The sequence below is a fragment of the Mustela lutreola genome, chromosome 2, assembly GCF_030435805.1.
Source record: "Mustela lutreola isolate mMusLut2 chromosome 2, mMusLut2.pri, whole genome shotgun sequence".
Taxonomy (NCBI): domain Eukaryota; kingdom Metazoa; phylum Chordata; class Mammalia; order Carnivora; family Mustelidae; genus Mustela; species Mustela lutreola.
Window position 1 is genome coordinate 124771115 of NC_081291.1, and position 72089 is coordinate 124843203.

The following is a 72089-nucleotide window of genomic DNA, read 5'->3' on the forward strand; positions in this document are numbered from 1 at the left end:
GTCAAACAGATCTAATCATATTAGATGTACTACAATATGGGAGAATATTACCTTGATAGTCTTAGTAGTTTCTTAAAAAGGAGACATCAAAAAATAATGCTTATATAGCTTTAGGGTCTATGCTCAAGAAATTGATAATGGGATTTTTAAAGGACAAGAACTGATTGGGATTGTGACATAATTTAGGATCGTGTATGAAGATCCTGAGTCAAGTTTTGTTAAATAAACTCTTGGGCAAGCTACTTGCCCACATGAACAATTAGTTGTCCTGAGAGGAGAGATTTTTGTCTAGATGAGAAAACTAGCTTAGAGAAATTGGCTCAAGAATTTCTTGAAGTAAAAAGTTAAAGCTACTTATTTTTTTCTAATAACAGAATTTTCTTCACTTATCTGTCCAGTCAGGGATTGAAACATGGAACTGAGTCATACACTCAGTATCTGTGAAATTGAGCAGTCATTTCAAGAGAAGCAGAGAGTATTAACAAAGAGTGGCGCATTTAGTGAGTAACCATTGGCCATAAATAACATGAATCGTAAGTGTGTGTCCTCTTTAGTTTCTTTGCATCAGTCAAGGGGCGTTGCAAATATATTTTAAAGAGTATTAATTCTATAATGCTATAAATGTTAATTTTGTGATTGATCAGAAATAAACGGAATAAAAACAAGACAAAGAAAAGGCTGAATAAAGGAGTTGTAAAGCTTAAAAAACATTGATTTGGATTCAAACTGGAACAATGAGAAAGAAATCGGACTGCAACATATTTCCTCAGGCCCCTAGCCTCAGGGACACTAATCAATAACACTGTTCTAGGTGTCAGTCTTACTTGCTCTTGTGGACGCTCCAGGACTCCTAACACCTAATGCAGCAAGCTTTTTGTTTGTCTCTAAGCCAGATCCTCTTGGTTATTAGGCAGTGTAATTGTCTGCTTTTATAGCTCCTGTTGGTGATGCCTACTAATGAGGCTCTACTGCCATTACTGTTGACACCCAACGTGAGTGCTGGCACCAGTGGGACACTCCACACCCTCCCTGCAAACCATCAGCACTGTAGCTTCTTCTTGTCGGGCCACTTGTGGGTTGTGTAACTGATAAGCAAAGGTCCTTGATCACCCTGCCTGTTTGTTCCTCTTAGCCTCAGGGCACTTAGCATTCTAGTCCTTGGTTAAAAACAGTTATTTTAGCTTTTATTCTCTCTAGGTTTAAAATGTGTCTGCAGTGATCATGACTGGTCATGATTTCCTTTGCCGCATGTGGGCTTCTTAGGCCATATTTGCTGCTTCATTTTCTTTTTTAAGATGTGAGTAATCCTGTTTTCCAGAATTACCTTCACCCCCCTCAATCAGATAGACACCTGGCAGGTTACCCTAGGTATGCCTAACCATGTTGAAATTTATCTGAGTCCCAATGATGGACCAAGAGCGGAAACAGAGATTTGAGTGTCCAATGAAGAGTGGAGGATGCTTCCCTGGAAGGGGGGGCGGTGCCTCAGTAGAAGCTCATTTGTGAGATTTCCGCAGACAGACCTGAGGAGGAAGGCATGACCCAGGATTTCTGGAAAGAACAGTTTGGATGGGGCATGGTGCCAGGAAATAGAGATCTTCTTTCTGAAGATCAGTGTGTGGGCAACAAAGAAAAACTGAGGCAGAGGGGAGAGCATGGGGAAGGGAGAATGAATTCTCAGATATTAAAGCCTCTGAAAATATGGCATTGAAGAGAAGCTAGGTAACTGTATGCCTTTAGGCAGATGGCTATGTTTCCTTATATTTATTTATCTATTGATTTGTATTTAAAATGAAGGAGTTTGAATTAGGTACTCTCCTAATTTCCTTTCAATTACAAATTTTAATTCTAGAAGAGAAACCAAATTAATGTGCTAAACCAGGTCAGACTCTAACTCTACCATGCATCTTATCTTCATGTCATTTATAATATAAAAATTCCCTGCTTCAATAATCTAGCTTTATTACTTAATACTCTATTTGGTAAACTCAGTATATAATTGTTTGGATGATTCATAAGGAAGGGGTATTCTAGAATTAAGGGTTTTGATTTTATTTTCAATGACTTAAGTCTTAAAGACTATAATTTCCTTAATATCTTAGGTGGTATAGCTAGAAGAACAGTGAATAAGTCAGCTGCTTTTTAGGGATATCTAAAGCATTCCATCAATGTACCAGCAAGGTCAGAGATATCTAAGGTCAAAATATTTCTTATTCTTACTAGAGGGATTTTGTATAAATGAAGTATATGCATTTTTTGAAGTGAAAACTGCAGCCTGCTTAGTTTTGTATCTCTGTGCTAAAAAATTATGGGACCAAATATACTCTCAGCTGCCTTTGCAAAATAATACTGGGCCTAGGTGGGGTGCCTGGGTGGCTCAGTGGGTAAAAGCCTCTGTTTTTGGCTCAGGTCATGATCCTAGGGTCCTGGGATCAAGCCCGTCTGCGGGGAGTCTGCTTCTCCCGCTCTCTCTGCCTGCCTCTCTGCCCGCTTGGGCTCTCTCTCTCTCTTTGTCTGTGTCAAAGAAATAAATCTTAAAAAAAAAAAATATTGGGCCTGGGAAAAAATAACTTAGTTACTTGTTCCAGGAAATACTTTCTCCTGGAAGATACAACTGTGAACCAGCTTAAAAAGCCTGCATTTGACCATCAAGCATTGTTTTAAGACCCCAGCTTTGCTGTATCTTCTAATCGAAAGCTTTTTTTTTTTTTTTTTTTTTTTGTTATAAATTTTACCCCATTTGAACTGCCTTAAAATCCTCTGGCCCAGACCCAGTGAGGTCCTTGCTACTCACCACGTTTTGAGACGCTAGCAACAGCATAAAGGTGATGCTCTCCCTTTCTTCAACAAGTCTAACTTAACTTTGATCAATAGATACTTCTGGCGCTGTTTTGGGATATCACAGTTCACATCACAAACTTTATTAATTCCTAAACTAAATGGTGAGTCTGCATTTTAACTTTATTATAGTTAGTGTTTCCATATCTAGAATGATACTCTTCTAAAAATCTGTATCTATAATATAAAATGTTTAAACTCTTGGCCATGAAAATATCATTTTCATATATGAAGCTTTTTTTTTTAATGCTTCCAGCTTGGTTTATTTCTTAACACAAAGATTCTCTAGTTTATTTGCCCTTAAGTTAAATGGGAAAGAGGAAACAAAACAAAACAAAACAAAAAAACAGGAAAAAAGGCTTACTCTGTCAAATCCTCCTCACACGTTTTGTCATTTCCCGTCTATTAACTTTGTCCTAGGGTTGAGGAGACGTTGGCTTCCTGAACTTTCATTTCCATACTGCACTGAAGCTTGGCCTTGGATGCAGCTTGTTAAATTTATTGACTAAAAGTCCCTGGAGCGGTTGAAGACTCTGGCTTACTGTGTTTGAAAGATGCCACTTCTGTAGCCAGTTGAAGCTTTTGCTTTCAACCATTTTCTTCATGAACAACTTATCTTTGCCTTCCTTCCTTTCCTTCCTTTCCTTCCTCCTTCCTTCCTCCCTGCCCTACCCCCCCCACCTTCTCTCTCTCTCTCTCTTTCTTTCCCTCTTTCTTCATAAAAAACCCCACTTACTCCAATCTACTGGTTGTTCATTTGCTTAAAATACACAAACATAAAGGAAAAATGACCCAGGAAAATCTCCAGGGATGCATCTATTACAAAGCCTTCTGAGGAAATTAATCAAACGCTATATAAATCTGGACAGATTTTTCTTTGGCTGCGGCAAGCTCTGTACAGGGGCTAGTGAGTCAGCGGGAGATTTGTTTTCTAAAAACCTTAATACATCTTTTCTAAAAGAAAGCCCTGAAGTTTAGAGGGTCAATCTATTTCTGAACCTGGGTATAAAATAAACAAGAAAGCAAAAGAATAGCAGCAACAACAAGGGAGCTTCCGCAGAATCCTGATTTATTTTTCTGCAATGCTTAGGAATATGGGTTTGTTGTTGACTCGACTAATGTTAGAGTGTGCACTCCTAGGCTCCCGAGAAGCAGGCGGGGGACTCAGGGCTCTGGGTACTCCCCTCATAATAGAGCTACCTCTGCACTGGTACTCTCAAGGACAAAGGAATGGTTGGATTAGCTTCTGCACAATGACAAAGCCCCGAGGGTAAGTAGAGGAGGGTCAATGGCATCAGAGGAGGGTCAGAGGAGGTCAGGTAGGTATATATAACTTAGCTTGTTCTCTAGGCATTTTAAAAAAAATTAATACCTGTAGAAGGAACCACATGAAATGAATTAGGACCAGGTTCATACATTAAAAAACAAATTTGCCACCTTACTTTTTGTGCTCCATCTGTGTTCATCTGTGTTCCTCAGAAAAATTGTTTTTTTTTCTTTATACTAGTTGTAATTTTTTCCCTTTTTAATATTCTAGTTATCATTTATGGCTTTAACATGTGGGTACAAAAGAAAAAGTACATCCAGTCATGACTTCCCTGGCCAATTTAATTGGTAATTGTGCACTAGGTTCTTTTATTTATTTATTTGGGAGAGAAAGTAAGCAACCAGAGAGAGAGCACAAGCTGGAGGAGCAGAGGGGCAGGGAGGAGAAGACTCCCTGCTGAGCAGGGAGCCCTGATGTGGGACTCTGTCCCAGGACCCTGGGATCATGACTTGATCTGAGGCAGATACTTAACCAAATGAGCCACCCAGATGTCCTCTGCACCAAATTGTAAAGTTATTTTAACCAGTACCCATAATTTTAACATTTAAAATATTTTTGTAAAAATGTGAACTTCTGGCCTCTGTTAAGGAAAAATCAGATGACCTAAAAACACTGAGCTTATGTTCTCATGTGGCAACAAACACCTGGAATGAGTAAGCTGACTTCTTCAAATAGGGCCTATATTAGCTACTATGTCCATATTCCCACTACTTCCTGTTTTCCTCTACATCCCATCAGATTCTTTTTTTGCACTATCTACCTGGCTACTGTAAGTATTAAAGTTTATGCTGCTTGATATAAGACAGGAAAGGAGCATTAAATGAGTCTGGTGAGTTTAATAGTACCCAGATCACATATGGCTTGGATTTGGAATTTTGGATTAAAGTTTTTAAGGAATGGAAAGCGACCTCATGTAATCAATATGATAGTGCCACTTTGAAGTAGATAGTTTATTTTATAAATGAGAATATTGACATTCAGAGGGTTGCAGAATCTTCTCCAATTTCACTGAGTTACAAAGACTAGACTAGAGATATGGGTTTCTGATTCCAAAACACATAACCTTAACTTTGCTGTCTTGACCAACACAGTTCTTGTCAGTGAGACTAAAATTGTTTATCAGATTAAAATCTAACTAATGAATAAACTCAATAGTGGATAGAAGTTTATCCTTATATGTGATGCTAGAGCTCATTATATTTCCTTTGGGTTGGGTTAGGAATAGAATAGGAAACCAGAGACAGGCAGAAACTCCCTTGGGAGATCAAGTGTACTTGGCACTATGATGAGGGGAAATGAAAGTGACCAGGAATCAGGCTAGACCTTATAATGAAATGATAAAAATCCGTGACATTTAATAATAAAAACTACATTCACAAGCCAGTGTGCCAATATCTTCATTTCAAACGATCAATAGATCTATAAGAATGAATGAGTGATATTTTATGGTTAAGGTCAGATGCATTGGTCCAAAGAGAGTAAATGCTTTCAGGAAATTGCACTATAGGATAAAAGTTTGCATAGACAATATAGGCTTAGAATAATGGGGTTGCTTTAGATAGACTTCCTTCCTTCCTTCCTTCCTCCTTTCCTTTTTCCCTCTTCCCTCCCTCCCTTTCTGCCTTTTGAAAATACATATTGAGGCTCTACTATGTACATGATTTTCTGCTAGCATTGAGGATAAAGTGGTATGCCAAACACACCTTCACATATTTATGTCCACATAAATAAATATATGAACTATGATAAGAACAAGAAGAAAAGCATATATATTCTTCTCGTACCCACTTAGGGAGACAAACCATAAGTGACTCTTAATCTCACAAAACAAACTGAGGGTTGCTGGGGGGAGGGGGTTTGGGAGAAGGGGGTGGGATTATGGACATTGGGGAGGGTATGTGCTTTGGTGAGTGCTGTGAAGTGTGTAAACCTAGTGATTCACAGACCTGTACCCCTGGGGATAAAAATATATGTTTATAAAAAATAAAAAATTATTAAAAGAAAAAAAAAAGAAAAGCATATATAAGGTGTTATGAGAAATTAATGGAGTGATCTCACTTGGATAAACATATCAGATGACTCTCTTACAAAGTTGCATTTAAGGTAAGTCTGGAAAGAAGAGTTGTAGTTTGTCAGGTAAAGATCTGACAGAAGAGCATTCCTGTTAGAAATAGTAGGTGTTACAGCAAGAAAGGGTGTGGCTCAGAGAGAAATTTCTAAAAGCTGTTGTGGCTGGCATGCTGGAGCGAATCAGATAGTGGCATGGCTAACGTCAGATAAAAGGTAGGGCAGCCAGTAAATTTGGATTTCAGATAAACAATGGACTTCTCCTTACTGTGAGTGTGAGACCCAATGCTTATCTAAACACCTAGGCAAAACTGAGACTGGAGAAGAGAGAAGCCAGATGAAGCAGGAGCCTGCAGACTGCTCTAAGGACATTTATGTGTTTCATTCTCAGTTCAGTTAAAATAAGTTTGAACAGGTGAGAGATCTTATATAATTTATGCTTTAAAAATTTCACTCTGCTGCTCTGAGGGGAGTGGACTAGAGGGGCAAGAATAGAAACAGAGAGATAGTAATGTGGTTATTGACAGAGTTCAGTTTAGAAAAGGAGGTGTCTTGGCCTAAGATGATGACAGGAGGGGTGCGGGAAAGTGGTTTAAATCTAGGTATTTCCTGGACATACAATCAGGAAGACTTGGATGAGTATCATGTAGTAGATGACGTTATCAAAGATAATTTAAGTGGGACGATAGAAGGACCATATCCTAAAATGTCGGTATGCCAAACTTTGGAGAATGTTCGAAGAAGAATTTCAAAAGTTAATATTTGTCCATGTTAAATTTGGGATGAATTTTAAGATATTCAAGTATAGATGTCAAGTTGGCAGATGGATATGTAGGTCTGAAACTGAGAAAAGAGCTATGGGCTAAAAATATAAATATGTCTTCAGCCAGATTATAATAGAACAGAAGAAGTAGCAGGATTGATTGCTTCTTTGTTTGGCTTGCTTCAGAACACTCTCTTCCAGATATTTCATTCTGAGAATATACCTTGTGCTTTTGATGGATAATTGGGAAACAATCTGGTTTAATCCATAAAATATTTAAAGAATAATTTCTTAGGGTGAGTTACTATAAAAATGACCATCTGTTATCTTTTCATTTTAATTTCTTTGTATTTCCAAAGGTGATCACCTAAACTTAGCCTGTCTGGGAGAGAGTAATGCTATGTGCTACTGCATTCCTCACAACTGTGCACAGACCAGGGCATCAGGCTATTAGTCCCTGGGATATTGTGCAAGGCTGCTTCAAGGAGAGAGAGAATAGAGACAGAAATTTTCAGATTTTAGAAGATTTTTTGCAAATCCAGGTCAGAGGTGATAGTAAAGTAAATGAAAGAATTTGAGAGCAATTTTTGGTGTGGGACTGATAGGACCTCAGAGATAATTGAAGATGAGCTATACGGCAAAGGATGACTGTACAGTTTTTCTTACTGTGTTTTTCTCTTCCATACATCCTAGAGCTAAAATACAGAAGCATTGCTTAACTACTTCTGCCATTAACTCAAGCAAAGAGGGTAACTTACATTAATGGGATTTAGCAGAGGTGAAATTTAGGAATTTCTGAAAGTTCTAGATACACTACTGGATAAGAGTTAGAATGGGATGCAGAGATTCTGAGCTTTTTTTTTTTTTTTTTTTATCTGACATATGGAGAGAAACAGATGTCTTTGTGCATTGTTTTTTAGAAGTGTAGGAGGTGTTCTATTCATGAAGATCCCTTAGTCTAGGGATTATCATGGACATGAAAACATAAAATTAAAGATTAACACTTGGGGTAAAAAACTGGTATTTTTCTTCTTTTTCTCTTTTCTGTCTGAGATTAAGCACTGAAATCCTACAAAGTTTACTTATGTAATTAATGATTGGAAATGTTAAAAAAGACATTGATGTTTCTATATTTACATTTACATTTTACATTTAAAACAATTTCTTCCTAGGTACTATTATCTTTATTAAGTAGAAATTTTTGGATTGTGTGCACTGTGGGTTGTATATAATACCACTTCAATTTGAAGTAAATCCAGCATTCTTTTTTCACTTTCATTGAGTGCGTGTGGCACACTATGTCAAAAGTTCTTTAAATTAATTTATTAGTTACTCTTCAAAATACCCTTTAGAGATAGGAAGATGGTAAGTTTTATATTACAGAAATTTCATGCTTATATTGTAGAATGAATTAGTTGCTTGATGTGACTTTTGTCCTTTCAACAGAAATAGTGTATCTCTTTGCAATAACTTTAATTGGGCTCCAAGTTAAGTTGAAGAAAGGAAACTATTAAAAATGTATGTATTCAATTAATACTTGTGCATTTCAAAAATGAGTGATAAATGAAATCTTTATATAGCAATGTTAATAATATTTTATGTGAATTGTCTGTATGTTTTGGAGGATGTGGAACTATGACAACATGAACAAATTATATTGGCTTTGTAGAAGGGCGCACTTAACAGGAAAGAGGAAAACAATTTGACCTTCAACGTCTTAAATCAAGATTAATAAATTCCATATGGCGGTTGTCTATTTTTAAAGTATCAAGCAGTACTTCAAATACTCCATTGAAGTTCATACTATAAAAAAATAGAGAAAATGAGCTGGCATTTAATTAATATAAGCAACAATTTCCATTTTTTCCTCCTGCAGTTAGTCAAGATTTTACTTCAGTGAGTGAAGATTGTTCAAAGTTTCTTGAATGTTCTGTGTATTTCATGTTAGACATGTACATTTACATATAACTTATTATTAAGCCAAATAAAATAATTATGCATTTTTAAATCACTTCCAAGGCTGAAGACTCCATTTGAAGTTGTTAGTTACCATACCATCAACTTTTTTACTCACTTTACGTATCTGACATACATCTTTCCTTAAAAGGCTCAACAATAACATACCAAATTAACCTTCCAAGTATGATTTTTTTAGATAAAACAAGTGTCCCACCTTCTCTTCCTTTGAGATTTGATAACTTAGATAAAGGTTTGAAGAATTCTCACAAAAAGAGTTTGGATTCCAACTCTTGGTTGGTGTGGCAGGATAGTAGGGTAAAGTTAAGAAGTGACACATTGAAGCAGCAAATGGAAAGAAAAGATTCATTGTTTATACTTGGAGAGGAACTCATGGGAGCACAGTATTATCTAATAACAATGATCATAGCAATAAAATAACAATGGTAGTAATAATGACAATAATGTAGAGGTTTTAACAGATTTTTATTCTAATCCTACTCTTAGTAAGCCTCTATAATGTCCAAAATAGTGGTATATACTTTCTTATTTGATTCTCATTGTAAAATAGGGTTCTTACTTTGTCATTAAATTCAGACTAATTAAACCTTTAAAGAAAGCTTATTTAGTTATTATTAGACTCAGAAATGGCAGGAACTTTCTGACTTCCTATCAGCTCATAATTGTAGATGATAATGGTTCAATATATTTGTTATGGGGGATGGAAATCAGCATTTTGTGAAATTCTATAGGTGTTTCGGATGTGTAGACAGACAGGTTAGGTAAATTTATGTAAACTAAAAGTAGTACAAAATCAGAACTGATTTCTTTTTATTAACTGTTGACCAGTTTCCAAGCATAAATTGAATTGGCCCTATTCATGTATTTCAATATCAAGGAGAAACAAATATAGCTTAAAGATCATTATCAACACATTTCTGGTGTTCCTTTAGATTGTATTAGTAGTAGTTTTATGCATTATATCTTTTCATAAAATATCTACTATATACTTATAGTAGTAAGTATGGTAATAACTTGTGTTGGAATGATAATGATGTTTTTCATTTATTTATGGTTTTCTTGGTTCTGTGAGCTGTTTTTTTTTTTTTTTTTTTGGTTAGGTATTTTGCTAAGGTATGAATTATTACATTTTTACAGATGATTTTGTATTGTAAGAAGACCCAGCTAGTAAGGGGCAGAAACCACAGTTAGAACATGTGTCATTTGTCTCTGTAGCCTGAGTTTTGTTTTTCTCTGCATTAGACTCCTGCTTCTAATATAGTGTGTACTTCTTTCATAGTTGGAAAATGAATTCATAATATATACATATTACCTGATTTATCACAATAACACCAAATTTATTTAAATGCCTTTCTCAAGTTCAAATATTCAGATTTTAGCTTAAATTCTGGGCCTCAAACATCTTTATATTCTTCCTGTAGACTAAGTGTCTCTTTTTCCAAGGGACTAGAGAAATATAGATGTAGAAGTTGTTGTACAGGCCTAATTAAGTATCCCTGAAACAAATAACACAGAATAAAATAATAATGATAATGATAAAATTTTTAAAAAAGAGGCCTCAGCATGTTATAGGTTAGAGCTACACACTTATTTAGTATAATTAGTGCAAGAAAATACTCAGTATGCAACCACACACTAAAGGCAATAGAAATTTAAAGGAGAGACTTAATGTGTGTGTGTATGTGTGTGTGTGTGAGATCAGAGAAGTGGGCCTTGATTGAATCTGGAGGGAAAGGTAACATTTGAAAGAGAAAAAAGAATGGAGATTGGAAATTAAGTCTAAGAAAAGAAATATGCTATCCATACTTTCTGGATCTGTTGTCTGCCATAGTGGCCTTTATCTTTGATAATTCTCATTGGCAATTAAATTAAATTAAAAAACCTCACTTCTAATAGAATCCTTCAGTGAGTCATTCTTCTCAGGTTTAAATGCTTCTCAGAAATTTTGAGATAAGTTGTTTATTTGTTTTCTTTTTCTGGATAATTTTTCTCTTATAATTACATAGCTAGTGATTTTAAAGCATCTGCAAAGAGATTAAAAATAATTGTTTAACTTTGTTTTTTATTTTCTGCTATGTAAATGTAATAGACTGCTTTCTATAACATCCCAGGTCAAATCACTCAGCATTTTAAAACTATGAACATTTCATCAGAATTGCAAATTTATGTTAGACTTGTGTTCTTTTTCCAGTGATTAAATTTTGCATTTTCAAAGTCTGAGCACCTTTTGTTCCTGACCCACCAGGAATTGTTAGATGATGTTTTTCATCTTCTGGCAAGCTGAGATTTTTTTTTTTTTCTAAAAAATGTATACAGAACTAGATTATACCTGTCACAAATTACATTTTAACATATATGGGAATTTTTTAAAGCTTTATTCTTTTCCCTCTTTCTCAGGCTTTTGAACTATAAGCACAGAAAAATAATTTTTCTATAATTATTTGAGCTATCAAGAAAACTCCTTGTATAGAAGGACTGCCTCCAAAGAAAATTTAAGAACTATTTCTGAAGGAGCACATGTTAATTTTAGTTAGCATAAGTTATAGTGACAATAAACAACATTTTGAGATTGAATAAATTTACCTACAGTTATAATACCTTTGTTTTATTTTTGGATTATTCCATTTTGGTTCTTGTCATGTTCTCTCTCCCTCTCCTACATGACTTCCAACTACCCACACATACACACACACATACACACATAGTGAAAACATTCGTGCCCATACTATTTTACTGCTGTTTTGTGATGCTCTTGACCATTTCTGTACAATCAGAAAAAAACATTTTTTAAAAATTTCTACACTTTCTTCATAATTGTCATTTTATTGTTTTGCTCTGCCAAATCGTTTGTTTCTTATTGAGTAAGATACAAGCAAGGTATAGGATTTCTTTTATTCCCTATTTTTCTTTCCCCTTCGGTTGTGACCTCTTTCTTGGTCTTTTTTTCTGGTAGGTTTAGGTAGGATGAAGAAAGAATAAAGCTTATCTAAAAAGGAGTAATTAAGCAAGACACCTCTATTATGTCCAGGATCAAAACTGGGCAAGTACAGGTATAATATCTGATAACACTACCTGTGAAAATTTGTCCCCATTTGTTTAATTTGAGGATACATGGTAGCAGAAAGCACATTGCTCTTGTGCCTAAGTTCTGACCCTGCTGTGTCCAAGTTGTAGCTGGTTTGCATATCTTACATCACCTCTCTGGGTCTCAGTTGCATCATTTGTAAATCGAAGGGGTTAGATTTCTAAAATGTTGTGAATTTAAGATATAGACAAAGGAGTGATCAGAGAGTCCCAAATACCACATTTTTCTCAAAGAAACAAAAAAAAAGTGTGATTGGTTTTATGGTCTTTTTATTATGTGACTCTGGCTCTAAGTTATGGAGAAAACAAAAACTAGGCTTGTGAGGATTTAGGGATGTTAGCAGATGATTGCTGCAGATTAAGAATCTGTAGAGAAGTTACATATAACTGTACACCCCATTAACGTTTTAAATGGCGCGAGGAAGTCTCAGCTGAACAGATACCAAGTAAGAGAGGATGGATGGAGTAGAACAGGTTTATGGGTCTGCATAATCGTCTTTCTTATATCGCCTCTTGTCAACTCTCTGAAGGGAATAGCTTTCATTTTTTTTCAATACTCCCGCCTCTTGATTATGCTGTTGTGAATTGAGAATCCTATCCTTCAAACACATGTCTGTAATTCCATTTTGGCAGTCTTAAAAAAAAAAATTACTGAAAACGTGGTACTGAGGTTGACACAGGGATGGACAGATACATTTAATTGCATGAAACTCTATTGTCCTAGGCTGGCAAAATATGTGTTCCTCCTATTTATTTCTCTCCCTCTCCTTACGAAATTCTGTTTGAGGTGAATTCTGTTAAAATAAAGGAGTAGATGGAGTTGTGGAAGTTTTTAAAAAAGACTGGCTGGTGATTTTGCTGTGTTTATTTGTTGTTTTATAACTTGTGTCAAATTTCAGATCTAGCACCCTCAAAAATGAGGAAGGGGAGGAACGTGGGCAGCTGATTTAGTGGGAAGAACGAGTAAGGCTTCTTAAATCTCCATCTTCGTGGGCTTGCAAATTTGAGCCCATTACTTTACCTCTTTTAAATTCAGTTTGTTCATTTTCAGTATGGAAACAATTAGGATGATGATCATAAATAAGAAACTGAATCACAGATGTTTTGAGAGCATCAAATAAGAAAATGGAGACAAATGTGCTTCATAAAGGACTGTGTGTGTGTATATATACACATATGTAGGGAGGACTTTTCACCATTATTGATCAGCTTTTACTGTGCCTGTTTGCATGAGGTGGTATACCTGTCAATAACAATAATGATCCAGCAATCTCTCTTCTTTTAAGTAGATATAAATAGCTATCTTTGTTACAAACATTAAATGTGAAAAGGTATTTCTTTTTCTTTTCTTTTTTTATGTGTATGGACTTTTGAAAAGGGAGTTTATTTATTTATTTACTTATTTTATTTGACAGAGAGAGAGATCACAAGCAGGTAGAGTAGGAGGCATAGGGGGAAGGAGAAGCAGGCTCCCCATTGAGCAGGGAGCCTTATAAGGGGAAGATCCCAGGGTGCTGGGATCATGACCTGAGCCAAAGGCAGACTCAACTGACTGAGCCACCCAGGTGCCCAGGATTTATTTTTTGAAAAAAGAATTGATCATCATGTAATTTGAAAGACTATTCTGTACTATGCTTGTGCTTGTTTTTTTTGTTTTGTTTTGTTTTGTTTTGTTTTGTTTTGTTTTAATATCATCTCATTAAATAATGATGCTTGGAGAGGCTAATTCTTTGAAGATCTCACAACTATGAGATGGAAGGTGTAAGATTTAAACACCTGGTTCCTGTGTTAGTTGCTTTCATGTCCTGTAGCATGCTGCTTCCTCATTTGACCTCATCTTTATACAATAGTTGCTGTCTTGATACTGCAAACTACTTACCTTCCCTTTCCAAAATACTAACCATGGTTTAGTGAACTGCCTGTCTAAAACAGGAAGCAGTTGTAGTAAAGACTGAAACAAACTCAAACACTTGGTACATACAGGATGGCCCAATTTTAGGTGGTAGACAAAGATACATTTATATAATTTGTATTTGTAGTGTAGGTGAGGCCTTAGCATATATATAATACAAGGGATACCAATAAAAGAGGATGTTTCTGGCAAAAGTTTAGTTATGGGCACAAGGGGCATTAGTCGAAGAAACTATGAGTTGGGATCCCAGCAAAAGCTGTGTGGCTTTGTGAAAGTCATTTAACCTGTCTGAGCTTCTCATTTTGTTCATCTCTGAAATACAGATTTAGATAATATTTCCTATTTTATAATGATGTTATAAGATCTAAATGACCTCATCTGAGCACAAAGGGTCACAATACCAATGAGTTAGAAAGATTTTAACATAAGAGGGAAATTGAATTTTCATGTTAAAATATTCTTGTAAACATTCTTTGATTCATTTTCAGATCTTGATTTAGATATTTTGCTTTTGTTGTGTAGTGATGGCCCCGATTAAATGCCAGCACTGGCATTTTTTTTTTTTAAATGTGTGCAGAGCATCTCTTTTGGAAAGAAAATTAAAATAATGGTTCATCTCCACCCAGAAATGTCATGTTGCAGCCATTAACAAGCGATAGTAAAATGTTTGGAAGATATCAATAATGGATTACAATATAAATATTTATGGAGTGCTGTGAGGTAGTTAGTTTCCATCAAGCTAGGGACATGCAAAATTGAATAGATACTGACACTAAACAAGACTTTGAATAAGTGGTTGTGGCATAATCCTTTTCGAGTATTAAATACCATCCTTAACATTGTTTGAGGTAAAGTGGGTTTTGGAATTTCGGTAGCTGCAAAAGTCTCCCTAAGAAAATATGCTATTTTAATGGATTATGAATATAATATGACTTTGTAAATCTCTTTATTTTTTCTAAATTTATACAGTGGGTAGAAAAAAAATAGGAAAATATGCCTCTGTGACAGTGCCCAGGTATTTTGGAAATAAAAAAGTAAAATCCTCTACATTTGTTTCCAACTATAAATGATTCATATTAAGGCATTCAAATTGATTTGAACCTTTCTCTCTATTTTGCCACTTGACTTTTCCCTCTGAGAAACTTCATTAAGGAAGGCCAATACTTCTGGAAAAGTGTAGAAATTCTGTTTTAGTAGGATTTTGAGAATTAAGCTCTGTGTATACAACAGTTGTAATAAGAGCTTCAGCACAAGCATACCCCTAAGCTGCTGTATAAATTTCTTGTAACGTAAGAGATTTCAACTCTGAATCAAAAGTCTTCTTATGGAGGGGATCCACAACCAAATCATCCCTGTGGTATCACTAAAGAATATTGCAGGCAAATGATGTAAGGCCTTTTAGAATATCACAGAGATTCCATAGACCCTATATTTTTGCTATGACACAGGTACTGGGTATTTTATTGAGCACTGGGCCAGACACTTTTCTAAGTACTTTGCAAATACAAACTTACATAAAAGTCACAGCAAAGCTGCTAAAAATTATTTATTCCATACTTGAAGTTAGGGAAAAATGATTATTTCTTGATTTTAAAAATCTCATGTTAGATCATTTTCCAGTAAGCACATATGAGCATCATTTGTCAATTGCAGAGGATGGAACTTTGGCTAATATCAATGATTAACAGATGTACATATGTTTTTTGTCCTATTTGAGGTTAGAGGTTGACCTGCAGATATTAGTAAGTTCCTGTAGTTTGATAGTCCCAGAGATAGATCAGCTCCAAAGATGACATGGTTTTATAGTTCTGTTGAAAGTGAAGCTAGCAAAAATTACAACCACTCTGCAATTTTATTTCAACATTCCCTTGTAGCTATTTTATCTTTCTGCTGATTTCTTCACAAACATTTTAGACAACACTTTAACAAGTGCTAACTAGAACTTTGTTGGAAAATTTTCTTTTTTCATTATAACATATATACTAGTATTATCCACATTTTATAGATGATGAAATTGTAGCACAGCAAACTTGAATTGCCCAAACTCAAACAGTTAGAAAAAGGGTACAGCTGATATTCAAATCCATGTATTATGGCTTTAAAGTCTGTTCTTAAACATAAGCATTTTGGTCTTTCTTGTTTACCAAGATATTTATTAATTATACTCTCTCCCCACAATAAAACAATACCTAGACTACTCATGCAATGTGCTGGGCATTAATTGTAGCCCTCTGTGTACAAATACACACCCTGACTTTGAGCCTTTGGCTCCTACAATAGAGCTTTGGAGAGCAAGTTCATGTCAAAATATTGAACTACCTTGTACTACAAATTGAGTCTCAAGCACATAGGCCCTATGTCAGGAGAACAATTGTCTTATTAGTCATCGAAAAGATGTCCAACAGTGCTTGACATCAGGTGTTCTGCTTGATAGAATGAGTTAATGATAACATACCTATAGTTCTAAGTGGCTAAGGAATTGTTTCTAACCTAAATCTTACTTGAAAGGATAATTATAAAATATAAGGACAAGGCTGTTTGTCCTGATAGGTGTCAGGAATTTGTATGAGAGTGTGTCCTGAGTTTTGATTTGGTAACTCAGAGGTGATCAGGACTCCTGAACAATGATCCTTTGGTAATCATGACTTTGGTAGTGAAACAAAATGTCCTGGGGTTGTTTGGATATAAACCTCAGGAGATTAGGACCAGTTCTTAGGAGGCTTTGGGAATCTTGGAGGATTGGGTCTCTGCCGATGTGGGATTAAATGTCCCTCAGAGTAGGGGAGAATTGTCTTCGTCATAGATACTGTCAGGAACACCAGAAATCTGGAGATAGTTTAGGAATTTTGTTGCCTCTATCAAACTGCTAAAGAATGAAGAGAATTAAAGTAAGAGGTATGGATAAGGTCGTAAGATGTTGAGTCTGGTTCTTCCGACTGACCACCTCTAAGAATATTCCCTCTAGATGGTGATGACACAAGAGGCTTTCTAACTGGAAATGTGGTCAGACTTACCTTTAGTGGTTTAAGAATTTTATCACTTTGACCTAAGTTTTTCCCTGGTTCTTCAGCAGATGGTGGGGAAAAGACAATTTCTAAAAAGGGGTTTTTACAGCTCTTTAAAGGGCAAGGATTAATCATCTGTCTTACTGAGGTTATAGGAAACTTGTATCAATGAAAGGAATTCAGGGGTGGGTTTTGCCAAGGTCAGGGACCGGAGAACAGTGTGTGTCTGGACTGCACTTACACCCAGGATCATTGTTACAATTAAGGTGACTTAAGTGAATTAAACAGAGCACTGGGTAGACCTATTAGAAAAGTGCAACTGCCCTGATTCTGATTTTCTTGCTATCACAACAGTTTGCAAATTACATGAGGTAAACTCTGTTTTGGCTGCTTCCTTGTGAATATAATATATGCCAAATACCAAATGCTTCTCATTTGAGTTTAAAAAATTAAGCCTGTGTATCCTAAATGTCAGATTCAAAAGTTAAGTCACTTTCTTTTTCTTTTTCTTTTTTATTTTTTTAAAAAGATTTTATTTATTTATTTGACAGAGAGAAATTACAAGTACACTGAGAGGCAGGCAGAGAGAGAGAGGAAGGGAAGCAGGCTCCCTGCTGAGCAGAGAGCCCGATGCGGGACTCGATCCCAGGACCCTGAGATCACGACCTGAGCCGAAGGCAGCGGCTTAACCCACTGAGCCACCCAGGCGCCCCAAGTCATATTCTTTTTAGATAAGCATGATTTCTATTAAAGGAATAGTCCAAAAACCCATTGAAATTTTTGAGATTCATGACCATACAAGAGAATTGGATCAACACCACTTAGCTGCTATTATTTATTTATATGCTACTTTTCATTTTGTAGCAAATTGCTGGGAAGTAATGCATCCTTTCTTCCTTGTTGTGGAGGTATAACCATTCCATCACATCTGAGGCCCAGGGAATGTCCTGTTGAAGGACTCGTAATAAACAGTGAGGCTTTCTCAGTATATTTCTGTAAAGGAAAAGGTATTCATGTTTCATTAACACTAAGACTGTCATGTTTTTATGCATTTCAGAGAGATAGTGCTGCTGTGTTTTATTCCTTGTGACTGAGGCGTCAAAATGCTATCATGTAATGTACCATTATCTTTTATGAGAGCTGAGGCCTGTGAGACATCTGTCTCTACTCTGTTCGTTCTGTTATAACAGATGTGTATAGAGGTGAAAGAGAAAGTGGTCTATGTAAAAAGTGTATGCGGAAGAATTCTTAGTTTTTCAGTTTAAAAAATGGGAGGCAACCCCAAACAGAAGACCACACATCCAAGCTGATATCAAAATATTTTCATTCTGAAAGCTGCCAGATATCACTTAGCATGAATCAGAGTTCTGTTGGAAACCTCTTTACTTCGGCTGAGTCATCTTTTCTTTTCCATTTTTAACCAACTGTACAGATATGGGAAGGAAGAAATTTGGTGTAACAGCTATACACTGAAGAAGATTTTAGCCAGTTCATTTATACCCTATGTGAGCAAATAGTGTGATGTAGTTATTCTTAATGTTTTACCAAGAATTTGTCCACAAAAAGGGCAGAAGAACTGCTTTTCTTGGCACTTCTCAAACTCTATTTCTTGTACTCAGATCTGCATGTTAAGAGGGATATAAACACATTTAGAGGATGACGATAAGGGGATATGAAGCTCTCATATTAGGAGTGGAGAAAACCAAAGATGGGTTAGAGAAGATGTGATTGTTATCTTCAAAGTTTTTAAGAGTTGGCATGGAGAAGAGGGATTAAACTTGTTACGTGTAGCCCTCCAAAAGATTAGAGCTAAGAAAAAGAAGTAAAAGCCATAAAGAGTTATGTTTGAGCTCAAGAGAAGGGAAATAGCGAGTCCAGATTATCTGAGGATAGAACAAACTTGCCTCTGCAGGGCATACATTCTCGATCAGTGTAAGAATGTGTGTGAGGAGCACACTACAATGATGCAGGGTACTGAGTAAGAAGTTGCAACAATTGAGTTTTGTTTTTTTTTTTTTTTTTTTGATTAGATAAAATATTTCTTTAGTCAACATTGGCCTGATGAGTTTAATCAAAATTTGAGTCAGGGTTTATTTCAAATAAAGACCATCCAGTGTTTTTCTTGAATACTTTTAGTTCACTTGCTGCCAAAAAAAATAAATAAATAAAAAGTAGGATAGTATGGTAGTACAGAAGATATACCCGTCACTTACTGCCAAGTGTAGAGTCCCTGAATATAATAGGCAAATGGAACTTCATTGAGTTCAACCTGATGATTTTACAAGTTAAGGAAATTCAGACTCAAAGAAGTCATGTAACTGGCACAGGTTTACTGAATTAATGGTAGGGCTGAAATCAAAAGGCAGGGCTGACATCAAAAGGCAGGATTTCTGATTGCCAGTTAAATCATTTTACCAAAAGGGTTGAAAAGGATGTGTGCTCCCTGTTGGAGTGCTACCAGAACTACAAGCATTAAATCACATTGAGAAAGAGGCACCCTGACTCACTGCTTGTGTGTGCACTTACATCTGGTTGTTACTTAATTCTTAGAAACTCCAAGTGAGGTTTTGTAGGACTTCTAGTTCTTGATCTACAGCATTAAACAAAAGATTTTCATAGCTTTCCTGGGTCAGGTAATATTATCAATGAAGGGAGCTTTTAAATATACCGGGAAGTAGGACTTTTTTGGTCTAGACTTGCTATGAATGTCATTATTTCTCTCCAGGTATCTGCCTCTCCCAAATTCCCAAACATACGTGCATATATACACAAGCCCAGACACACGCAACATTTTTTTTTTTTTAAACCAGGATGAACATTCAACTACAGTCTGAAAGCAAGAAAATTGGTTAAATATTGTTATTTCTAGAAAAGAAAGGGTTAAAGTTGTCTCTTGCCAAAAGACCTATTGAGTTATGATTCCAACACACCTGAATTCTAAAACAGCTTTTTCATATGGTGGCTTTGCTGTTGAGTAGACCACATATTAGTTTTCATCCCTGGTTTTTTTTTTCTCACTGTTTCATGATTTTGTTGGTAAAATGTATACATAGCCAGAAGAGGTGGTCACACCAGTAATATCAAAGAAAATGAAACTCTTCTGAAAGGCACGGTTTTATACAAAGATTTCTGTGAGTGAGAAATCTGCTGGTTTTATTTCCTCTCATGGTAGTTATAATGGACCAAGCCAATATCAAGGTGTCCGCTTGCATTTATTTCTCCAAGCATGTCACAGTTTTCTAAGTAGGTTAGAACCAATTTTTTACATCTGCAAGTTAATGCTTGCCAAAATTTACCATTCAGTGGGTTCATTCCCACTTTAATTGGCCACTTGCTTCTTTTTTCTGAAAACACAAGAGACCAATTGCACCTGCGATGAGCCTGATGGAGATTCAGAAAAGGAATATTTTAACAATTCTATTTTGGTGTGTGACTCATCCTTTTTCACAGAAGGAAAAAAAGTGACATTGTCACATTGCAGTATGTAGCAATATATTTGTGATTATTTTACTTGTATTTGTAATGTAGATTTTGTTGCAAAATACTAGGTGATTTGACTCTTCAATAACTCTGTGAATTTGTTCTTTGAACTTAAAAGGCACAATCAAAAGTCTTCTCTAGGTTGGTAATGCAGACTCCTTGATGTGCAAGTTTAACTTTGAATACTTGGAAAAATAATGAAACAACAAGAATAAAGCAATTAGTGTACACATACGAAAGGAGGAAGTGGTGGAATAAAAAGCATGATTTTGAGACTAAGGAAATATTATATATAAAGATTATGTAATCTTATTTAGATTATAAGTATTTTTTTTTTTCCTGGCTATGCAGAATACAGTAAGATATAGTACTTTTTGGTCAGATCTGTGACACTGTCCTGTTTCATATATTCATTAATCAAAAAGAGAGTATGATTTGGATTGTGTAAATCTAAGGAGCATGCTTATTTTATAGAGATGAAGGGAAATAAACCAAGTTGAGATGTATAGGGGCTGGCATCATATTTGCAGGTATATTTTAATTGCTAGATAGATTAGATTGTGGTACATGCTTCTGCTTAAAATCCTCCCATCATTCTCCTTTGTGTAATTCTCCTTTGCTGCTAATTTGGCATTCAAGGCCTTTCATCCTTTGGCTACTGCCCAACTTTCCACTTTCCCCTCTCATTAGTCCCTCCAATGCGCTTTCATGATACAGAAGGGCCAAACTCTTTGCATACACCTAGCTGTTCATCAGTTCTGTGCCTTTGCTTGATGTTGCAATTGACCAAAGAATCAAAGTCTAGGAAAAGGTGAAGAAGGATTCTTCCCTAGAGCCTTTAGAGGGAGCATGGCCCTGCCAACACCTTCATTTTATACTGCTGCCACCTAGACCTGAGAAAATGAATTTTTGTTCTTTAAAACCACCTAGCCAGTGTACATTATTATGGCAACCCCAAGAAACTAATGCAACTCCCATGTCTTTTGCGAAAGTGAATGGCTAATGAGAGCTACTAATAGCCTTAAAGAAAGGCTGCCAATAACACAGGAATTCCATGAATAAGGTTGGGGGGCACACAATCAAGCTACGAATCACGGCAAACTTAAGGGACTAGTGAAAAGCAAAGGGTATTACAACCACATCTTTGGTCTTTACCTTGAAGCTTTCTTTTACCAGAGAAACCTTGAATTTAGTCTTTTTCAAGGCATCAAAGTACAATGGTCACACCTTTGATTTGGTAGAAAATAACTTCATGTCGTCTTAACCCTGAAATTAAGTAGCTTTATACATGCTCATGAAATTTTGCTTACCACTTGGCTATTTCCTTACCACATCCCTCCAACCCATCACCCACCACCACCCTGCTTGTCTCCCCCCCTCCCCTCTCTCTCTCTCGTAATTTTTTAATCAAATGCAGCTGGTGAAACAAAACAGAACAAATACACAAAACACATTCATGCATTTTCGTCATATCCGAGGTTCGTCTCCCCAGTTCTATACGTTTACTATATGCATACTCTACCTTTCATATCATCCCACACAATGTTTTTAGGAAGTATTTTTCCTCTCCCTAACATGGGTTGTCACTCGTTTAGCTTCTCTCCACAGTTCTCACCGTTTTTCCAGCCTCCTATAATGGTTCCCTTGTTGACTGCTCCCTGGTGCCAAATCCACTGCCACATAGTTTAGATTTTTGTTACAGCAGCAACCCACTTCTAGTCCATGTGTACAGCAGTTAGCTTTTTCCTCAGTAATGGTGTATAACAGAGAACCACAGAATTTAGGGGCTTAAGAAACAATCACGTATTCTTGTGGGGTTGTCCGGGGAGGTCTGTGAATAAAGTCTGTACTGACTGGATTTGGTCCAAGACGTGCTAGGCACAGGTTGGCTGTCTCATATTGTCCTTGCATAGGTGGGCTAGCTAGACATGTCCTTTCACGGGAAAAGGCAACAGGAAGACGTCATGTCCAACTTTTCAAATATATTTTAATCTTTATTTGTGGACGTGTGTGCTAATGCCCATTAGTCAAAACAAGTGATAAGACTGACCTCAAATAAAATACTCTGCCCATTATGAGACCAAAGGAAGACACAGAGATTCTCAGCATCAATACAACAGGGGAAGTATACTGCTCCCATAGAGGTGAAGTTAAATATTTGCAAAATCATCAATTTTATTCTTCCTTCTCTGGTTGTGTTTAAAATAGCTTTTTGGTTTTGTGTTCAGAAATTTCTGTATTCTGTGCCTCCATATCCATTTCCTTTTATAATTATACCAGAAACACTTCAGAATTCCAAAATCTGATGACTGGAGATTACAACGATTATGAGATTTTTAACTTTTGCCTCCTCTCATTCTCTGCTTTGTCTCCTTTTGTACATCTAATTAGGTGAATATTCAGATTCCTCTCTTTTTCTTCCATGTCTCCTAAGATCTATTTATTGTTTTTCTGTTCCTTCCTTATGGGTGCCTCTTTATATAAAGGGTAATTTCTTTATTACTATATTCTATTTCACTAATTCTCTCCTTGACTCTTCAAAATTTATGGTTAAAATATTTGTTGAGTTTCCAAACTCTCTGTTTTATTATTTTTTGAAACACATTTGGGCAATTTTTGTAGTCTCTTGCCCCATAGTTATATATTTAAAATCATTTCTTTTATTTGATTTAACATAGTCATTTTATATTCTGTAGCTGACAAAATATTTGAAACTTTTGCATGTCTGATGTTGTCATTTCTGCTCATCCCTTTCCATGGTGGTTTGTTTCCAAGTATGTCTTGTGATTCTGAGCTCGTGGGCCTTGGAACTTAATTCTGTGAGGCCTGTTTAAAAGTGAAGAGATTCTAATGTTGCTTCTAACCATATGGTTGGTGTCCGGTCAGGGACTACTTAGAATTTAATCTTGCAGTTTTGTGAATCACTTGGGTTGTAGGAATGAAGGCCAAAAGCTAAACGAGGGGTAGTTTGTAGTTAGGAATTCACAGGAGAGACGTTTTCTTTGTGCTTTCTGTCCGTGGTGAAGACCTAAACAGGTATGTCCCTTACCTCATACATTATAACAATTTTTTTCCCTTTATTCTTTTTCTAATATAGAATTGAACAGTCTTGCATAAAATTTTTAGGTGATTTTTCCCTCTCTTTATACAGGTCATATTCTTTTTCACCTCACATTTTCAGGGCCACTAATCCAGTTCTATTATTACCTCTTCCAGTTATGTAATTAATTATAATTGCTTTAAAATGGTTTAGTTGATATAGATCATAATACTTTCACAAAGTATTCTATATTGATTTGCTTACAAAATTACAATGCAGGTGTTAAACTGTTTAAAATAAATAACTCTGCAGTTTTGCTGTTTCTTGATTTTAAAAAGTTTAATTTCAATACTGAGAACCAAATTTCTGAGTTTGACTTACCACAGCAATTTCCTGGAAGTAGCTATCCCAAAGGAAGTTGGGAAAATTAGGTAACAATTCAATTCACTACTAAAGGTTGCTTGTTTCTTCTGTGGAAGGTCAATTAAATTATTCTGAAGAATAGTTTAGAGTATGAACATCCTTATCTGAGTCTATTTGCAAATATCTCTGTAATAGGTTTTTTAATAGTATTTCAGGAGAGTAAATAATCCCTGAATCTGGTAACCTGAAAAAAAATCTTATTTTAGTTGACAAATAAATTGAGTACCTTCTCTACCTTTAGTAAAATGTTTTCCTTTTTATTTGCTTTATATCCTTTCCTTAGGAAAAAGAGTCAAAGACTCCTACATTTATATAAAGCAAGACAAATCAAAATTTTAAAAACATCTTCCTTCATAACATAACTAACCTTAGTTTTAGTTAATGGATATTAATGGATATACATTTTCAGGGGAATAGTAATGAAGCTTAGAAAGTATTTCATGATCTAACTTTTGAAATGTTTTATATACGTCTGCTGTAACTGGGCTATGGTAAATTTTGCTTGATATATTAAATTTCCTATTTTCTGAAAGTAAACACAATGCTTAAGGGTTTTAATTAATAGATAGTCCTTTAGGTCTCTGTAAAATGTTTAGAAAAGTTAGGCTTCTTAAAGGATACTCTAAATGGCTTATCTCTAAAGGTCTGACTAGGAGCTGTGATGAAACATGCGGAAAAAATATCACATCTGTTGCTTTATATAATATTCTTACATTTAATCATTAACCTACTCTGAGATGGAGAATGAGTTTATGTATGTTTTTCCAAGCAGGTAAATTTGGTCTTCAAATGTTTGAGGTCAATTCTTTGAATCAGACATCGCAAACTGCCTCTTTGATTCAATTTTAAAAGTTAGTTTGATTGAATTTGATTATTTGTATTAAGGTAATGATGTCAGTCTTTGGCAGTGGGTTAATATGGAACACTTAGCCAAGAAATAAAGAAATGTTGAGCTGAATTGAATTGATCTTTACTTTTGCATCAGCAAATTTGATAAAAGAGAAGATTTGAGTATTGTGTGCACATGCTTTATGAATCATTAACAAAAATAAGTGGCAATACACCTGTTAAGTATTTGGAGGCTAAAATATATGGCCATTTAAAAACAGTCATGTTTTAATCTAAGGAAACAATTCCAATAAGAGACCTAAATAAGTATTCTGATGATATATGTATTCATGTAACTGGAAATATATCTGGAAAGGATGTAAGAAATTCAAGTCAAGAGAAACAGACTTGTAGGACATAAAAAGAATTTTTTTTCCTGTACTCTGGGAATCATATCAATGCTTGTGAATTTTTCTAAACAATAAGTTATCTTATTAACTTTAAAAGATATATAATTAAAAAAAGATATATAATAGTATTAGAATATTGGCAGTTTGTGCCTCAGTTCTTCAGGAATGTTTGCCTTTATGTCAACCATTGGCTGCCAAGTGAATGGTTGGCATTGGCTGCCTATGAAAGGTCCATAAAATCAACCAAAGTAAAGATTAAAATTCCACCATTACTGGTGAAGGCCTATGTATTAAAGTTACTTTCAACTAATAATTCTATTTTAAAATGTAAGTGCTTTTGGGAAGATGAATACAATAGGCTCTTTACTTTTCAGAGTGAATAGACATAAGGCAATTCTTTTTGGTCCTTAGAATGTTTATTGCTTTGGGTGAAGAATAGGAACTCAAAGATGGGAAAAATGCAGACAGAAAAGAAAAGGGGATTAAGACAAATTTTGCCCAAACTTGAAGATAATGATGAAAAAGTAAATTTCCATTTAGAAACTTTTACTGATTTAAGTAAGCACTTACTATTTTTCCTGCCTTAAAAATCTTTTTATGTTAACAGATGACACTGAGTTCTTGATTCTAAGTTATGTGCTCTATTTACAGTAGATGGTCTTTTTACTTAAGTAGTATCACTATTTGTGGGAGATTCACCAATCTGGATTTCAGTTCCTGTTATTTAATAACCTCCAAGTAGTTAAGTCCAATGATCAATTCTTGGTACTCACTTTACTAGAACTATCAGCAACATTAGACACAATTGATCATTCTTTCTGCTTTTCAGACACTTTACTCTATTGACTACTAAGATAAACATACCATCATGGTTTTTCACTTACCTACTTAATGGCTGTTCCTCTTCATTAAGATTTACTCTTTTTCTTTCTTTTTAAGATTTTATCTTTAAGTAATTTCTACACCTAACATAGGGCTTGAACTCACAATCCAGAGATCAAGAGTTGTATGCTATACCGACAGCCAGCCAAGCACTTTACTATTTTTCTTTAATCATTCTATTTTATAGAAGGAGTGTCTATTTTATCTATTTTATCTATGTCTATTTTATAGAAGTAGTGTTTATTTTATGGAGTGTTCTACAGTTAAATCTTTATACTTTTTCTCTTTAACTACATTTATTTCAAATACCTTGTAGTTTTAAACATCACTTATATGCTGATAATTACCAACTATGTATCTAAAGGACTCAAAAACCTCTCTCCTAAACTTTAGATTGTTATGTATTGCCATGAACTCAAACTATCTACTAAGAAATCTAACAGACAACTCTAAATTAATATGCTTGAAAACAAATATGCAATTTCTTTTCCTACATATACAATTTCTGTTCTACAACTTGATTTTTCCTGTCTTTTCATCTTAGTAAGTGCAACTTTTTATGTAGTGCTCAAAGAACACCTAAAACTGGAACCTTCAGGGCTCCCCTTATGATCATAACTTGTATCAGAAATTCCTATTGATGGAGCATCTGGGTAGCTTAGCCAGTTAAGTGTTGGACTTTGGCTGAGGTCATGACCTCAGGGTTCTGGGATTAAGCACCCCCCCCCCAGGGGTGCTATGTGGAACCCTGCTTGGCTCTGTGCTGAGCACTTGCTTCTGTGCTTAGCTCTTGGTTTTGTGCTTAGCTAGGAGTCTGTTTGTCCCTCTACCTCTGCCTCTTCCCCCACTCATGCTCTTTCTCTCTCTCTCTCTTTCTCTCTCAAATAAATAAAAACTTTAAAAAAAAAGAGAGAAATTCCTGTTGATTTTACATTCTAAGAATATTTGGAATGTACTTACTTCTTCCCATGCATACCGCAAGCTCCCTAGTCAAAGCCACTATCATCACTGGGCTAAACTTTGAAATAGGAGCTTAATTGAGAGCCTTTCTCCACTCTTTTTCCTTGTGAACTATTTACCTCAAATAGCAAGGGTGTGTTATCTTATGTGTCCCCTACTAAAAATCTTTGCTGATCTTAGGGCAATAAGACAAAATAATAAATAAGAGATAAAATTTTTGAAAGGAAGAAGTAACACTGTCTTTATTTGCAAATTATATGATTGTATAACAGAAAATCCAAAAGACTTTACCAAAAAGCTATTAGAATTATTAGGTGAATGGGACACCTGGGTGGCTCAGCGGTTGAGCACCTACCTTTGGCTCAGGTCATGATCCCAGGGTTCTGGGATTGAGTCCCACATTGGGCTCCTTGCTGAGTGGAAGCCTGCTTCTCTCTCTACCTGTCTGTCACTCCCATTGCTTGTGCTTGTTCTTTCTCTCTCATGAATAAATAAAATCTTTTTTTTTAAAGGATTATTAGGTGAATTAGCAAGACCAATATAAAAGAATCCAAATTGAGTGTACTCATATATACAAGGTCAATACACAAAGGAAGCAAAGTCTGTGTATAAAAGTAAATAATTTTTCAATATACAAATTACAGATGACAAAATAAAATTAAAATATACTATATACCATAGAAAAACATCAAAAACATCTTATTAAAGATATATAAGACTTATACACTAAAAACTGCAAAATATTGATGAACGAAATTAATAATTTTTTTAAGTAAATGTATAGGTTTACCACACTTATGGATTAAATGACTCAATAGTATACAGGGGTTAGTGCTTCCCAAGCTAAGCTGCAGACTCAGTATAATCCTGTAAAAAATCCAGCAGGTTTTCTTTCTTTGAGAGTTTGTGTTAACGTGTGTGTATAAAACTTTAGAAGTGGTATACAATGGAATACTATGCAGCCATCAAGAGAAAAAAAAACTTGACATTTCTAATGACATGAATGGAACTAGAGTGTATTATGCTAAGCAAAATAAGTCAATCAGAGAAAAACAATTATCACATAATCTCTCTGATATGAAGAATTTGAGAGGCAGGGCAGGGGCTTGTGGAGGGGAGGGGGAAAAATGAAACAAGATGGGATTGGGAGGGAGACAAACCATAAATGACTTTTAATTTCAGGAAACAAACTAAGGGTTGTTGTGGGGTGAGGGGTAGGGATAGGGTGGCTGGGTTATGAACATTGCAGGAGGTATGTGCTATGGTGAGTGCTGTGAAATGTGTAAGCCTGATGATTCACAGACCTGTACCCTGAGGCTAATAATACATTATATGTTAATGAAAAAACATTAAAAAATTTATGTGGAAATGCAAAGGACACAGAATATCAAAATTATCTTAAAGACAAACAAGTCAATGGATTCATATTGTTAAATTTTGAGACTCATCACAGAAGAATGAAATTAAGATGATGTGATGTTGGCGCAAGGATGAACAAATAATGAAACAGAACAGGAATTCCATACACATATTCATTTGATATACAACAAAGTGCCATTGTTGTTCAGTTGAGAATTCTATTTTTTTTAATTTTTATTTATTTATTTGCCAGAGACACAGAGAGAGAGGGAACACAAGCAGGGGAAGTGGGAGAGGGAGAAGTGGGCTTCCTGTCAAGCAGGGTGCCCAGTATGGGGTTCAATCCCAGGAACCAGGGATTATGACCTGAGCCGAAGGTAAATCCTTAACAACTGAGCCCCCCAGGTACTCCAGAAAAAGAATGTCTTTCAATAAATAATGCTGGATCAATTTGGTATCTATATGGAAACAAATGAAACTTAACCTCTACTAAACCCATAAATTTAACTCAATCACAAGCTCATGTAAAGATGTAAAGTAAATAATGAAGTTTTTATAAAAATAAAATACCTCTGAAGCTCCAGAGTAGGTGTAACTTCCTCAACTAGGATCCAGAAGCACTAACCATAAGAAGAAAAGAATTGACAAATTGGACTTAATTAAATGTAGAAATTTCTATTTACTAAAAGACAGCATTAAGAAAGTGAAAAAGCAAGCCGCATACTAAGAGATGTTATTGGCAATGTATACCTCAAGAAGGATTTACATATAGAATAATGACGAGCTTCTACAACTCAATTTTTTTAAAGATCTATCTATATATCTATTGGTTTATTTGAGAGTGAGACAGAGATAGTGAAAGAAAGAATGAGAGAGAGCAAAAGTGGGAAGGAAAGGGAGCAACAGACTCCTCGCTGAGCAGAACGCCTGACATGGGGCTTGATCCCAGAACCCTGGGATCAAGACCTAGGTAGAAGGTCTTGATCTTAACCAACTAAGCTACCCGGGCACCCCATCTACAACTCAATATTTAAAAACAACCAACCAGGGGCACCTGGGTGGCTCAGTGGGTTAAGCCGCTGCCTTCGGCTCAGGTCATGATCTCAGGGTCCTGGGATCGAGTCCCGCATCGGGCTCTCTGCTCAGCAGGGAGCCTGCTTTCCTTCCTCTCTCTCTGCCTGCCTCTCTGTCTACTTGTGATTTCTCTCTGTCAAATAAATAAATAAAATCTTAAAAACAAACAAACAAACAAACAAACAAACAAAAACCAACCAAACAACAGCAACAAAAAACAACCTAGTAAAATAAAAGTGCACAAAAATCCTTGAATAGACACTTCAAAACAGGAGATGTTCAAATGGCTACTTCACATGTGAAAAGCTTCTCAGTTTTATTAGTCATCAAGAAAATACAAATTAAACTATAATGAAATACTAATACACTCCCAAAACAATGACTCAAAGAGCCTGATAATATCGCGTGTTAACCAGGACATCATATATTTACACATTATGTGTGATACATTCTGGTAGAGTATACATTGGTGTATTCCTTTTAGAAAATTCTTTAGTGGTTTTTACCAAGTCCAAATATACTTACCCTATGATCCAACAGTTCAATATTTAGTTATACACCCAATAAAAAATGAGTGCATATGTACAAAAGAAGACATGTACAAGAATACTCTTGGCAGTTTTATTCACAGTAGTCTCAAAGTTGATGCCACCCAAATGCCCAACAACTGAAAAATAGATAAATTATGATATATTCATATAATCTTGGCAATCTCAGAAAAAACTGGTATGTGCAAAACATGGAGAGAATCAGAGATACATTGACAAAGAAAATTGAAGAAAAACTGCCTATTTTATTTTCTCTACAAGTTTTAAAAACAGGAGAAACTAGTCTCCTTAATGGAGGTCAAATTAGTAATTACATCTGAGGGGAGAAGGGATGTTAAATGGGAAGACTCTTGGATTTCTATAAGTATAGAAGTATACTTGATCAGTGTAGTAGTTACATGATTTTGCATACATATGTGGGGGATATATGTACAGTTCATCAAGCTATACACATACTTTACCTACTTTTTGTGTTAGTTGAATACCAAAAACAAACAAAAAGAAGAACAAAACATCCAGAGGTTTTTTATTTTACTCAGAATAATCCAAAATTTGGGGGCACCTGGGTGGCTCAGTCAGTTAAGTGTCTGCCTTCGGCAAAGGTCATGATTCCAGAATCCTGGGATAAAGCCCTGCATTGGACTCCCTGCTAAACAGGGAGTCTGTTTGTCCCTCTCACTCTCCCTCTGCCTATGCTCTCTTCCTTTCCAAAAAAAAAAAAAAAGAATAATCCAAAATTTTTAGTAGGATTCACAACATCCTATATAATACAGTTTATGGCTGCCTCTTTGACTTGTTATTCCTCTCCAATTCTCCAATTTGCAGAGTGCTCCAGCCAAATTTACCTTTTTGAGGTTCCTCAAAATATTCTCCCCCTTCAATACATCACATGAAAGCCATGGACAAGTAAGTTTGGGACTAAAACAAGTCCCAGAAAATTTGGGCAGAGCAGCATTTTTAGTTTATTTATGAAATTGATTGGTCTTTTTGCACCCATCCTTTTTTTTTTTTTTTTCTCCTCTTAGGCCAGGTTTTTAGCTTCTTTACATGTCTTCACTAGCTCAAGGTCTATATTTGCTCCATTTCTGAGTCCCTAGAAGAGAGAATTTAATTGGCCCAGTGCAGCCTTGAGATAGTTTCTAGTGGTTAGGTGTCCACTTCCTGCTCAATAATCTATGGCCATGGAGAGTCATACAGTATAAAGATCTCAGGATCCCCCCTCTGAGGCAAAGGCAGTTCTTATAGAAGTAAATAAGGAGGAGAAGGCACATATATTACCTATAGATTAAAAATCGATGCCTGTGGTGCTCTAAATTTTCTGTCTTGACCATTGTGTCAATATATAGATTCTCTCGGAGGAGGAGGAGTCAAGATGGTGGAGAAGTAGCAGGCTGAGACTACATCAGCTAGCCGGAGATCAGCTAGATAGCTTATCTAAAGATTGCAAACACCTACAAATCCATGGGCAGATCGAAGAGAAGAAGAACAGCAATTCTGGAAACAGAAAAACAACCACTTTCTGAAAGGTAGGACTGGCAGAGACGTGAATCCAAAGTGACAGGAAGATAGACCCCGGGGGGAGGGGCTGGCTCCCGGCAAGCGGTGGAGCAACGGAGCACAAAATCGGGACTTTTAAAAGTCTGTTCCACTGAGGGACATCGCTCCAGAAGCTAAACTGGGGTGAAGCCCACGCGGGGTCAGTGTGGCCTCAGGTCCCGCAGGGTTACAGAAGGATGGGGGTGTCTGAGTGTCGCAGAGCTTGTGGGTATTGGAATGGGAAAACCGGCTACAGAGACAGAGCCTACAGTAAGCTCGCAGCTCGGGGTGACCTTGAACCAGTTGCAGACTCAGTGAGCTCGGAGCGCGGCCGGAGGTCAGGCAGACGGGAGTAACTGGGCGCTGTTCTCTGAGGGTGCACTGAGGAGTGGGGCCCTGGGCTCTCGGCTCCTCCGGGCCGGAGACCAAGAGGCCGCCATTTGTATTCCTGTCCTCCGGAACTCTATGGAAAGTGCTCAGGGAACAAAAGCTCCTGAAAGCAAACACGAGCGGATTACTCACCCCGGCCCCTGGTAAGGGCGGTGCAATTCCGCCTGGGGCAAAGACACTTGAGAACCACTACACCAGGCCCCTCCCCCAGAAGATCAACAAGAAATCCAGCCAAGACCAAGTTCACCTAATAAGGAGTGCGGTTTCAATACCAAGGAGAGCAGCAGAATTCCAGAGGAGGAGAAGGCAAAGCAGGGAACTCATGGCTTTCTCCCTGTGATTTTTTTTTTTAGTCTTGCAGTTAATTTAATTTTTTTCTTTTTTTTTTCTTTTTTCTTTTTTCTCACCTTTGGGTAAATTTTTTTTTTTATTTTTACCCTTTTCTTTTTTAACGTTTTTAACTAGTTTATCTAATATATATATTTTTTCTTTTTTATATTTTTCTTTATTCGCTTTTTTTTTTTTCCTCTTTTTTTTTCTTTCTTCCTTTTTGAACCTCTTTTTATCCCCTTTCTCCCCCCTCACGATTTGGGATCTCTTCTAATTTGGTTAAAGCATATTTTCCTGGGGTTGTTGCCACCCTTTTAGTATTTTACTTGCTCCTTCATATACCCTTATCTGGGCAAAATGACAAGATGGAAAAATTCACCACAAAAAAAAGAACAAGAGGCAGTACCGAAGGCTAGCGGCCTAATCAATACAGACATTGGTAATGTGTCAGATCTAGAGTTCAGAATAACAATTCTCAAGGTTCTAGCCGGGCTCGAAAAAGGCATGGAAGATATTAGAGAAACCCTCTTGGGAGGTATAAAAGCCCTTTCTGGAGAAATAAAAGAACTAAAATCTAACCAAGTTGAAATAAAAAAGCTATTAATGAGGTGCAATCAAAAATGGAGGCTCTCACTGCTAGGATAAATGAGGCAGAAAAAAGAATTAGTGATATAGAAGACCAAATGACAGAGAATAAAGAAGCTGAGCAAAAGAGGGACAAACAGCTACTGGACCACGAGGGGAGAATTCGAGAGATAAGTGACACCATAAGACGAAACAACATTAGAATAACTGGGATTCCAGAAGAAGAAGAAAGAGAGAGGGGAGCAGAAGGTATACTGGAGAGAATTATTGGGGAGAATTTCCCCAATATGGCAAAGGGAACGAGCATCAAAATTCAGGAGGTTCAGAGAACGCCCCTCAAAATCAATAAGAATAGGGCCACATCCCGTCACCTAATAGTAAAATTCACAAGTCTTAGTGACAAAGAGAAAATCCTGAAAGCAGCCCGAGAAAAGAAGTCTGTAACATACAATGGTAAAAATATTAGATTGGCAGCTGACTTATCCACAGAGACCTGGCAGGCCAGAAAGAGCTGGCATGATATTTTCAGAGCACTAAATGAGAAAAACATGCAGCCCAGAATACTATATCCAGCTAGGCTATCATTGAAAATAGAAGGAGAGATTAAAAGCTTCCAGAACAAACAAAAACTGAAAGAATTTGCAAACACCAAACCAGCTCTACAAGAAATATTGAAAGGGGTCCTCTAAGCAAAGAGAGAGCCTACAAGTGGTAGATCAGAAAGGAACAGAGACCATATACAGTAACAGTCACCTTACAGGCAATACAATGGCACTAAATTCATATCTCTCAATAGTTACCCTGAATGTTAATGGGCTAAATGCCCCTGTCAAAAGACACAGGGTATCAGAATGGATAAAAAAACAAAACCCATCTATATGTTGCATCCAGAAAACTCATTTTAAGCCCGAAGACACCTCCAGATTTAAAGTGAGGGGGTGGAAAAGAATTTACCATGCTAATGGACATCAGAATAAAGCAGGAGTGGAGATCCTTACATCAGATCAATTAGATTTTAAGACAAAAACTATAATAAGATGTGAGGAAGGACACTATATCATACTCAAAGGGTTTATCCAACAAGAAGATCTAACAATTTTAAATATCTATGCCCCCAACGTGGGAGCAGCCAACTATATAAACCAATTAATAACAAAATCAGAGAAACACATCAACAATAATACAATAATAGTAGGGGACTTTAACACTCCCCTCACTGAAATGAACAGATCATCCAAGCAAAAGATCAGCAAGGAAATAAAGGCCTTAAACGACACACTGGACCAGATGGACATCACAGATATATCAGAACATTTCATCCCAAAGCAACAGAATACACATTCTTCTCTAGTGTACATGGAACATTCTCCAGAATAGATCACATTCTCAGTCCTAAAGCAGGACTCAACCGGTATCAAAAGATTGGGATCATTCCCTGCATATTTTCAGACCACAATGCTCTAAAGCTAGAACTCAACCACAAAAGGAAGTTTGGAAAGAACCCAAATACATGGAGACTAAACAGCATCCTTCTAAAGAATGAATAGGTCAACCGGAAATTAAAGAAGAATTGAAAAAAATCATAGAAACAAATGATAATGAAAATACAATGGTTCAAAATCTGTGGGACACAACAAAGGCAGTCCTGAGAGGAAAATATATAGCAGTACAAGCCTTTCTCAAGAAACAAGAAAGGTCTCAGGTACACAACCTAACCCTACACCTAAAGGAGCTGGAGAAAGAACAAGAAAGAAACCCTAAGCCCAGCAGGAGAAGAGAAATCATAAAGATCGGAGCAGAAATCAATGAAATAGAAACCAAAAAAACAATAGAACAAATCAACGAAACTAGGAGCTGGTTCTTTGAAAGAATTAATAAAATTGATAAACCCCTGGCCCAACTTATCAAAAAGAAAAGAGAAAGGACCCAAATAAATAAAATCATGAATGAAAGAGGAGAGATCATAACTAATACCAAAGAAATACAAACTATTATAAGAACATACTATGAGCAACTCTACGCCAACAAATTTGACAATCTGGAAAAAATGGATGCATTCCTAGAAACATAAACTACCACAACTGAACCAGGAAGAAATGGAAAGCCTGAACAGACCCATAACCAGTAAGGAGATTGAAACAGTCATTAAAAATCTCCAAACAAACAAAAGCCCAGGGCCAGAAAGCTTCCCAGGGGAATTCTACCAAACATTTAAAGAACTAATTCCTATTCTCCTGAAACTGTTCCAAAAAATAGAAATGGAAGGAAAACTTCCGAACTCATTTTATGAGGCCAGCATCACCTTGATCCCAAAACCAGACAAGGATCCCATCAAAAAAGAGAGCTATAGACCAATATCTTTGATGAACACAGATGCGAAAATTCTCACCAAAATACTAGCCAATAGGATTCAACAGTACATTAAAAGGATTATTCACCACGACCAAGTGGGATTTATTCCAGGGCTGCAGTTGGTTCAACATCCGCAAATCAGTCAGTGTGCTACAACACATCAATAAAAGAAAGAACAAGAACCATATGATACTCTCAATAGATGCTGAAAAAGCGTTTGACAAAGTACAGCATCCCTTCCTGATCAAAACTCTTCAACGTGTAGGGTTAGAGGGCACATACGTCAATATCATCAAAGCCATCTATGAAAAACCCACCGCAAATATCATTCTCAATGGAGAAAAACTGAAAGCTTTTCCGCTAAGGTCAGGAACACGGCAGGGATGTCCATTATCACCGCTGCTATTCAACATAGTACTAGAGGTCCTAGCCTCAGCAATCAGACAACAAAAGGAAATTAAAGGCATCCAAATCGGCAAAGAAGAAGTCAAATTATCACTCTTCACAGATGATATGATACTATATGTGGAAAACCCAAAAGACTCCACTCCAAAACTGCTAGAACTTGTACAGGAATTCAGTAAAGTGTCAGGATATAAAATCAATGCACAGAAATCAGTTGCATTTCTCTACACCAACAGCAAGACAGAAGAAAGAGATATTAAGGAGTCCATCCCATTTACAATTGCACCCAAAACCATAAGATACCTAGGAATAAACCTAACCAAAGAGGCACAGAATCTATACTCAGAAAACTATAAAGTACTCATGAAAGAAATTGAGGAAGACACAAGAAATGGAAAAATGTTCCATGCTCCTGGATTGGAAGAATAAATATTGTGAAAATGCCTATGCTACCTAAAGCAATCTACACATTTAATGCAATTCCTATCAAAGTACCATCCATCTTTTTCAAAGAAATGGAACAAATAATTCTAAAATTTATATGGAACCAGAAAAGACCTCGAATAGCCAAAGGGATATTGAAAAAGAAAGCCAACGTTGGTGGCATCACAATCCCGGACTTCAAGCTCTATTACAAAGCTGTCATCATCAAGACAGCATGGTACTGGCACAAAAACAGACAGATAGATCAATGGAACAGAATAGAGAGCCCAGAAATAGACCCTCAACTCTATGGTCAACTAATCTTCGACAAAGCAGGAAAGAATGTCCAATGGAAAAAAGACAGCCTCTTCAATAAATGGTGCTGGGAAAAATGGACAGCCAAATGCAGAAAAATGAAATTGGACCATTTCCTTACACCACACACGAAAATAGACTCAAAATGGATGAAGGACCTCAATGTGAGAAAGGAATCCATCAAAATCCTTGAGGAGAACACAGGCAGTAACCTCTTCAACCTCAGCTGTAGCAACATCTTCCTAGGAACATCGCCAAAGGCAAAAGAAGCAAGGGCAAAAATGAACTATTGGGATTTCATCAAGATGAAAAGCGTTTGCACAGCAAAGGAAACAGTTAACAAAACCAAAAGACAACTGACAGAATGGGAGAAGATATTTGCAAACGACATATCAGATAAAGGACTAGTGTCCAAAATCTATAAAGAACTTATCAAACTCAACACCCAAAGAACAAATAATCCAATTAAGAAATGGGCAGAGGACATGAACAGACATTTCTGCAAAGAAGACATCCAGATGGCCAACAGACACATGAAAAAGTGCTCCATATCACTGGGCATCAGGGAAATACAAATAAAAACCACAATGAGGTATCACCTCACACCAGTCAGAATGGCTAAAATCAACAAGTCAGGAAATGACAGACGCTGGCGAGGATGCGGAGAAAGGGGAACCCTCATACACTGCTGGTGGGAATGCAAGCTGGTGCAACCACTCTGGAAAACAGCATGGAGGTTCCTCAAAATGTTGAAAATAGAACTGCCCTATGACCCAGCAATTGCACTATTGGGTATTTACTCTAAAGATACAAACGTAGTGATCCAAAGGGGCACATGCACCCGAATGTTTATAGCAGCAATGTCCACAATAGCCAAACTATGGAAAGAACCTAGATGTCCATCAACAGATGAATGGATCAAGAATGTGTGGTATATATACACAATGGAATACTATGCAGCCATCAAAAGAAATGAAATCTTGCCATTTGCGACAACATGGATGGAATTAGAGCATATCATGCTTAGCGAAATAAGTCAAGCAGAGAAAGACAACTATCATATGATCTCCCTGATATGAGGAAGTTGTGATGCAACATGGGCGCTTAAGTGGGTAGAAGAAGAATCAATGAAACAAGATGGAATTGGGAAGGAGACAAACCATAAGTGACTCTTAATCTCACAAAACAAACTGAGGGTTGCTGGGGGGAGGGAGGTTGGGAGAAGGGGGTGGGGTTATGGACATTGGGGAGGGTATGTGCTTTGGTGATTGCTGTGAAGTGTGTAAACCTGGTGATTCACAGACCTGTACCCCTGGGGATAAAAATATATGTTTATAAAAAATAAAAAATTTAAAAAAAACCCAATATATAGATTCTCTCTTCAGCTTTCCCCTTGACACCTGCCTTAGGTGTACTGATGTGTCCTGAGGGCATCTTCCATTGCACAGCTCATTCATTTCAAGTGATAATGATCTTTCCCATCCTTCATCAAACTGACCCCAAATCCATAAAAAAGCATTTTATGTAATTATGATGTTTTGCTTGAAAGAAGCACAAAGCTAAACAAGACCTGTTCTGTCCTTGAGGTGCCTATCAGGTGGTGGACAGACAAATAAAACCATTGCTATGTGGTGTGTAGGAAATTGAAATAACTGTATTCTTATTTCCAAGTGCTACTTACCTAATGGCAAAGCAAAGGGGAAAAGTAAAAAGTGGAACCAAATTACTTAGGCATCTTATAAAGCTATATAACACAATTACTTGACACAAATAAGCGGTTTCTGTATTTTTATTTTCAGAAGTTGGCTTGATTTTTATCTAAGAGATAATGTTTGATTTCTGTCTAAAAGCATAATTCTTAACTGTGTAGATAAGCAGTATATGACATAAATAAAATGTGTAGTTCTTATTGTGTGTATATATAATTTTTAAAATTATAGCATATTTTAATGTCCTATAATGTTAGTAAATGATATTTTTTATTAATTTTGTATCAAACCTGGAGAAAAGTTGCATTTACAGAACTTTTTTTTCTCTCCCATTTGAGATTGATTTGACAGCCTGATGCCCTGTAACACTCCAATACTTTAGTCATACAAACAAGTTCAGTATTTAATAGTACTTAGTATTATTTAGAAGTAATGTGCTATCATATATATGTATATATAGTATATTTAGTATTTTGTCCTATAAACAAGGACATTCTCCTAAATAACCATAATATAACCATCAAAAACAGAAAGTTAGCACTGATATATTTTACTAGGTCCTATTCCAATTTTGCCAGTTTCCCTAATAATGTAATTTATAAATGATGAAGGGGTCTAGTTCATAATCACTCATGCATTTAGTTGTTGGTTTTCTTTATTCTGCAACAGCTCCTTAACTTACCTTCATTTCATGACCTTGACATATTCAAGGATGAAAGTCTAGGTTGTCTTGCAGAATATCTTTCGAATAGCAACCATCTGACATTTCCTTATATTTAAATTCAAGCTCTTCCTCTTTGGCAGGAACGTTACAGAAATGCTGCTATGTTTCTTTCATTGCACCTTATCTGGTGATGCATGGTTTCCATTTGTTCCATTACTGATGATGTTCATTTGGATCACTTGTTTAAAGTGATGGTCTATCAGATGACTCAATTTTAAAGTTACTCTTTTTAATCTTTGAAATTAATAAATATTATATAAAGGGTTACACTAACTCTATAAAAATATCCCTTCCTTTCCAAACTTTTAATTAATTTATGTTTTTATAGCATATGTTTCATGGTTTCCTTTTTTTGTTCAAAAGGCTATAATCCACTGCTATTATGATTTATTTTGATGTTCAGATTATTCCTGGGTTTGGCCAATTTGAGCTCACTCAAGCTGGCTACTCTGTCCTTTTGACATGTTCCCATTGTTTTTGATCACTTCCTTATTTTCTAAAATAAAAATATGTTCAGGATCAGCATGTACTTTCCCTGGCCAAGCCTGGAATAAGTCATTTGTTTAAGAAGCTCTGATTATTTTATTAATCAGTCTTCTTGTATGTATATCCAATCTCCCATCTCTGTTTTCATGTCTTCCCCTGGGTAGATGTTGTCCTGCTCGGGTGCTATTTCTATATTTCTGGTCATTCCTCACCTTACTTGGATTCCATGGGGTCATTTGTCACCCTACTTGGAATCCAACATTGTTTGAACCCTGACTCCTCAAATATTACTGTCCTTTCTTCAGGGACAGGATCTTCACTCTGTATAGATTCTAATGCTCTGCTCTGGGCAATTGAGGCAACCCCTTACATCCTCTACTATACACTGTTCTTCCACTTGATAGCTTTAGAATTGAAATGCTCAGAACGGCAAGACACCTATACTATACTTTTAATTGGTCAGTGAGAACTGTGTGGGCCTTTTAGGAGAAGAAAATTTTCTGCTCACACAGTATAAGGGAAAAAATAAGTGGAAGACAGGATTTTTATTCTCAAGGAGCTTTTCAGGGTAATTGGAGAGATAAGACAACTCATTTTATCTTTAGAATAATTCTGTAAGGCATAGATTAGTATCCTTATCTGAGCACAGCTATTAAGAATATGAACTTATTTTCTTTGAGGGGATAATTTCTCAGCAGTTTTGGAATTCTGTAAGTGGAACTGAAAAGAAAAAGCTAATGTAAAAAATTGGGATGCTAGGCAATTTCTGGAAAGTCACAATGACAAATTATACTTCTTTTTCTCTGACTTGTTTGGTTTAGAGTGAATGAATAACATAGATGATATCCTCTAGGGAAATAAAATCATATTAATTTATATCATTATAATGCTACTGGGAACCCCACAAACCAAGAAAAAATAACCATAATCTTCTAGCATGGTAGTTCCACAAATAAGCCAACTGTTTTCAATTTCCTAATAGAAGATCAAGCCATGTTGGTGACTTTCTTTTCAGTATTAGGTAAGCTTTTCTGATTATGAATGTTTGAAACCTATTATCGTATCTAAGATAAATCTCGTGTATTTATAATTCAAGTGGGTGTGAGTGTGGGTAGAAAGGAACATGAGTATAAATCTAACCTGTCAGTTGAGGGAGTCTTCAACTTGTGATTAGGACACACTTGCTTCTGGTAACAACCAACCTGAAACCTCTTAGGAAACTGAACGTTATGTTGGCTTATGTAACCAAAAATTGAAGAAATATAAATGGAAATGACTAGAAGCAGAACTGTCATGTCATTAGGACTTTTTTTTTCTTTAATCTTTCTTCAATTCTGGTCTGTGTATTACATTATGCTCCTCTACCAATGACCACTTTTCCACGTGATTGTGGGGGGACCACTGGAAGCTCTAGGCTTAGCTTTTTACAGCTTCATTACCAGAAAAGAAGAGGCTTTTACCCTCAGCAACACTTTGAGAAAAATTCAGAGACTGAATTCTGTTTATTCTAATTTTTGTAGTACAGTATAGTGATAAAGATGCTAGTGTATAGCAAGATTGGGTCATATGCTTGTTTCTAGATCATAGGTAATTCAGAGTACCATTATCATAAGCTCCTGTTATGAACAGTGATCAATGTTCCTCTTAGTGAAGTAGTTACTCCTAGAAAGGGAGACTAGCATAGCACTTGCTACTAAGGAATTATGGCAAGCCAAGAAGCCATGCCAATTTGTATTTACTATAATTTCTAAGTAGATTGCAGGGAACTCAACCTGAACAAAAATAATCTAGTTTGGTGGATGAGACATTATCATTTTTGGGCTCTAGGTAACATGAATATTCATCTACTCAGGGAGTGGATTCATAATAGTTGGTGACTGATTGGACTATTTGGACTAATTGGTGATTGGTGACTAATTGGACTATTGGACTACTTGCCCAACTAGAAGCTGAGGATGTGGATAAGCAAGCATACTGTATACTCCCTTAAAATACAGATTTTCCTTACTTACAAGGGGGTTTATGTCCTGATAAACCCATCGTAAGTTGAAAATGTCACAAGCCAAAAATACATTAATACATCTAACCTACTAAACATTGTAGCTTAGCCTAGCCTTACTTAGAACATGTACGTCAACCTGTGGTTGGGCAAAGTCACCCAACACAAAGGCTATTTTATAATTAAGTGTTGAATATCTCATGTAAATTACTGAATACTGAAAGTGAAAAACAGAATGTTTGTATGGGTACAAAATGACTATAAGTATATCAGTTGTTTGACCTTGTGATTGAATGGCTGACTGGGAGCTGTGGCTTACTGCTACTTCCCAGAATCATGAGAGAGCATTGTACCACATAGCCCTTGCCCAGGAAAGATCAAAATTCAAAATCTGAAGTATAATTTTTATTCAATTCCTATCACATTTGCACCATAATAAAATTGAAAAATTGTCAGTTGGGGACTGACAAGTTATAAGTTGGGGACTGTCCGTACATGTGTAATGAAGAAAAGTGCCCAACAAGAAAAATATAAAAGATATAGGAAATGTATCAACTCCAATTAATTGATAAAGTTATCAGAAGTAAGGAAAATATGTAAGGGTATATTATATAGTGAAATGATGTTAATATGCTTTTTTATGCCAGGTGGGAAAAAAGTGAAATGTAAAAATAATTAAAATATGGGAAATGGGAAAGTTGAACTTAGCATTAAACAAAGTTAGCCACAGCTTGGGTGGGATACCAGATTCAATCAGTTATAAGAATTAAACAATGATGTGTCATGAATCCAGAAAAGACCAGTCGTCTGATTCTGGGAAGATAAAATAGACACAATTTCCTCTATTCCCTTCGCTAAGTAAATGAGGAAACCTGCATTTATATACAAAACAGATATCAGAAGACTCTGACATGTGAATAAAGGTAAGCAGATTGGCTAGGGATTTTTGGGCCCGAGAAAGCACCCTGTGTTGACTTCTCTGTTTTTCCCTCATATATACTTGGAGATGAAGAAGGTGGTAACCTGGAAAGCTCAACAGGTATGGACAAAAATGTCCTCCAAAAAGCCTGGTTCTATCTAGCCAAAGGATCAGAAAAGGATCTCACAAGACAGAAGACTTTTAAGCAACAACTTTTACTCCAGACAAACATCCTAGAAAAAAATCTTACCTCATTTGTATCTCCACTGACAAAGGCAAATAGGGCACCTAAACTTTTATAATTGTCTGTACCACGGCTGTACCAAGGCACTCTTAACACCCCTACCAGGTTTGTTTAGAGAAGGCCAAGTAAGGAGCTGACTCTGAAGGAGTGCTCCTACCCCTCTCCAGTCAAATAAATGGAAACATTTGGGGCTCTTAGACTTCAATTTCCACCTGGTAGTAATGAGGCACTTCTACTCCTCCTGTGTGGTCAGAGGAGGCTGAGAGGAATCAGGACCCTCATCAGTACCCAGCAGTAATGACGCTACCCCCACTGTGGCATCAGTGGAAACCACTTAGGAAGCCAGAACTTCCACCCATTCCAGCAATAACAAAGGCCCCAAGGACTTTGAAATGGCATAATTATAAAGGTAATTTAGTTCAGATGAAGTCCCTAGGATGGGCCTGAATCCAATATAACTAGTGTCCTTATAAGAGGAAATGAAGAATAAAGTCGGACACACACCAGAGGGAAGAGCATATCAAGATCCAGGGAGGAGATGATTATGTACAAACCAAGAACCAGCCCTACTGATACCTTGATCTTGTCCTTCTAGACTCCAGAAACATAAGAAAATAAATTTCTGTTGTTTACACCACTCAATCTGTGGTTTGTTGCTATACCAACCCTTGCAAACTAATACAACTCTCAAAACTCAATAGTAACAAACAATCCAATTATAACATAGTCAACATAGATAGAATTTTCACTAAAGATATACAGATTTCAAGTAAGCATGTGGAAAATGCTCAATACCATAAACCACTGGGAAAATTCTAATGAAATCCCAATAAGGTATTGCTACACGTCAGAATGGTTAAAATAAAAAAATACTGACAATGCCAAATGCTGACATGGATGCAGAACAGCTCAAACACTCATACATTGCTGTTGAGCATGGAAAATGGTATGGTCATTGTGGGAAACTTTTTTTCACTTTCTCAATAAATTAAGCATGTAATTACCATAAAATCCAGTAATGCACTTCTGAGCATTTACTCCTGAGAAATAAAGAATTATGCTCACACAGAAAGCCTTTACACATAGTTTGTAGGAGCTTTTCTCAGATCAGCCCAAATTGGATACAACCCAATTACCCTTCAATCAATGAAATGTTAAAACTGGTACATTCATACAATGGAAATTGCTCAGTAATAAAAATGAACAAACTGACTGATCTGTGCAATAACCTGAATTTTCCCAAAAAATTCTGCTGAGTGTAAAACGTCCACCTATGATTCCATTTTGTAATATTCTTGAAATAGCAAAATTATAGAAATGGAAAAGTTATTCGTGGTTGCCAAGGCTAAGTAGGTGGGGAAAGTGAGAGAGAAGTGGGGATGGTTATAACAGGGATCCTTAGTGTGATGGAAATAGCCTGTATCTTGGTGTCTGAATGTCAATACCCTCGCTGAGATATGCTGCTTTTGTTTGGAAGATGTTAACATTGAGAAAACTACATTTTTTGCCTTATAGGTCTTTTTCTGTTTTTATTTTGAGACACTTGCTGATTTATGATTACACATTCTCCCTATTGCAATAGTCTGTGATAAAGTCTCTCCTTATCTAAATGCATATTTGCTTTATTTGACAGCCTTTTTGATGGTTGAAGAATTGAACTTTTGAAAAGAAAGGAGGAATAGCTCAAATAATATACTGGCACTGTGTTTGGCTGGGAGATTTTGATATGGAAATTATTTGACCAGTCTCCATGTCTTGTTTACTTAAAATTATCATCTGGCCCCAAGTACTTAAAATTGTTACCTTGTTCCACTTAAAGTGATCAAGTTATGGAGGGCCAGGAGGGGGAAACCATTTCAAATTTTGGCAGGTTTTGATAGCATATCAAGCTGGAAACAGAGTGCTAAGCCAAGTTTTATATATTGTAATTTTAGTGGGCACATCCTCAAATCCACGGCACATTAATTCTTGATCTCAGCTGCTATTCCAAATTAGTTTCCAAATATTTTCTTTGATTTGGTGAGGATTGGCTGGGAGTCAGAATAGCTTCACCTTTAGGGAAAAGTCTTCAATGCCTATATTTGAGCCAGCTGGAAAATTAAAACAGACACTAATCTAAAATGCTGAATTATAGAAGAAAGCAATTCCATGGAAATGCACACACTGGTCATCTCCTATATATGCAATCTTCAATCTATAAATATCAACATACTTATTATTAGAAGCACACCTATTTTTCGTCTCCCGCGGACCTGCAATTGCTCATCAGTTTTGGTGATCATGTGAAATATCAAGGCACTGAAAGTTGGTGAAAATTCCCATGGACACATGCAGACTGTGGGGAGTTTCTGTTTGCATTCCTGAGTCTTGTAGTTCCTCATGGAAATTCCACAGATGCCATTTGAAGGAACTTATGTTCAGGGAAGGTCTATTCACTGAAGGTTCACTAAGTTCAGCTTCTGTCTTGGTCAAAGAACCTGGAAATATTTCAAGGCCTTCCTAGAGATTACATGCTATACAACAAGGTGATCGGATACAGGTCAACATTTCTAACATCCAACATCTCTGCAAATCCCTCTGCACTTCACTAAGTCCTTCCTTATAAGGTTTTTTCCTATATTTTTTCCTCACCTTGCAGGGCACAAGCAAAATGTTATAATTGCATGCAGGCTTGCAGGGGGCAGACCACCAAGGAGATAATAGCGCAATGCGTTAGAATTATTTGTCTTCCCCACAATCAGGCGTCAGCACAGACTCAACAGCTGTGTGGTCCCAGGCACATAGTAAGTCGGATAATATTTATTGAATAAATGACTGTGAGGACATGTAGTCAGAAGAGGAAGTGAGGTGCAGAAGAGAAGGCGAACTCTGGGATCTGGAGGCTGGAACTCTATTTTCTTGTTACTCTATTCTGGACACTCACTCCTAACTTATAGAAGGTTTGTGACTTCTGATTTCTTATTTGTTGGTTGAATTAGTCATTTGTTTTATTTATAGATTTAAATTCTTGGGTTTTAAAAATATAATACATGAATACTTTGTTCTTATATAAATTGATAAATAATAATAATAGTAGATCTTCAAACCTCAAGTATTCTTTCAACAACACTCCCCACTCCTTACCACCAAAGTCATCTTCTTTCTCTGGAAGTAAGTCTGCAAATAAGAGTAATGCTATTATTTGCTTCATATGTATCCTTTGAGAGGGCTTTACGAAAGTGTTTATTTAAGGATAGATGAGAGAGAGAGAGACAGAGAAGGAGAACAGGAGAGGGAAAATACAAGAACATAGAGCAGATACTCTTATACATAGTGATGCCTTGACTATTTTTGCTTCCATTTTACTTGGAGTGTTAATATTTCAGTTATTTTGTTGCAGGCTGCTTTTTCACTTAAGATTTAGTGACTCTCATTCATGCCTGTGCTAGTTTCATGACATCTGGCTTTTTCCACAACTTGTCTCACTGACTCCCATAATCTCTCTTAGTTTCCAGGTACAGTTCCTGCCTCAGACTTCACTTAGGGCCGTGACCTTAATGTCTAGTGACCTTGATTTATTTCCTATCTTCATCACCCCACCAGTAGACTTCCCATGCCTTTTGCAATAATATAAAATATTTTGCAGTGTATATATCTTACCTTTTTCTCTTGTATTATAAATATATGATGAGAGAGTAGATACCTTTTTTAAGGGTAAAATGTGGAGACCTTTAGAGCATTCATGTGCTAAAACAACTGCTGGATCATAATGTCTATACCATTTTTCTCCCTTCGATTATATTCAGCTGGGAATTCCCATTAAATTTTAAGTAACTTTATAAAATATATGAAATTCTCAAAGAAACTGGTTTTCATATATATATATAGCATTCATTTGGGTGCTGAGAAAATGTGAAGAATGGGGAGATTTTAAACCTAAATTGACAGCTATGACTTTCGATACCAAGATTTTAAGGTAGATCCTTTGCCCTCTTTTGAGTTTTGATCACGTTTTTAAGTAAGAAAGGTTAAAAAAAATATATGGTACTTTGCGATCCCAAATATTGTGGATAAAACTTATATCAGACATTCTTTTAGATATTAGACCACTCTGATCAATTATTTAAAACTGAGTTATTAATTTTAAAGGTCAGAACATTCCAATAAACTTGGCATTTTTAGGGTATATTAGAAAACTAAAATGTGAAAAATAAAATGCAGTGAAATAGAGTTTCAGATAATCAGCCTCTTAAAGGATAGATCCTATACAATTAAAACAATATAGATACATTTTTTATCAAGTTTTTTTTTTTTAAGATTTTATTTGTTGACAGACAGAGATCACAAGTTGGCAGAGAGACAAGCAGAGAGAGTGGGGGAAAGCAGTCTCCCTGCTGAGCAGAGAGCCCAATGTGGAGCTCATCCCAGGATCCTGAGATCATGACATGAGCCAAGGCAGAGGCTTAACCCACTGAGCCACCAGGTGCCCCTATAGAAACATTTTTATGCAGATAATTTAATCAAGGTGGCTACCCTCTCACTGTCTAGCTGCAGTTTGAATGATTGTTACTCAAACTTGATTATTTTTAATAAACAAATATTTCAGTATTTTTATTTTGTGATCTATTTTGACTGTCTTTTATAAGAATATGGTAAATACTGAAGTATTGTGATATGAGTGGCTTGTGGAAGATCTCCCACAGACTAGATACATGCATGCAAAACTCTTAGAAGGGCACCAGGAGTCCCTTTTTGCCCACAAAGTCTTTCCTGCAGATGTTCCATGAAGTCTAATAAGCCCATTGTTAGCATCATGCTTTAAAGTAAAAGTCTAGTCTCTAGAGGACTGTTGTGGGAGATACATTTTTCCTGGGAAGAGCAGTAATTGTACATTTATGTATGTGATCAGAGGTCAGATTAATTTTGTTTCCTCCTGTGGAAAATAGACATGGTTCTGAGAAAATGGAATACAGAATTGACAACTTTTATTGACAGGAAGGGCAGGAGGAATTTGATAGAGTGCTTGACGCCTGGAGGACTGGCTCAACAGGATTCCTCCATGGGCACAGGCCTGGAGAACATAGGATACCTGGTAGTAAAGGCATGTGTCTGTGTTGGGGGGTGGGGTGGGCAGCCAGAGAGCATGGCAGAAATAAGGGCTTGGAGGCACTAATGATCTATTTCAGTATATCACAGTTTGTCCTTGGATTGATACTTGGTTTCACTAAATATTTTCAAAGGTAAATGAGATATTTATTTCAATCTGGTGCTTGGATGGAGCAATGGGAGTAGAAGCCTAAAGGGCATAGATGGACCCAAAGGTATTGTCTATGATGTGGGGTGAAAAGGATATCACAGTGACCCAAAACGCGCTTTTAAAATAGAGGCTTTCAACTAAATTCTTTAAGCATTTAGGTTTTAAATCTTCATAGACACAAAATAACTAGAATAGTAATATTTGATTTTTTTTGTAGTAAAATTCACCTCTAAATGTTGAGTTGAATTTTGTTATATACTTTCCTATTTCTACAAAATCAATGCCAGGTGGCAAATATTCATTGCAACCTGTTTGCAAATTCATTGATGGAATTACATAATGTGCAAAAGTTTAATTAAAAATGATTTTTAATAAAACCATTCATTCTATTAAGATGTAGAAAGTAAAATTAGTTCATAAAAGAGAATTATGCTTTAAATTAAAAGGTTTTGATTTTCTTTAAATCTCTTTGACTTGTGAACTCAAACTTGTGATTTTTAAGTACTTCAGAATCTAGAGATTTTTAAGCACCATCCAGGTGGTGGCTTTGATTTTTTAATTATTTTTGGAATTCCTGTATTATAGTATAACATATATGTGTAAAAATTACACATATGAATTCTTTATAGCTGGCAAAATTTCACAAACTGCACACACCTGTATAGCTAGGGCCCAGTGAAAAACATTCCTGTCATCCCAGAACTACCTTTTTCCCACTCCCCATACCACTTCCAGTAGCTTCTGACTTGCCCAAACAGAACCACCCTGTGGGCTTCCAACAGCAGAGATTAGTATTGCTTATTTTTATGCTTTATATAAACAAAATTATATAATATGCATTCTCCTTATCTTCATACTATGTATGAGGTTCTTTTTTTTTTTTTTGCATGTGGTTATAAATTATTCACTCTCATTGCTTTCAAGTATTCCATTGAGTAAATATACAATTTATTTTATCCATCCTGCTATTGATAGGTCTTTGAATAGTTTTGAGTTTGGCGCTATTTTAATTTTTGCTTCTATAAATACTCTAGTACCTCTCTTTAGGAAAACATGGATTTCTGTTGGGTATGTACCTATAAGTAGAATTGTTGGATCATAGCTTATACATATCTTCAGCTTTAGTACATAACACCACATATTTCTCTAAAGATATTGTATCAATATATATATTATACCAATTCATATATCCTGTAACTATCATATGAGAAATGTGGTTGGTCCATAGCTTTCTAAGAGAATTTTGGAATTTTTTGCTCCTTTCATTTTGGCCATTTTGGAATGTACATGGTAGTTGCTAAAGTTTAAATTCACGTTTGCCTGATGACTAATGAAGTTGAACATATTTTCATGTTTACTAGTCCTCTGGATATCCTCTTTTGCGAAGTTTCTGCGTATTCTGTGTTTTTCATTTATACCTCACGTGTATTGTTCTTTATGTTTCTAGATAAAAGTCATTTGTATAGACAAATATATTCTTCTATTTTGTGACTTGCCTTTCCACTGTCTTAATTATTAAAAGACATTTTTAATTTTTAAGAAGATTTATTTATTTGTTTAAGAGAGAGAGAAAGAGCACACATGTGAATGGAGGGGGGGCAGAGAGAGACAGAATCCTCAAGGGGACTGCCTGCTGAGTGGGGGACCAATGCTGGGCTTGATCCCAGGACCCTGAGATCATGACCTGAGACAAAACCAAGAGTTGGGTGCTTAATCGACTGAGCTACCCAGGCACCCAAAACTTTTAAAATTTAATATAATTTAGTTTATTATTTTTTCTTTTATGATTAGCACATTTTGTGTCCTAGTTAAGAAAGTTTTGCCTAACCTAAGTTATGAACAGATTCCCCTAAATTTTTCTATGAGAGCTCTCCTTCCTCCCTCCTCCCTTCCCTCTCTTCCTCTTTCTCTCTCTCCTTCTTTCTCCCTTTTTTCCTCCCTCCCTCCCTTCTTTCCTTTCTGTTTGTTTGTTTATTTTTGTATAGTATGATGTAAGTATGAAGACATATTATTTTCTAGGTGGCTATCCTAGTGATCCAGGACCTTTTTTGAATATTGAAAAGACCAGACATTCCCCCTATGCACTTTACTTTCCTGTTGCATTACTGGTGAGTTTCTCTATTCATAGACAAATAACACAGTCTTAATTACTTCATCTTTACAGTAGATCTTGATATCAGATAGTGTAACAACTTTAGCTTTCTTCTTTTCCTTTAAGATTTTTTGGCAATTCTTGACCCTTTGCATACCATGTAAGTTTTTAAGTCATCTAGTGCAGTACATTTCTGCAAAAAAACCCAGATGGAATATTTTTAAATTGAAGTTACATTGAAGTTACAGATTAATTTAAAGAAATTCATATCTTTAAATTTTTGAGTTTCAATAGATTATGGACTTGGGCCAGTCATTTTGTATGAGTGTATGTGTGTTTGTTTTTTTAAATCTTAACTTGTTTCAGTTGCTCAGTTTGGTAACTTTATTTCTGGGTACTTGATTTTTAAAAAAATATTATTGGAGATTATTTTCAAAATTTATAATTTATCTCTCTTGCTTGTATATAAAATTAGAATTGATTTTTTGGCATTATCTTCATATCCAACTACCTTACTAAATTCATTTATTTATTCCAGTACTTATCTACAAATTATTTTGGATTTTTAAATTATATTCTATGTAATAATTCTAGGATGTTTTCCCTCTTGCTTGAAATGACTAGTAACTCCTACAGTTTTTTTTTTTTAGTGTTCCACAATTCATTGTTTATGTACCACACCCAGTGCTCCATGTAATACATGCCCTCCTTAATACCTACCACCAGACTTACCCAACCCCCCCGACCTTCCCCTCCAAAACCCTCAGCTTGTTTCTCAGTGTTCACTGTCTCTCATGGTTTGTCTCCCCTTTGATTTCCCCGAACTCCTACAGTTTGTTTTTTTTTAAAGATTTTATTTATTTATTTGACAGAGAGAGAGAGAGATCACAAGTAGGCAGAGGCAGGCAGAGACAGAATGGGGAAGAAGGCTCCCTGCTGAGCAGAGAGCCCGATGCGGGGCTCCATCCCAGGACCCCAAGATCATGACCTGAGCTGAAGGCAGAGGCTTTAACCCACTGAGCCACCCAGGCGCCCCACTCCTACAGTTTTTTTTTTTTTTTAACTTAATTTAATTTTATTTTATTTACTTATTTTTTTTATAATTTTTTTATTTTTTATAAACATATATTTTTATCCCCAGGGGTACAGGTCTGTGAATCACCAGGTTTACACACTTCACAGCACTCACCAAAGCACATACCCTCCCCAATGTCCATAATCCCACCCCCTTCTCCCAACCCCCTCCCCCCAGCAACCCTCAGTTTGTTTTGTGAGATTGAGTCACTTATGGTTTGTCTCCCTCCCAATTCCATCTTGTTTCATTGATTCTTCTTCTACCCACTTAAGCCCCCATGTTGCATCACCACTTCCTCATATCAGAGTCCTACAGTTTTTAATAGAAGTCCTAATGGTGGGCAACTTTTTCTTGGTTCCTATTGCTACAGAAAGTAGTCAACATTTTACTGTTGAGTAGGAGGCTTGCTGTTGGCTTTTTTTTTTTAATGTGTATTTTTTTTATCAGATTAAAATTTTCTTTTTTAAAAATTAATTAATTAATTAATTAATTTTTAATTAGAGAGAGGGACAGAGGGAAAGAGAGAATCTCAGGTAGAGTTCATGCCCAGCATGGAAACCTATGTGGGTATTGATCTCACAACCACTTCTACTTCTGCTTAGAGACTATATGCAAGATGAAGGACAGAGTGAAGAGAGGAAAATGCTAAGAAGTTAGTCACTTCTGTTTGAATTCTAAGGCAGTTATTCTGCAGTATGTAATCATAATGGCTGATTATGAAAGAATTTTCACAGGGTTCCGTAGGAAGCCTTTTGGAAACCATATCTCCATTTCAGGGAAAGGAGCAAAAAATAGCTGACTACACATGTAGAATTTATATCCACCAGTTGCTATGATTTCCAAAATACTATTAAATGTTTGAACATTTATAGGTTATTTAAGTTCCTTGTCCTTCACTGTTCTCATCTGAAAAATGTGGATAATAGCAATAACTTTCTCATAGTAATGCTGTGAGAGTAAATAAGTAAATACATGTAAATATGTGTGTGCATGACATGTAGACAGTGCTCAAAAAGATGTATAAATCACTAGTTTTATTAGCTATTATGAAGTCATGAATTCCTCCATGGCAAAATGTCTGTTTTATTTTAAATTCTATCAGTGTCTATTTAAATATTTTGTACCTAATCAACTCTAAATAATGTTGAAAATGTGTGTATGAGGGATTATGTTTTTAAAAACTGAGTTTTCATTAGTGTTAACTTTGGAAAACTAGTAAATTCTTTTCACACTTATAGACTATCTGATTCAGGTATCTGATTCAGGTCAAGTAAAAATTCCACCTAACTGTGTGACATGACTCTCTTTCCTGATTCTCAATTTCCCCTTCAGAAGCATGAGACAATGATTGAATTAATCTAAAAGCTTTATTATGAGAGATTAGATGTAGTGAATTTGAAATCAATATTTAAGCTAGCAAATACTATGCTATCATGGCACATTCAATATGCTTTTATGAACCCCAACATGTAAAAGGGAGAATAAAATCTTCCTTGTGGCAAAGATAGTAAATAGGTATAAATTATTTATTGCATGTCTTCAACTTTCTATCCACTGTGTCAAACTATGAGAAAAATACCTTGGAACAAATGGAAATGCTTGTCTCATGAAGACTTGCCTCTGGCTGGCTGGTGAAAATGGCACAAATATAAAGATTAGAAAAAAAAAAAACCCACAGAGTTTTCCTCTTTATGATTCAACAATTCTATACTTTCTCCATGCTTATTAAGATAAGTGCATTTTTTAAGAGTTTTTACTTGTTTATTTGCAAGAGAGTGAGAGAGAGAGTGCATGAGTGGGTGAGTACATGAACTGGGGAAGGGTCAAAAAGAGAGGGAGAGGGAGAGAACCTTAAGAAGGTGGCCAACATACTAGGCACAGAGCCTGACCAGGGGATCACCAGATCACCATGGGTTCTCAATCTCATGATCCTGAAATTATGACCTGAGCCCAGACCAAGAGTTGGGTGCCTAACTGACTGGGCTACCCAGGCACCCCTAAGAAAAGAACATTCTTAATCCCTTTTATCTGTTTCATCCATTGCTCCCCCCATACTTTCCCTGGCAACCACTAGTTTGTTCTCAATATTTGAGTCTGTGTTTTTCATCTTTTTTTCTTTGTTCATTCTTTTCTTACATTGGACATACAAGTGAAATCATTTGAAATTTGATTTTCTCTTATTGACTTATTTCACTTAGCATTATACCCTTAAGGTACATCCATGTTGTTGTAAATGGCAAGATTCCATTCTTTTTCTTATGGCTGAAAAATATTCCTGTGTGTGTGTGTGTGTGTGTGTGTGTGTGTAAACTTCCTTATCCATTCTTCTGTGGGTGGACACTGGGCTGCTTCCATATAGTAGCTACTGTAAATAATGCTGCAATAAACACAGAGGTACATATATCTTTTCAATTTAGTATTTTTATTTTCTTTGGGTAAACACCTAGTAGTCAAATAACTAAATCATATAGTAATTATATTTTTAAGTTTTTGAGAAAACTTCTTATTGTTTTCCACAGGGGAAGCACCAGTTTCTGTTCCCACCATGAGTGCATAAGCTTTCTTTTTCTCTACAGTCTCTCCAAGACTTTTTGTTTCTTGTGTTTTAATTTTAGCCATTTTGAAAAGTGTAAAGTGATTACACTTAGCTGAGATGCTAAGTTCAAACTCAATGGTGAAAAATTGAGAACTTTTTCTCTAAGATCTAGAATAAGACAAAGATGTCTACACTCACCACTGTTATTCAATGTAGTACTAGAAATCCTAGCTATAGCAATCTGACAAGGAAAAGAAATAAAAGGCATATAAATTGGTAAGGGAGAAGTAAAACTTTCACTATTTGCAAATGACAAGATTTGTATATATAGAAAAAATGAAGATTCCACCAAAAAGCTACTGTAACTGAATTTAATAAATTCCAGGACAAAAAAGTAATATACAAAAGTCTGTTGTATTTCTATACACTGATAATGAAGTAGCAGAAAAAAAAAATTAGGAAAAAATTCCATTTAAAATTGCACCAAAAAGAATAAAATGTCTAGGCATAAACTTAACAAATGAGGTGAAAGACCTGTACTCCAAAAACTGTAAAACATCAATGAATGAAATTGAAGGCAACACAAATAAATGGAAAGATATTCCATGCTCATGAAACCAACATTGTTAAAAATGTCCATACTACCCAAGGGAATCTACAGATTTAATGCAGTCCTGCTCAAAATACCAACAACATTTTTCATAGAGCTAGAACAAATAATCCTAAAATTTGCATGGAGCCACTAGCTTGAAAAAGCAAATCAATTTGGGAAAAGTAGAACAAAGCTAGAAGTATCACAATCCCAGATTTCAAAATATACTGCAGAACTGCAAAATGGTGTTGGCATAAAAATAGACACACAAATCAATGGAGCAGAGTAGAAAGTCCAGAAATAAACCCATGCTCACATGGGTCAATTGATCTACATCAAAGGGGACAAGAATATGCAATGGGGTAAAGATAGTCTCTTCAACAAATGGTGCTAGGAAAACTGAAAAAACTGCAAAACTCATTCATGCAACAGAATGAAACTGAATCATTTTCTTACATCATACACAAAAAATAAACTTAGAATGGATTAAAGTTCTAAATGTGAACTCTGAAACCATAAAATTCCTAGAAAAAAACAAAGCCACTAATTTCTTTGACATTGGCCATAGGAACATTTTTCTTCCTGTGTTTCCTCTGGCAAGGGAAACAAAAGTAAAATTAAATTATTGGGACTATATCAAAATAAAAAAAAATTTACAGCAAAGGAAACCATCAACAAAACTTTATAAGGCAACCAACTGAATGGGAGAAGATATTTGAAAATGCTATATCCAATAAGGGGTTAATATCCAAAATATATAAAGAACTTATATGACTCAACACCTTAAAAACAAAACTAAACAAAACAAAAACCCACAAATAACCCAATTAAAATGCACAGAGTAGAGAGGAAGTTAGCCACAGTATAGGAGAACCCTGAGCTCATCTCATCCCACAAACATAAGTAGGTAACTTTCAAATCATCCTAAATACCCCAGAAGCCAACCTGAAGATCGACAGAAGAAACTCCACAAAAAAAAAGGGAAAGAAGAGGCCACATTGAAAAAAGGAAGTACAGAGATACAGTTTAGGGGAGAACCTGGAGTGTTGTGGAGGGGAGGGAGCTATAGTGGAGAAAAATGGGGGGGGGGGGCGGGAAGCACACAGGGGAATGCAAAAGAACATTTTCCCAAAGCCATTGACCTAGAAATTGAGAGGGGCTGAATTTCATGAGTTTTTGCAACCAGTGAGGCTTAAAGCCTGGAGTTTTTAAAAGTCAGTGTGTTTGGCTGGGATAAAGGCTAGAGGGCACTGTCCTGATCCTAGAGAGAGGGCAGGCAAACAAACTGGGGACATAGAGTGTGAAAACAGTGATCTGAAAAATGACTGGAGCACCCAGTGGGGAGATTCTTCACTTCTCTTAGAGTATGTCCCCAAGAAGCAGCATTCACAGAGATGCTTCTCCAGAAACTAAGGAGATGTTTGGTAACGTTTTCCTTCCCTGCCATTGAGCATAAACACAGAGTCACTAAAGTAATCAGTTCAGCACTAACACTGGTTGCCTAACTTACTTACACCAAACCCCACCACCTCTGTTCTGATAGGGCTGTCCTTTTCAGTCAGGCTTGCCTCAGTCTTAGTGTGGTGAACTCCTCTCTAAGAATACCAGCAGATCTCCCTTCCCACACCACTTCTCCCAGCCAGAGAGTTCTGCAGGACCTCAATCCTGGTGGATTTGGTGTCAGATCTCATTTCATAAGCAGATCAGAGCACACCTAGTTAAAACATACCACATTCAGGCCAGGAGCCAAACACTGGCCAAGCAGGCAAGGAGAATCTCTGCTGATGACTGATCTGAAGGATACAAAATAAAACAGCAGAGCTTATGTGATAGACACCAGTGACACTCCTTGAAATGCCAGCCCTTGGGCACTACTTGACTTCTTCTCCTTCTACATTAGGCTATCACTTTCAGGAGTAGGACATATAACTGTATTTTCTTTTTTTTTATTGAAATATAATATATTAGTTATAGGTGTACATCATGGTGATTTGAAAGTTTTTTACATTATTAAATAGTTCGCACAGTAAATCTAGTTCCCATCCCATCACCATACAAATTTTATTACAATATTATTGACTATATTCCCTATGCTGTATATTACATCCCCATAATTTATTTTATTTATTCATTTTTATTTTTAATTTAATCAATCTTTCCCAGTATTCCAAAATTCATTATTTATGCACAACACCCAGTGTTTCATGCAGTACATGCCTCCTTAATACCCACCACTAGGCTCATCCAACCCCCCCCCCCACCCCTCTTCCATCCAAAACCCTCAGTTTGTTTTTCAGACTCCACAGTCTCTCATGGTTTGTCTCCTCCTCCAATTTCCCCCAACTAACTTTCTCCACCTCCCAGTGTCCTCTGTGTTACTCCTTATGCTCCACAAGTAAGTGAAACCATATGATAATTGACTCTCTCTGCTTGACTTATTTCACTCAGCATAATCTCCTCCAGTCCCATCCATGTTGTTACAAAAGTTGGGTATTTATCCTTTGTGATGGAGGCAGAATACTCCATTGTATATATGGACCATGTCTTCTTTATCCATTCATCTGTTGAAGGGCATCTTGGCTCTTTCCACAGTTGGATGACTGTGGACACTGTTGCTATAAATATTGTGATACATATGGCCCTTCTTTTCACTGTATCAGTGTCTTTGCAGTAAATACCCAGTAGTGCAATTTCAGGGTCATAGGGTAGCTCTATTTTTAATTTCTTAAGGAATCTCCACACTGTTTTCCAAAGTGGCTGCACCAACTTGCATTTCCACCAACAGTGTAAGAGTATTCCCCTTTCTCCACATCCTCTCCAACACTTGTTTACTGTCCTGTTGATTTTGGCCATCCTGACTGGTGTAAGGTGGTATCTTAATTTGGTTTAGATTTGAGTCTCCCTGGTGGCTAATGATGAACATTTTTTCATGTGACTGTTAGCCACTTGTATGTCTTCTTTGGAGCCGAGTCTGTTCTTGTGTTCTGTCCATTTTTTGACATGATTATCTGTTTTGTGTGTGTTGAGTTTGAGGATTTTTTTTTTAAGATTTGACAGACAGAGATCACAAGTAGGCAGAGAGGCAGGCGGAGGGGGAGGGGGAAGCAGGCGCCCTGCTGAGTAGAAAGCCTGATGTGAGCTCAATCCCAGGACCCTGAGATCATGACCTGAGCCAAAGACACAGGCTTAATCCACTGAGCCACCCAGGAACCCCGAGGAGTTCTTTATAGATCTTGGTTATCAGCCCTTTGTCTATAGTGTCATTTGCAAATATCTTCTCCAATTCCGTGGTTTGACCCTTTGTTTTGTTGATTGTTTCCTTTGCTGTGCAGAAGCTTTTGATTTTGATGAAGTTCCCAAAGTTCATTTTCACTTTTGTTTCCTTTGCCTTTGGAGAAATGTCTTGAAAGAAGTCACTGTGGCCAGAAATGTCTTGAAAGAAGTCGCAGTGGCCAGTGTTGAAGAGGTTAGTGCCTATGTTCTCCCCTAAGATTTTGATAGATTCCTGCCTCACAGTGAAGTCTTTTATCCATTTTGAGTTTATCTTTGTGTATGGTGTAAAAGAATAGTTGAGTTTCATTCTTCTATACATATCTGTCCAATTTTCCCAACAACATCTATTGAAGAGACTTTTTTAAAAAAGATTTTTATATATTTGAAAAGAGAGAATGAGAGAAAGAGAAAGTATGAGAAGGGGCAGGGTCAGAGGGAGAAGCAGAGTCCTTGCCAAGCAGGGAGCCTGATTCAGGATTCGATCCTGGGACTCCAGGATCGTGAGCTGAGCTGAAAGTAGTTGCTTAACCAATTGAGCCACTCAGGAACCTGAGGAGATGGGCTTTTTTCCACTGTATATCTTTTCCTGCTTTGTTGAAGATTATTTGACCATAAGTTGAAGGTCCATATCTGGGCTCTTTACCCTTTTCCACTGGTCTATGTGTCTATAGCTATCTTTTTTAACACAGAGAAGAAGACAGAGACTTCGACAAAATGCCAAGATGGAGGAATTCACCTCATATGAAAGAACAAGATACGACCATGGCAAGAGATCTAAGTGAAATATATATATGTATATATATGTATATATGTATATATATGTGAAATATATATGTATATATATGAAATATATATATGTATATATGTATATATATGTATATGTATGTATGTATATATGTATATATATATACAAGAGATCTAAGTGAAATATATATATGTATATATGTATATATGTATATATATATGTGAAATATATATGTATATATGTATATATGTATATATGTATATATGTATATATATGTGAAATATATATATGTATATATGTATATGTGAAATATATATATGTATATATATGAAATATATATGTATATATATGTATGTATATATATATGTGTATATATATGTATATATATATATATTTCACTTAGATCTCTTGCCATGGTCGTATCTTGTTCTTTCATATGAGGTGAATTCCTCCATCTTGGCATTTTGTCGAAGTCTCTGTCTTCTTCTCTGTGTTATATACATATGTATGTATACATACATATACATACATATACATATGTATATGTATGTATATGTATGTAACATGCCTGATGGAGAATTTAAAGCCACAATCATAAATATACTCACTGGGCTTGAGAAAACAATAGAAGACATCAATGAGACCATTACAACAGAGATAGAAGAATTAAAAAAAAAATCAATCAGAGCTGAAGAATGCAATAAATGAATGTGGAAATAGGTTTCATCAATGCATAGTAGGCTGGAAGATGCAGAGGAATGAATCAGTGACCTAGAAGACAAAATAATGGAGAATAATGAAGCTGAACAAAAGAAAGAAAGAAGAAATATACAACATATGAGTAGACTTAGGGAAATTAGTGATTCTATGAAATATAATAATATTATAGGAGTTCCAGAAGAGGAAGAGAGATAAAAGGGGGCAGAAAATTTATTTGAGGAAATAATAACTGAAAACTTCCCTAATCTGGGGAAGGAAACAGATATCCAGATCCAGGAGGCACAGAGAACTCCCATCAAAATCAACAAAAGCAGGCCAACACCAAGATATATTGTAATTAAATTTGCAAAATATAGTGACAAAGAAAAAGTCTTAAAATCAGCAAGACCAAAGAAGTCCTTACATTTCAAAGGAAAATCCATTAGTCTAGCTGGAGCTCAACAGAAGCTTGACAAGCCAGAAGGGAGTGGCATGATATCTTCAAAGTGCTGAGTGGGAAAAAATCTGCAGCCAAAAATACTCTATCTGGCAAAGCTATCAATCAGGATAGAAGGAGAGATGAAGAGTTTCCCAGACAAAAACTAAAGGAATTTGTGACCACTAAACCAACCTTACACAGAATATTAAAGAGGATTCTTTGAATGCAAGGAAAGACCAAAAGTGACAAAGAGAAGAAAGGATCAAAGAAAGCCTCCAGAGACAATGACAAAGTAAGTTATAAAAAGGCAGTAAATACATATCTATCAATAACATATCTACATTTAATATGGAGCACCCAAATAAATAAAACAAGTAATAGTGAACATAAAGGAACTCACTGATGGTTATACAATAATAGTAGGTAGGGGACTTTAACATCTCACTCTCACCAATGGAGAGATCATCTAAAAAAAAAATAAACAAAAAAACAACGGCTTTGAATGACACATTGGACCAGATGGCCTTAACAGATATATTCAGAACATTCCATCCTAAAACAGCATAATATGCATTCTTGCCAAGTGTACACAGAACATTCTCCAGAAGAGATCACATATTAGGTCACAAAACAGGCCTCAACAAATACAAAAAAGTTGAAATCATACCATGTCTCTTTTCTGACTACAGCACTATGAAACTATAAGTCAACCACAAGAAAACACCTGTAAAGTCCACAGATACATGGAAGTTAAACAACATGCTAATAAACAATGAATGGGTCAACCAGGAAATCAAAGAAGTTAAAAAATACATGGAAACAAATGAAAATGGAAACACAATAATAGTCCAAAACCTTGGGTTGCTGCAAAAGTGGTCTTAAGAGGGAAATATACAGAGATACAGGCCTACCTCAAGGAGCAAGAAAATCTCAATTAAATGACCTAATCTTAAACCTAAAGTAGCTAGAAAAAGAATAAGAAACAAAGCCTGAAGCCAGCAGAAGGTGGAAATAATGAAGATTATTGCATAAATCAATGATACAGAAACTAAAAAACTAGTAGAACAGATTAATGACACCAGGATCTGGTTCTCTGAAAAAATTAATACAATTGACAAACCTCTATCCAGACTTACCAAAGAGAGAGATAGAGGAAAAAAAAAGAAAGACCAAAATAAATAAAATCACAAATGAGAGAGGAGATATAACCATGAACACCACAGAAATGTAAATGATCATATTAGACTATTATGAAAAACTATATGCCAACAAACTGGACAGCTTGGAAGAAATAAATGAATTCCTATGAACATATAAACTATCAAAACTGAAACAAGAAGAAATAGAAAACTTGGACAGATAAACAGCAAAGAAATTGAATCAGTAATTTAAAAAAAAAAAAAAAACTCCTAATAAACTATTCCAAAAAAAAAAAAAAAGAAAGAAAAAGAAAAGAAAGGAAAACTTCGAAATTCACCTATGAGGTCAGCCTTACTCTGATACCAAAACCAGATAAAGACTCCACTAAAAAAGAGAATTATAAGCCAATATCCCTGATGAACACAGATGAAAAATTGTGGATAAAATACTAGTAAATGAAACCAAACAATATATTAAAAAAAATAATTCCCCATGATCAACTTGGATTTATTCCTGGGTTGCAAGAGTGGTTCAATATTTGCAAATCAATCAACTTGATACACCACATTAATAAAAAAAAAAGGATAAGAAGCATATGATCATTTCTTTTTTTATTTAAATTCAATTAACCAACACATAGTACATCATTAGTTTCAGATGTAGTATTCAATGACTCATCAGTTGCATATAACACTCAGTGCTCATCACATCACATGCTCTCCTTAATGTCTATTGCCCAGTCTCAACAGATGCAGAACATCCATTCATGATAAAAACCCTTAACAAAGTAGGTTTAGAGGGAATACACCTCAACATCATAAAGGGCATGTATAAAAAAACCACTGCTAAGTCATCCTCAGTGGGGAAATATTGAGAGCTTTTCCTCTATGGTCAGGAACAAAACAAGGATGTCCACTCTCACCACTGTTGATTAACACAGTAGTGGAAGTCCTAACCTTAGCAATCACACAGCAAAAAGAAATAAAATGCATCCAAATAAGCAAGGAAGAAATAAAACTTTCATTATTTATCCAAATAGTATTTTATCCAAAAAATACTAATTCAAAGGGATACATGCACCCTGATATTTATAGCAGCATTATTTACAATAACCAAATTATGGAGCTAGCCCAAATGCCCATCAGTAGATAAGTGGACAAAGAAGATGTCATATATATGACATATGTATGTGTGTATATGCACATACATATGTATGTATACAATATATACAATTATTCAATGAAATATTACTTAGCCATCAAAAGAATGAAATCTTGCCATTTGTGATGCATGATGTGAATGGAGCTAGAGAGTTTTATGCTAAGCAAAAGAAGACAGAGAAAGGCAAATACCATATGATCTCCCTATATGTGGAGTTTAAGAAACAAAACAAATCAGCAAAGGAAGAAAAGAGAGAGAGAGAGAGGCACACCAAGAAACAGATTCTAAACCTTAGAGAACAAACTCATGATTACCAGAGGGGATGTGCATATGGGGATGGGTTGAATAGGTGATGGGGCTTAAGGAGTGCACTTGTGATGAGCACTGGGTGTTGTATAGAAGTGTTAAATGACTATATCATGCACCTGAAACTAGTATTTCTTAGGAGCTAAGAGGAACTAATTGACATAAAATAAAAACTTTAAAAAAAAATGCAGAGAGGAAATGAGCAGACCTTTTTCCAAAGAAGACATACAGATGGCTGACAGACACATGAAAAGATGTTCAGTATCACTAATTACCAGGGAAATGCAAATCAAGACCACAATGGGATATCACTTCCCCTGTCAAAATGGCTAAAATCAAAACCACAAGAAATAACAAACTTCTGTGAGAATAGGGAGTAAAGAAATCCTTGTTCACTGTTGGTAGGAATATAAATTGGTGCTGCCATTGTGGAAAGCAACACGGATATTCCTAAAAAAAAAAAAAAAAAAAAAAAAAGAATTACTGTATGATCCAGCAATTCCACTACTGAGTGCTTACCCAAAGAAAATGAAACACTAATTTAAAAAGATATATGTACCTCTGTGTTTATTGTAGCATTATTTCAATAGCCAAGACATGAAAGCAGCCCAACTATCCATCTATAGATAGAAAAGATACACACACACACACACACACACACACACATAGTGGAATATTATTCAACAACAACAAAAAAGAGAGAAAAAAGAATTTTAGAAACATTTGTTTCTGTCTTTATATGTGATTTGACTTAGACATCCTTAATCCAAATCTTATGTTGGCTTGTTTTTAGGCACAAATCAAGAAAAGAGGAACAGATGTTTAAATATCTGTTGCTCATATTAACAATTAAATAATTAAGTTATTGCTGCCTTTCAGTTCTAGAAAAAAATAGTTTTTCTTTTTTTCATTTTTTATGTTCAGTTAGCGACTGATAGTACATCAATAGTTCTTCAATAGTGAAGTTCAAAGAGCAGCTGAGAATCTTTTCATCATAAAATATTTTGATTTTTATGTCATCCAAAAAAGATTATTCAAAGAGAAGTAAATATGAACTTTAATAACAATAGGAGTTATATATAAAGTATTGAGGAACACTTGAAGAACTAGACAAACTAAGAATATATTTTTGTCACCAAAATACCAAATGAGAGTACTGTGTTGTTCTACTCAACTATAGATTCTATCCATTTAAACAAATTCTATAAAAATATTATATTCTGCAATTCAAGGACCGATTATTATATGACTGGGAATAAAAGGCAATATTTTGGGGGGAACGATTTTCTTTTTTTTTTTTTTTCTGCAGAAGAGTTGCATAAATCCTAGCTATCCATGAAATAGCTATTGTGTGTCCTCTTTGCCTTTTCATATTATGGGCTATTCTGGCTTATGGAACTACATACTATGTTTCATTTCTTTAACCAAATGTTTGCACATTTATTTTAAAACAAAAAAGCAATACTCTGTGCACCCTGTAACATATTTGGCTCCCTAAGTGCTTTGCAACTTTATCCTTTTCTTTAATAAGAGTCTTACTTGGTTGGGCCTCCTGGGTGGCTCAGTCCATTGAGTATAGGACTCTTGATTTCTGCTCAGGTCATGATCTCAGGGTTGTGAGATTGAGCCCTGCATGGGGTTCTGTGATCAGTGGGGAGTCTGCTTGAGATTCTTTCTCCCTCTCCCTCTGCCCATGCACTCCTCCTGGGGCGCTCTCTCTCTAAAACAAATAAATGAACCTTAAAAAAAAAGAACCTTACTTGTATAAAAATAATACAAAGAATACAGGCAACAACCTCTTCCACCTCAACCACAGAACTTCTTCCTAGAAACATCCCCGAAGGCAAGGGAAGCAAGGGCAAAAATGAACTATTAGGACTTCATCAAGAAAAAAGCTTTTGCGCAAACAAAGGAAGCAGTCAACAAAACCAAAAAACGACAGAATGGGAGAAGATATTTTCAAATGACATATCAGATAAAGGGCTAGTGTCCAAAATCTATAAAGAACTTATCAAGCTCAACACCCAAAGAACAAATATTCCAATCAAGAAATGGACAGAGGACATGAACAGACATTTCTGCAAAGAAGACATCCAGATGGCCAACAGACACATGAAAAGGTGCTCCACATCACTCAGCATCAGGGAAATACAAATCAAAACCACGATGAGATACCACACCAGTCAGAATGGCTAAAATTAACAAGTCAGGAAATGACAGATGCTGGCGAAAATGCGGAGAAAGGGAAACCCTCCTACATGTTGGTGGGAATGCAAGCTGGTGCAACCACTCTGGAAAACAGCATGGAGGTTCCTCAAAAGGTGTAAAATAGAGCTACCCTAGGGCCCAGCAATCACACTACTGGGTATTTACCCTAAAGATAAAATGTAGTGATCCGAAGGGGCACATGCACCCAAGTGTTTATAGCAGCAATGTCCACAATAGCCAAACTATGGAAAGAACCTAGATGTCCATCAACAGATGGATAGATAAAGAGGAAGTGGTATATATAGATACAGTGGAATATTATGCAGCCATCAAAAGAAATGAAATCTTTCCATTTGCAACCATGTGGATGGAACTAGAGGGTATTATGCTAAGTGAAATAAGCCAATCAAAGAGACAATTATCATGTGACTTCACTGATATGAAGAATTTGAGAAACAAGACAGAGGATCATAGGAGAAAGGAGGGAAAAATGAAAAAGATGAAACCAGAGAGGGAGACAAGCCATAAGAGACTCTTGACCTCAGAAAACAAACTGAGGGTTGCTGGAGGGAAGGAGGGTGGGAACGATGGGGTGGCTAGGTCATGGACATTGGGGAGGGTATGAGAAAAAAATGTAATACAAGAATTTCTATGAACTCATTACCATGTTTTCTCCAATGGCAATATCTTGTAAAACTATAGCACAATGTCCCAACCAAGATACTGGTATCAATACTGCAGTCAAGATGCAGAACATTTCCATCACCACAAGGCCTCTCATGCTGCCCTTTTATCACCATACCCACTTTACCCTCACAATCACCCCTTACCTGACACCTTGACAACTTCTAATCCTGTCCTGTCTTTCTATAATTTTGTCACTTCAAAGAGTGCTTGTTCCATTAACACAACTGTACAGTATATATCCTCTCTCTCTCTTTCTTTTTAACTTAGCATGATTTTTTGGAGATTTTCTGGGTTGTGGTTTGTATCAGTAGTTAATTCCTTTTTATTTACTGAATAATTTTTCAGAGTGTGGATGTGCCACAGTTTGTTTAACCACAGATCCATTGAAGGACATCTGGGCTGTTTCTAATTTTTTAATATTATGAATAAAGCAGCAATAAATATCCACATGTACAGGCTTTTTTCTGTCAACATTAGTTTTTCTTTCTTTAAAATCAATACCTAGGAGTGCAATTGTTGTATAGTATGGTAATGGCTTGTTTAGATTTTTAAGTAATTTCTATTTTCCAGAGTAGCCATAACAATTACATCCCAACTGCAGTGTGTGAGTCATCGGATTGCTACACATTTGGGGTTGTCAGTATTTCTTATTTTTGTCTTTTTGATACATATATAGTGATATCCCATTGAGGATTTAATTAGCATCTCCCTAATGCCTAATGATGTTACACATCTTTTCACATATGTGTATCCTCTTTTGTGAAATAACCATTCACATATCACTAATCAGATTTTTTCTAACTGGGGAATGTGGGGGTTTTTTACTGGTGAGTTTTGAGAGTTTATTATATATTCTAAATTCCAGTTCTTTGTGAGATATGTGCCTTGTAAATATTCTCACTCAGTCTTTAAGTTTCTCTTTTCTTCCTCTTAACAAAGTCTTTCACAGAACAATTTTGTGCAATTCCAATTCATCATTTTTTTGCTTTTTTTTTTTTTTAAGATTTTATTTTTAAGTAATCTCTATACCCAATGTGGGGCTTGAACTGACAACTCCAAAATCAAGAGTCACATTCTCTACCAACTGAGCCAGCCAGGGCCAAATTCATCATTTTTTTCTTTTAGAGATTGTGTGTTTGGTGTCAAGTCTTAAGAACTCTGCCCCTAGCCCTATATCTCAAAGATTTTCTCTGATTTTTTTTCCAAAGGTTTTATAATTTTATGTTTTGCATCTAAATTTGTGATTCATTTTGACTTCATTGTTGTATAGATTTGAGATTCAGATTATGTATCTATTTTACATATATATGCATTTTTACATATATATGCATATTTGTGTGTATGTATACATGTGTATATGTATTCATGTGTAATATCATTATATGTGTGATATCCATGTATGTCCAATCACTCCAATGTCATTTGTTTAAAGGCTTTCTTCTACTGAATTGCTTTTTCAATTTCATCAAAAACCATATTTGTATGACTCTATTTCTGGGTTCTCTGTCCTGTGCACTGATTGGTATGTCTATCTCTACCAATACCACAGTGTCTTTATTACAGCTATATAATAAAACTTGACAGTGAGTAGAATGATTCCTATCACTTTATTTTTCTTTTCCAAAATTGTGTTATCTAGTCTAGTTATTCACCTTCTATATACATATTAGAGTGACCTTTTCTAGATCTACAGAAAATCTTGCTGGGAGTTTGAAAGTAATTATATTAAATTTGTATTGCAATTTGGTGATAATTGATATCCTAACTATATTGAGTCTTCCTACTCATCAGTATGATGTATTTACCTATTTAGTTTTTTCCCTAAGTTTATCATTAGCATTTTGTAGATACAGTATACAGATCTTGTCCATGTTTTGTTAGACATCTAGCTCAGTACTTCATTTTTTGGAGTGATTACAAATGAAATCGCATTTTTAATTTTGGTTTCCATGTCTGTATTCATTTGGAGTATACATAAATACAGTTGATTTTAAAAAATATTTATCTTATATGCCACCTTGCTTAACTCATTACTTGTAGGATTTTTTGTAGATTTCTTAGAATTTTGCACAAAATTAAGACAACTAAGTCATCTGCAAATAAGAACACTTACATTTCTTCCTTCCTGAGGAATAGGTCCTTCTTTTCTTTTTTACCTTACTTCTGTGGCTTGAACTTCAGGTTATATATTAAATGAGAGTGGTAAAAGCAAAAATACATGAATTGTTCCCAATCTTAGGGAGAAAACATTAAGTTTTTCTGTATTAAATATAATGTTAGTGTTTGTTTGTATGTCTTTTTTTTATTAAATTGAGGAAATTTTCCTCTATTATTATCATAAATCGGTATTGAATTTTACCAGTTGCTTTTTCTGCATGGATTTATAAGATCATGTGATTTTTCTTTTTAGCCTATTAATTTGGTGAATTATAGTTCTTAATTTTTCAAATATTGAACTTGTTTTGCATCTTTGGAATAAACCTCACTTGGTCATATTCTGTAGTTCCTTTTTAAAATACTGAATTCTACTTGCTAATATTTAGTTAAGAAAATTTTCTTCTATACTCATAATGGTTATTCGAGTCTTCACCATTCTTCTTTCTAAAGGTAACTCAGTAGAATTGCCAGGAATGGCCAGAAATCCCTGTATGGATGGACAAAAGATCACTCCAAACTTTGCTATGAAAGAGAGGAGAAGACAAGGGGGTCAGTGCTCAGTGAAGAAGACCCTTTGCTCTTCTTTGCTCCCATTTTTATGGATCCTTGAGGATAATCACAAATCCTTGTCACTGTTTCTGAAGTAGGTGATGCATGACAAGGAGTGGTAGTGAAACTAGGAGGATCTGTTTATGGAAAAGATAAGATATGCTAATCTGTGTGTTCTACTAAACAAAGCCTAAGGGACAATGCATACATCTCTTAGATCACAGGACCCCTGTTTGGGCAAAGAAAGCTTCCAGAAGGCAACTCCCCTCGGCATTCCAATGGCAGAATGGTCCAGCCAGCCTCAGCTTTTCAAAGGTCTAGGCCTTTTTTTGAAATCTTCCTTCACCTAGAAGCCTCTGTGCTACATTTTAGCACATTTGGTGTATGTTTTGTGGGCACTTGAAGAGAATGTGTGCTTTGCACTTACTGGGTAGACTGCTCTATAAGAATTGATTAGATACTGTTGCTTGATGGTGCTTTTAAGATGTTCTATACCCTTGCTGATACTATGTTTGGTTGTTCCTTTAATTGTTGGGTGAGGGGTGTCCTAGTATCCAGTAAGAATTGTATGTCCAAGTCTCCAATAATTATTTTTTCTTTCAGTTCTATACATTTACTTCATATTTTTTGTAGCTCTCTTCTTTAGTGCATACACTTTTAAGATTGCTGTGTCTTAGTGGATTGACCATTTCATCTATGTAATGTTTCTCTCTCTTTCCTTTGTCTGAAGCCTTCATTATTAGACATTAATATGGTCATTTCTACCATCTTTTATTGTTTATACTATATATCTGTTTCCATCCTTTACTTTTAAACCTGTCTAAATTGTTATATTTGCAGTGAGCTCCTTATAGACAACGGATAGGTGGCTCATGTTAATTGATTCTCTCTGCCAATTTCTTTCATTTGATAATTTACATCTAACGTAATTATTGATATATTAAGCCTATAGTTTTTAAGAGTTTAACTAATATGTGTATTAGTATGCATTTCTTTGAGACAGGATTTGATTGGGCTTTTTTTTTTTTTTTTCCTGCTTCTATCTATTGATTGGCATTTTGGGGTAACCAGTTCTCTTAGCTCTAAATTTGGAATATATGATGAGACAAAAAGAAAATCAGTGGAAACTCTTATTTCTTGGGGCCCAAGGTCCCTAACTGGCCTGCTTTCTCTTTCCCTTTCAGGGTCTTTTATGTCTGCCTTATATGTAATGTCTATAGTTTTTAATTGTCTTTAGTTTTTAGTTGTTTTAAGAGCAAGTGGACTTAAAAAAACAAAAACAAAAAACAAAACAACAACAACAAAAAAAAAACACCCACTACACCATTTTCCTGGAATTAGGAGTACTTCCATAATATTACTTGAAAGTGATACTCTTGAATATCTATGTTATTCCAGGAACCTATTACATAACAGGCTGAAAATAGTAAATGCACTAAAAGAAACATGTTTATTGTTAGATTAACTATAATAATGAGTGTGTATATATGATCACTTCAAATTTTTTTATTATTTTAATAGCTGTACCTTCTTAAGACATGTGAATTGAAAAACAAGCAAACAAAAATAAAATTTATGCTAAAATACTAGACTTCTTTTATATAATGGTATAAAGCTTCTGCTAATTTTTTGATAAGGTAATTTTCCTTATATATATTATGGCATTTCTCTCATGCATATTATATCTTCCCTCTCATGGGATTTAAAAAAAATTTTTTTTGGCTTAGTATCATTTTGTTAATAATTATGTATTTTAGCACTAGTTATTTAAATGAACAGATTTATGGCTTATTGCTTTCTCTGGCTTCTGTGCATCTGTAATCAGCATCTTGCCATGGCTCTCTTTTTTTTACTATAGAGAAAGAATGATATGGGTTTTAGAATCAAATTATTTGGGGATTAGAATTCTTGCCCATAATCTGTATTATGTAAACTTGAGCAAATCATTAGTTTTTCTGAGCCTGTTGCCTCATGAAAATGCCATAATAATAATATTATGACATTATATGATACAAGAAAACTGAAAGCTTTGAACCAGTGCCAACAACACACTAGATGCCATGCAAATATTGATTTTTTTTCTTTTTTATCTCCTGACTAATTAAATATATGTAAGTAAATGAAAAGTATCTTTCTTTTATATACAGATTTTAGGTTAATAAACCTCCCTATTTTTTTCCCATCATTTTGTTACCCTTAAAACACTTATGCTGGAGGATCCCTATACTTCCCTTTTGTTTTCTATTACTAGTTTCTGCATTTCATCCCCAGTTTTTCTTTTTTATAACAACTTAATATCCAATTTAGCTTAAATCTCTTCCTACTTACTATCTAGATAGGAAGATATGACTTAGTATTAATTAAATCCTACAGTTGTAATATACTTATACATTGCATACAAAGACAGTAATATGTTATCGAGTAGAAAGAACAGGAGATTTAAAGGATTAGCAATTCTATGTGTATTATAACTCTGTCATAAAAAAGACAACGCTAAAACTTGATAGATCAAAACTTAGCAGTGGCTCTCTTTTCTAAACTTTCTACTGCATTAGATGGGAGAGCAAAAAGAAAAGTTGTTAATATTTCAACATAAAACATTAGAGATTATCAAAATAATGTTTCTTAACAATAGACATTATGCAAAAGTATTTTTGTTGAGTATTAGTAATAATTATACATTCTTCCCACACATAGGGTATATGTTCATCTGCATAAGCATAAGAATTAAATAAGTTAATTTCACAAATAAGAGTAATGTCTTTCATTAATGACAACTAGTCATTAGAACTATAGTGCCCAAAGACTATTTTATAAGATTTAAAGATGTTTTTGATAGCAGGACAAAAAAAAAAAAAAAAAAAAAAAACTAATACTTGCATAGATGAAAGGCAGAACACTTTGTTACTTACAGCTCTAAACAAGAGAAAGCTGTCAGGCAGGGCCAAACAGAGTTGTGCAGGGACAGGATAATAGCAAGCTGGAGTTATGAGGGGGATTCTATATATGGCAAGTGGGATGAGTTAACTGCGTTCTTTGAGTCCCTGTTGACTGGCTAATTTTAATAATTTCTTGGGCTGTAGGGCATAGGGACTGTCCCTAATTGTCTGATATAGGCCTTGGAGTGATTAAGGCAGGCAGGTACACAGTGACCTGAAGTATGATAAATAAGTGGTTGGAATGGATAATCATGGAAATAAAAGGGGCAGCATAAGGAATATAGTCAATGATATTGTAATAGTTTTGTATGGTAACATATGGTAGCTACACTTGTGATGAGTGTAGCATAATATATAAACATGTCTAATCATTGTTGTACACTTGAAAGTAATGTAACATTGTGTCAACTATACTCAAATTAAAAATTTTAAAAAAATGTGGTTAGGTGTATACTCAATCAGCTGCTCAAGAAGGGAAACTGACCTACCTCTAGGCAGGGCTTCAAAACTGATTAAAGAGCATTAAAACAAAATAAAATGAAACAAAAACAAACAAACAAAAAAAACCCCAAACCCTATCTGGCTCAATAGCTGGGAATGATTTCCAGTTATTTGTTGTGATTTCTAGTTGAAAATACCATTGTGTATATGATAATATTCAGTAGAGCTATTATAAATAACATTTCAGGCTTATTTTTCTGTTTATTTATTTATTTATACTCGCTGTTTCTTGGTCTTCGTGTGGTAATATATTTTTATATACTGGTGAAAGATCAAGTTTAATTTCTCCCTCTGCCCCCAAGATGACCAGATATGTAATAGTCACAGCTTAAATAGGAAACTTAGGTACACAGAAAGCTTTTGATGAAGTCAAGCAGGCTTTGAAGGGCATTAACAGTAAAATTGAAAGTAAAATTAAAATATTTATTACTTGAATGTTTCCAATTGTCACTTTTCCTTGACTCTTGCTAAATAATGATAGTTCTTCACTGAATAGTTTCCACCTATGAAAACTTGAAATTCTAAGTTTAAATTCTGAAAAGACTTGTTTGTTTTCCTTGTTTTGCATTGAGGATTTGGAAAATAAATTTAAGTGAAAAGTTCTCCAACTGCTACTCTCTTCTCTGTGTTATTAAAATGGCTATATTTTTAAAAAGATGGTCTGGTTATTTCAGCAGTCTTTATGTACAAATCTGTTGACCATACAGTAACTCCAAGAGAATGAGACACAGTTGACTGAGCTGCTGGTCAGAGAAAGCAGATTGATTGCACAGGTGTTCAAAGCATTGGTGGTTGCAGGTATGGCTTTTGATTAGGTCTCTAAAATTGTTGGATTGACCTTGCATTTCAGGTGCTATTTTTTCTTTCTTTTTTTTTTTTTTCAGTTATGAAGCCCATAAAGCTTTGTATTGGCTACTCATTGTTGAAATACCACATGGGACATTGTGAAGGCCAAAACTATTGATGTGGGCCAAAATTGTGGGTAGCTGCCTGAATGAAGATTCTTTTATATAATGGTGAACTATATCACATGTAGGATATAAGGGAGAGGGATTAAAAATGCTAAGAAAACATTGAGAATAAGTGCTAGTATTGCTTTCTTTTTCTGCTCAGCTTTTCCCTCTCATTACTCTTTGCCTTCCTACAACTATTTCCTAATAAGTGATGATGATGGTGATGATGATAACAATGGTAATGCATTAAAATGGAAAAGTATGCAAACCTGTATAACAACATATTAGTTACCAGGTGGATTAAATATAGAATTTATAGAGAGATATTTCCTATTGACTTCAGGAGACAGATAAAGTGGATTTCTCTGAAGTGGTACAGAAATCTGATATTCTGCTGAAAAAGAAAG